Source organism: Mustelus asterias, unplaced genomic scaffold, assembly GCF_964213995.1.
Source record: "Mustelus asterias unplaced genomic scaffold, sMusAst1.hap1.1 HAP1_SCAFFOLD_382, whole genome shotgun sequence".
NCBI lineage: Eukaryota > Metazoa > Chordata > Chondrichthyes > Carcharhiniformes > Triakidae > Mustelus > Mustelus asterias.
In genome coordinates this window covers 294,654-366,742 of record NW_027590338.1, presented here as the reverse complement: position 1 = coordinate 366,742, position 72,089 = coordinate 294,654, and the positions used below count along the sequence as shown (strand labels likewise).

The window sequence follows — 72,089 nt, the reverse complement described above, 5'->3', positions numbered from 1 at the left end:
TGAGACACGGTGTCTGTGTGTAAGAGGAGAGAGTGGGTGTGACTAAGGGTGTATGAGAGACAGAGAATGTGTGTATGTGACAGAGAGAGATAATGTAGTTGCACATGACAGTGAGTTTGTTGCAGATTATTGGTGACAGAATGAGAGAGACAGATAGAGAACGTGTGAGAATATATGTGAGATAGGGTGTGTTTGCGAGAGAGAGAGAGAGACAGACGAGGTAGAGAGAGTTCTTCTGTATGAGTGTGTGCGTGAAAGAGAGAAACTTTGTGAGTGGTGTGTGTGTGAGGATGTCTGAGGCACATGTCATGGAATCATAGAGTCATCGAGGTTTACAGCATGGAAACAGGCCCTTCGGCCCAATTTGTCCATGCCGCCCTTTTGTTTTTAACCCTAAATTAATCCCAATTTCCCGCATTTGTCCCATATCCCTCGATAGCCATCGTACCCATGTAACTATCTGAATGCTTTTTAAAAGACAAAATTGTACCCGCCTCTACTACTATCTCTGGCAGCTTGTTCCAGACACTCACCACCCTCTGTGTGAAAAAATAGCCCCTCCTGACACTTTTGTATCTCTCCCGTCTCATCTTAAACCTATGCCCTCGAGTTTTAGACTCACCTACCGTTGGGAAAAGATATTGACGATCTAGCTGATCTGTGCCCCGCATTATTTTATAGACTTCTAGAAGATCACCCCTCAGCCTCCTACGCTTCAGAGAAAAAAGTCCCAGTCCATCCAGCCTCTCCTTATAGCTCAATCCATCAAGTCCCGGTAGCATCCTGCTAAACCTTTTCTGCACTCTTTCTAGTTTAATAATATCATTTCTTTAATAGGGTGACCAGAATTGCACACAGTATTCCAAGTGTGGCCTTACTAATGTCTTGTACAACTTCAACAGGACATTCCAACTCCTGTATTCAATGTTCTGACCAATGAAACCAAGCATCCCGAATGCCTTCTTCACCACTCTGTCCACCTGTGACTCCACTTTCAAGGAGCTCTGAACATGTACCTCGAGCTCTCTTTGTTCTGTAACTCGCCCCAACGCGCTACCATTAACTGAATAAGTCGTGCCCTGGTTCAATCCACCAAAATGCATCATATGTGTGCGTGAGACCCGAGTTTGTACGTGTGTGTGACAGCGTGTCTGTCTGTGACAGGATAGAGTGTGTGTGAGGGAGAGGGTGTGTGTGTGAGATGGACCGATAATGTGTGTGTGTGTGTGTGTGTGTGTGTAGACCAGGGGAGAGTGCGTGTCATAGAGTCATAGATATTTACAGCATGGAAACAGGCTCTTCGGCCCAGCTTCTCCATGCCGCCCAGTTCTTGCCATTAAGTTAGTCCCAACTGTCCGCATTTAGCGTATATCTCTCTAAAGCCATTTTACCCTTGTACCTAAATGCTTTTTAAAATACAAAATTGTGTGTGTCTCTACGACTGCCCCGGCAACGCGTTCCAGACGCTCACCACCCTCTGAGTGAAACAAAATGCCTCTCTGGACTCTTTTGTATTTCTCCCATAGAACCATAGAACCATAGAAAATTACAGCTCAGAAACAGGCCTTTTGGCCCTTCTTGTCTGTGCCGAACCATTTTATGCCTAGTCCCACTGACCTGCACTTGGACCATATCCCTCCACACCCCTCTCATCCATGAACCCGTCCAAGTTTTTCTTAAATGTTAAAAGTGACCCTGCATTTACCACTTTATCCGGCAGCTCATTCCACACTCCCACCACTCTCTGCGTGAAGAAGCCCCCCCTAATATTCCCTTTAAACTTTTCTCCTTTCACCCTTAACCCATGCCCTCTGGTTTTTTTCTCCCCCAGCCTCAGCGGAAAAAGCCTGCTTGCATTCACTCTATCTATACCCATCAAAACCTTATACACCTCCATCAAATCTCCCCTCAATCTTCTACGCTCCAGGGAATAAAGTCCCAACCTATTCAATCTCTCTCTGTAACTCAGCTTCTCAAGTCCTGGCAACATCCTTGTGAACTTTCTCTGCACTCTTTCAATCTTATTTACATCCTTCCTGTAACTAGGTGACCAAAACTGTACACAGTACTCCAAATTCGGCCTCACCAATGCCCTATATAACCTTACCATAACACTCCAACTTTTATACTCGATACTCCGATTTATAAAGGCCAATGTACCAAAGGCACTCTTTACGACCCTATCCACCTGTGACGTCACTTTTAGGGAATTCTGTACCTGTATTCCCAGATCCCTCTGTTCAACTGCACTCTTCAGAGTCCTACCATTTACCCTGTACGTTTTTCTTTGGTTTGTCCCTCCAAAGTGCAATATCTCACACTTGTCCGCGTTAAACTCCATTTGCCATTTTTCAGGCCAATTTTCTAGTTGGTCCAAATCCCTCTGCAAGCTTTGAAAACCTTCCTCACTGTCCGCTACACCTCCAATCTTTGTATCATCAGCAAACTTGCTGATCCAATTTATCACATTATCATCCAGATCATTGATATAGATGACAAACAACAATGGACCCAACACCGATCCCTGCGGCACACCACTAGCCACAGGCCTCCACTCAGAGAAGCAATCCTCCACAACCACTCTCTGGCTTCTTCCATTGAGCCAGTGTCTTATCCAATTTACTACCTCCCCATGTATACCTAGCGACTGAACCTTCCTAACTACCCTCCCATGAGGGACCTTGTCAAAGGCCTTGCTGAAATCCAGGTAGACAGCATCCACCGCCTTCCCTTCATCCACTTTCCTGGTAACCTCCTCGAAAAACTCTAATAGATTGGTCAAACATGACCTACCACGCACAAAGCCACGTTGACTCTCCCTAATAAGTCCCTGTCTATCCAAATATTTGTAGATCCTATCCCTTATCACACCTTCCAATAACTTGCCCACCACCGACGTCAAACTTACTGGCCGATAATTTCCCGGATTTCTTATTGAACCTTTTTTAAACAACGGAACAACATGAGCCACCCTCCAATTATCCGGCACCTCCCCCGTGAATACTGACATTTTAAATATGTCTGCCAGGGCCCCTGCAAGTTCAGCACTAGGTCCCTTCGAACCTTAAACCTCTGCCCCTAGTTTTAGACTCTCCTACCTTTGGGAAAAGATGTTCACTATCTACCTCATCTATGCCCCTCATTATTTCATAGACCTCTATAAGACCACTCCCAAGCCGCCCACGCTCCAGGAAAAAAGTCCCAGTCCATCCAGCCTCTCTTTGTAACTTAAACCATCAATTCCCGCTCGCATCCTAGTAAATATTTTCTGTATTCTTTCCAGTTTAATAATATCCTTGTATCAGGATGTGAGCGAGAATAAGTGTGCAAATGAGACAGAGTGACTGTGCGAGTGTGTCAGAGGAAGATAATGGTCGGGAGTATGTGCTTGAGTATTTTTCTGTATGGAGGTGTGAGAGATTGCTTGGGAGAGCGAGAGTATGCATGTCTTTCTGTGTGAGTGTTTGTGACGTGTGACCTGCGAGAGCGAGAGAACTTTTGTGTCTGTGATAGGTAGAGTCTTTAAGAGAGATGCATTTACTACACATGTGTGTGCGTGTGTGAGACACAGAGAGACTGTGTGTGAGTGAATGTACGTGTGAAAGAGAGTATGTGTTTGTGAGAGACATTTGAGATCAATTATGCGCATGTGTGATATAGTGTGAGAGAGTGAGTGTGAAAGAGATAGTGAAATATGTGCCTGTCAGAGAAAATGGGTGTGGAAGAGTGTTTGTATGGGAGAGAGTGTGTGTGAGACAAAGTGAGCATATGTGACAAAGTGTATGAGACAGCGACAGTGCATGTGAGCGTGTGTGAGAGACAATGTGTGTGCGAGAGTGTGAGATTGTGCTTTTGTGAGAGAGTGTGCCTGCGTGTAAGAGAGAATGTATGTGTGAGCGTGTGCACGTGTCTGTGTTTGTGTGAAAGGGAGTGCTTTTGAGAGAGACAGTGTGTGAGAGCAGGAATGGGCATGTGTGAGAGTGTCAGAGAATGATTGTGTGAAAGGGGAAGATAAATGTGTGGGTGTGTGTGAGAGAGAGAGACAATGCGTGTGCAAGACGGATTGTGACAGAGCGTGCGTGAATGAGTGTGAGACAGAATGAACATTTTTGGCAGATAGTATGTCAGAGACATAGTGCATGCGAGAGTGGGTGCTGTGAGAGAGGATATATGTGCGAGATGTGAAACTGTGCCTATGAGAGAGAGTGTGTTTGTAGGAGAGTGTGTGCATGTATATTGTGAGATTGAGTCTTTGAGAGAGACCGGTTTTGAGATCAAGAATGTACATGTGTGAAATAATTTGAGAGAGAGAGAGTGTGTGGGAAAGAGAGAAATATGTGCATGTGTGAGAGAGAGTTTGTGTGCAAGAGGGATTGTGAGATTGTGAATGAATTTGGACAGAGTGAGTTTGTGGCAGAGGGTATGTGAAAGATAGTGTGTGTGAGAAAGAGGACGAGAGAGAGAAAAGTGTGGTGTGCGAGAGCGTGGGATTGAGTCTCTGTGTGTAAGTGAGAATGTGCGTGAGTGTTTTTGAGACATTGCTTGGGAGAGCGAGAGTATATCTGCTTTTCTGCGTGTGAAAGCGTGTGCGACGTGTGAGAGATAGAATGCATATGGGTTTGACAGAAATCTTGAGAGAGAGCGTGAGCATGAATATGTATGTGTGTGTTTGTTTGTTTGTGGGTGTGTGAGAGAGAGAGTGAGAGTGAGCGAGAGAGCAAGAGAGAGCGAGAGATAATATATGAGTGCAGATGTATGTATTTATGTGTGTGAGAGTGTGGTACGTGTAATTTTCTATCTGGGTCTCTCAGTCTTAATAATCATCTTCACCCTCACATTCCACACGCACTCTCAGCAATTCTCATAGTGTGTGGGGTGGGGGTGGGTGGGTGTTTAGTAAATGAACTGAATATGGCACGCGGGCTAACGGTTGGAGAAACATTTAAACCATTCACAATTCAGGTCTATAATTGAATAATTTCCACTTGCCACAATGAGCGACTGTTGAGAAAATCTAAAGAAAGTCGTCGCTTCCCAGGAAACTTTCCCACCCCGACATTCACCCCATCCACTTCCTCCATCACCAACAAGCAGTGACAGCAGGGTGTATCACACATATGATGCGTTGCAGCAAATCACCAAGACTCCATAGAATACACTGTCCAAACTACATCTTGCAAGCTCCCCTCCAAAACACACAACATCCTGACGTGAAACAATATCGCCGTTCCTTCACAGTCGCTGGGTTAATATCCTGGAACTTCATCCCGAATGGCACTGTAGGCATATCGACACCACATGGTCTGCAGTTATTCAAGGATACTTCATATCAGCACTTTTTGAAATGACAATTAGGGACAGATAACAAATTTTGCCCTAGCCAGCGACTCTAAAATCCCATTCATGGACTAAAAGTAAGACACAACCGGAATTGACGGTCTAAATCTCCTATTAATTTGGAAAGAGTCTGCTATAATACGGAGTGCAATAGGTTATATCTCCCTTTGTATTTGTTCATCGAAAATTCCCAAGGTTGGTACATCACTGGTTAAAAAAAAAACAAATCTCCTTCCACACTCTTTCTGACGTTTCTGCTTTGTCCGACGGTCACATTCTGGGTCAGGGATCTCATTTCTGAGACGCCTAGTAAAAAAATCAAGTCAAACTGTCACATTCCTCACCGCACAAGTTGATTGCAGAAATAAGCCAAACTTTCGCCCCGAAGATACAGGAGAAGGAATCAGAAGATTTACAAGCAGTCAGAAAAATTATTGGTCCCAACACGGTAACCACGCGCACAGAAACAGAACAGAAACAAACGGTGTAACAATCGAGTTCCCAGCAGATAGATTTGTTCAATCTGTGAAGCACATTGAAACTGATTTATTCTAATTGAACAATGGTCAACCTACAACAACAACAATTCAAAAACCTCTTTTAAATTAAACTGATATTAATTTCAAAACACCCTATAACTTTCAGCAATGTATCCCTGTCTGCCTCAAATATCGAAAACAGGGCAAAAATATAATTTCGATGAAAATGAGTACATTAAATGTACTCAGGATAGACTTTTTTTTTACATAACAGAAATGCTGTGTCACAGAATTAAACAAACCAGCAAACATTTACACTGAAAATTATTCGGTGATTTGATCGAATTCTTTAATTAAATGAAAGCAACAAAATCATCGAGGCAAAACACTGTATCGAGCGGAGCAGAGCTGAGTAAAGAAATGCATTGTTGTCTGAATTCATTTTTGATCCAATTAAATATTGTAGTAGTTCACTTATGTTGAATTAATTATATTTATATTTTAGGTTATTGTTAATTGTCAGTTAGTACTCCTGTTGGCTGATTTGTATTCTATAATAATAATAGCTTTCACTGATTCAAATCCTGCTTTTGTCTGGAACTTTAAATAATTAAGTGTCAATTAAATCTTAAATAATGTTAAACAATAAACTTCAAATTACTGGATGCAAACAGTCAGATACCTAAAATACTTCTACTTACATCTAATTGCATCTTAATATTTTACTTTTACTCTAAATGCTTTCTTTTAACCTACAAAAGTGTTAAACTGAATTTTTCTGTGCGAATATATACTGTAACAGCCTGGCAGTTTATGATCTATAAAATTGCTTCCTAGATTTAATACTTCAGGCCTTCCCTGTAATTTAATTATTGATCATATTGTTTAATTAAAGAAGATCCCAATTAAACAGTGCAAAACACAATGAGCACAATTTATTCAACTCCTCTGCAACACTGAAACATGATGAACAAAAAAAGACGACATTTTGTTCTTCATTTAATATTCAATAAGAATTAAACATAAGGCTCAGATAGAATCAATTATTCTCTTCAGCCATTTGTTATCCGTATAATGATATCCTGTCTGCAGCAGTAATGGGAAACAGGATGCCATTATTAATTGCAGAGCAAATATTAACCTTTTGTAACATAAATTAACCTGTTTAATTTGAAGCATTTACTTGTCAATCTCTTGCCAGTTTCTGGATACCTTACTACAAATCAAACATAATCAAATGAACAATTAATTGACTGACAGCGCATTCCACATCTCAGAAAGCTGTTTACGATTAGAGTAGTGATTAATTATCTCTTTATCCAACTACCTATTACTTTGAGAAATAATGTGGCTACGCCTGCAATGAAATAATGTAATAACCGAATACATAAATTGCCAAACTGCAATGCAAAACTCCTATTTAAGTGAATGCAAACTTAATCTGGGATATAATGATTAATTAAAAATATATTGATATGCTGAGCGCTGCTGTGGAATCAGCATGTTTTCAATGAAATACTTTCAGGCACAATCACAAAGCATTTGCAGAATAAAAACTTTTCCGGCCATGTTAATCATGTTCAAAGCACAGCAGAATTGTGAAAGCCGATTAATGATTAATGATGTTAATATAAAATAATCCTTGGTGAGTTTGCTATATTACTGGGAATAAATGTTCAAATTTTATTTATTTTACTCCTATTTAAAAACTTGCTGATTAAGTAATTTGTGATAGCCGCAATGAATGGCGTTCTCAATGAGGGTTATAAGTCATGATTTATTTTACACAGTAAGCATCAGTTAAAGTGTATGGAATGCTCTCATATCTTTATTTTATTATTTTCCGAAACCTGCCTGTTTTCTCCTACAACCGTGCTTCCAGGATTTTCAAAAGCGCACAATGTTTGCATTCAACCAGAAAGCTTGTAACCACTCAGTGTCACCGAATTTAAACAATGCAGAAAGAATTCAGAAACGCCAAACCATTTCACACATTTTAAACAATCAAAGTCACCCAGACACACAATCTCCTCAGCAGAAAAGCATGAAAACACATCACTGAGTAACTGAACCCCGTTTCAGGGAGAAGCAGCTCAATTCTATATTCAACAGAATCAAATATAACATTGCAAGAAAATCTCAATATCCAATCCGGCACACCAGCTCTTCGCCAAATATATGGATTGTTAAACTAAAAAGGAATCTGGGATAATAGCAATAACATTGTGAGGAGTTCCAATATTTCCAATAAAATAATATTGAAACTTTGCCACATTTTATTTCCAAAAGATTTCAAACGTATTTAAACATTTCGATGGTAAAAGCTCCAGCCATCAGATGCCACCGAGATTAAACATTGCATGTATCCCAAATTGTGAATGCCGTGACAAACTATGTTCTGAACGAGCGGCGTAAACGGTGGTTTAGTTTAACCTGCAATTATCACTTAAGATTAAAAAAAATACAAATACAATAAAGCCGGCCTGATTTCTGCCTGCAGTCATGCGTCAAGCAGTTGCAAACCCGCAGATTCTTTGTATTAAATAACAAAGCGGGTAACAATTCAGTGTCACCGAGTTTAAACAATGCAGAAACACCAAATCGTTTCACAAATGTTGCTTGTTCAAAGTCCCCCAGACACACAATCTCCTGACCAGAGAAACACATCACTGAGGGACTGAACCCCGCTTCATGCAGAAGCAGATCAATTCTCCAAACACTTTCAAAAGAATCAAATGCAACATTGACAGAAAATCTCAATTTAAAATCCAACCAATCCGACCATCACCATACTAATTAAGAATTAAAATGGACAGAAATAAGTCATAACCACACCAGCATTGTGAGTAAGCGGAACATGATCACTAAATTAATACAGAAACTTTAACACATTTAATTAATATTGGGTTAGATTTCAAACACTTGTGCAGCAGATGGTACAAATCGCAGCTACTAGATGTCACCGAGATCAAACATTGCAGAAACGCCGAACTGTTTAACAGAATTTCGGCATTTAAAGTAACCCAGCCACACAATGTCCTCAGCAGATAAACACCAAATGACAACAACCAGAGACTGAATCCTTCAGCGTCACCTTTTGCCAATAAACAGCGGAATTATACAACACATTTTCAGCAGAATCACCTGAAACATTGTAAAAAAAAATCTCAATCTGTGAACGAATGAATTATTAAATTCGATAAAAATATAAAACAAAATCTCAAGTAAAATAGTTACTAAATAAATGCATGGTTCTTACCTGCAGTCACCGTCACCATGGTCCCTTGGCCCCAGTATGCGATGTAGTCACGCTGTCACATTCCCTGGGCTGGATCTGACACTAACCATCCCTGCACAAAATAGACAAAAAGCCACCATTATTTTAAATATCCACAAGCCAGAGGGAAAGTAAATCACTGCATTTTTAATGAAATTTTAATTGTATTTGTGGATACCGTTCGCTCTTCATAAATGACCCTAATGTTTTATAATTCACAGAGCATCAGATGAATATGTTTTTGGAAACACCAAATGATAATTGAATAGTTATCGTAAATTTTCCATGTTAATTCTGGCTATTTGAGCAGTGCTAGACATAAATAATACAGTGCTGTAAATAATGGTGGATTGTAAAACAGAGCACTGCCCCATCCTCGGTCAATTAGTGCTGAGGGGTTTTTGTATTGACAGTAACTGCTGTGCACTGCTGTATCACAGTGACACACACCCGCACAAAAACTGCACTCAGTCTCTGTTCAGTACTGCCGCTCAATATTCACTACAAATAGACCAGAATTTTTGATATAATTTACAATTTATGCAACAGTTTACAAAGTACAATCTGGAAACATCTCCTCGAAGTCTCAGAAATATTAAAACGAGCAATATCATCCAGGTCTGTAACTGCAGAAACTGTTAACAGTAAATATAAGCAGAGTGAAAAGCTCATCCCATTATGTCTGTGAGTTTGCTCGGTTAAATGTTTAATTTCCTTTATGTTAGGTTTGTCAGAAGCGGTTTGTGTTTTGGTTCTGATCACTGTCCTTAATATTACATTTAAAACAGATCCTGACCGTCAGGTTATGATGGAAGTTGCTGAATTCCCTCTCGAGCTGTTCTTGTTCGGGTCCATCCCTGGTTCCTCTCGCTGTGGTCTCTTGCACAGTAATAGATGGCGGTGTCTTCGGTCTTCAGCCTCGTCATCTCCAAAGAGAAGATGTTGTTTGAAGTGTCTTTGGACGCAGTAAATCGATCTTTAATTGCTGGGGCGTAGTTGTTGTTTGATGAACTATCGTACCACAGCAGAAACTGCAGCCCCTGTCCGGGAACTTGTCGGATCCAGTTCATCCAGTGGCTGCCGAGATCGAAGCCGCTGGTTTTACAGGTCAGTGTCAGGGAGCCTCCGGGACGCCCGATCTCTGCCTCTGGCTGAGTCAACACAACCTCCGATTGGACACCTGTAAAACATATGTCAAAAATCCCGAGGATTAATCCCGGTGTAATGATTTTTGACTCTGGAATATTACAGAGATAGACTAAGACTGAGACAGTAACTGTGGGAGACTTGGACAATTAAAAAAAAACTACTCACCGGATAGGAAAGTCAGCAACAAACTGAGACAAATCGCCGACCTCATCCTTCTGGTAAATTGAGGGAAATGGTTGTGTCAGGAGCACAGTGAACAAACCTACTCCCGAACTGTTGGATTCCGGTCCCAGTGAGCGGCATTTTAATACCCGGCAGAAGGGGGCGGCTTTCCAGGCGCCGCCTGTTGATTCCCTGCTGGAGGCGGCGACTGGATCCAGGTCCCACCTTCCACGCCCCCAACAGAATGGAGTCCCAGATTTACAATAGGTTAATATTAAAATGGACATTTTAGCTGTGTCGGGATATTTGTTTGGCTGAGTATGTTCACTGTATTGTTCTCATTATTTCTGATGGTGATATTGCAGTTCATCATTTCTTTATTTAAATAACTAATTCCATTGTAAGTATGGTGCTTTTATTACCACGCCCCTGACAAAAAGACAACTCTAAAAATGATTAAATAACATTTACGGAAAATGAAGAGACCGTCAGTCTATTTTGCAACAATTCCGGGTCTCTGTCACATTACTATAATAAGGCATCATTTATCGGAAGAATTGTTATCGATTTGTGTAACTAAATGCGGGGGATGAACAAAGTGATTCTATTTACAGTGTTGATGGCTGTCACTGTACAATTTGGGTTTGGAGATGAGAAGAAACTCTCACCCTGTACAATGTTTCTTCTTATATTTATCAAACTGCCCCAATCTCAAGACAGCCCTTTGAAAATAACAAGAATTCTGCCCTTCAGATAATTAAATAGTGAGTTGACAGAGAAACATAAAATTAACATCGACTTTTGACAAAGAAGTTAATGAATCGGAACGGACACGGAATCATTAAATTTCTCCTTCAGCATCCAAATCATTGCAGCTCAGTCTATTGGCCACCGGCTGTCGAACATTCACTGTTATTGGGAACACAGGATATCAGCACTTTGCGGCACATTGCACAATATCACAAGAATAATTGTTTTATCTTCCATTGAATCAGGTTATGAACTGATCATTTCTCCACTCATTGGCAGCTATGATTGGAACTCTTCAATAACAGGAATCAGATTATACTGTACAATAGAATAGGGTGTTAATCAGGTACAAGAGACGCTGCTGTTTAAATGCGATACAGAACTTTCAGAATATTCCAGCAATCCCCCTGTTCATGTCAGTTTTATGATGTTCTTTTAATATTATTTCGATGCATTTTTGCCATTGCTCTGATCTCAGTTGACTGGGGAATTGGGACCATCAACATCTCTCTTTCGCATTTCATGAAGTGGTTAACAAACAGAATTTAAATATTGGAGTGACATTTACTTGGAAGTTATACAAACTAAAAAGCATCTGGTCACTTTATTGTTTTGCGATACTATTTACTCACATAATGAACAGGACATTGAATGAAAATATTTGATTAGAATGATTACGATTTAAAATGTGTTTTTCCTCTGGGAATGAAACATTTATTGTTTAAATGGTTGAATCCCATTTTGTCCAGTCAGGTTCACGCTAATCTGTCCCACACAGTGTTTGGCACCAATCCAGCCTGCTGTCAAATGCTCAAAGTTATTGGCAGGAAGCATCTGAGGATGTTGTTCAACACATCAAAGATCTGTTTCCTCAGTACTGACCGATTGGCTGCAAGCCAACTTGAAACTGTTCACATTGTCAATGGGGCCTGTTATTAAACAAATCTACTCAGCAACAGTACAGAAGGGACTTTAATTTTTTTAAGTTGAAAATCTAGGTGAATTTTTCCCATCTCTCATGGAAGGAAAGTTATGCAGCTTCTCTGGCACCCTGTTCGCAACAATTATGATTTTTCCAACACATCAGGATATTGTGATGGATGGATAGAAAGAATTACAGGCAGACTCTGAGAGATGAATCAGAGAGAGGACACATGTTGTAATACATTAACATGTATGTTTGTGTTTTCTTTCCCTTTATCTTCCCATGAGATATTTGAGTTGGTGGAAAGACTAGCACATTTTGCCTGTCGCAAATTCCCTTGAACTGATTGGTTTTCGAGGCCACTTCTGAAGATATTAAAGAGTCAGCTATTTTGCTGTCCGCCTGGAGTCACATCCTTGTGAGACCAGGTAGCGATGGCAGATTTCACTCATTGGGGAATCAGAGAGGTTCCAATGGTCGCCATTCGTATCTATTCCATATTTATTAATTGAATTCAAATTCCACCAGCTGCAATGCTCCGATTTAAATCCCTGTCCCCACATTATTGTCCTGGGTCTCTGGATCACTGGGCCAATTAAATTAATATTATGTCACCATCTGCGCAAACAATAAATGCATGGCTGTGTTGATGCAGAATGAATAACAGTTGAATGAATGATAGTTGCATGAATATCAGTTGGATGCTTGAATATTTTGATTGAGGAATCAGTGAATGGATTGATGGATGCATTGTTAAATGATACTGAAAGATGCTGTTCTACATTCCCATATTTGTAGGTGACTGGTTCAAAAATTGAAACAGCTCCTTTATTCCATTTCTGTCAGTCTAATAACTTCAATACTTCCAGAGGGTCTGGGTGAAATCCAACCGGAGTTTCTAGGGAGTTAGCAAACTGATCCTCACGAAAAGAGGAGGGGATTTTCCTGCGGCTCGGATGGTTCACGTCTCTGCTGATGCTGAATACTCATATCCAAGATCGAAAGAGGGAACATGATTCGGCTGAGGAGGGAGGATTGCAATATTTGAAACATGTGCAGCTAATCAATCAACATGCCCTCACCCAAATTAGTGAAGGAGCAGGCTGTAAAGTAAATAATGTGGCAACAGATATATTGTGAAACTCACTGGGAAACTATTATTTCCCAAAACCGTGTAATGGTGAATCGGGATTTAAAGATTCAGTAAAATCATATTAGGTGCAGGTAGTTTAATTTATATAATCACTTTGGGCATCATCATCACACCAGTTATGTATCAGAAGTTTAAAGGGCAGAGACTGCTGGGTAGCTACTCATGATCCTCGGTCTAAATTCATTCAATTTCCCACTGAATTCTGGGACAGATTTTTATAATTGGTGACAAAAAAGCCAATACAATGTCAATAAACGTTAATATCAATAAATAATTCAAAGCAAAGTTGTATAGAATGAAATACTGAAAACAAACAGAAAATGCTGGAAAATCTCAGCAGGTCTGACAGCATCTGTGGAGACAGAATAGAGCCAACGTTTCGAGTCTGGACGACTCTTCGCTAGAATATTCCTGGTGCGTTGGAGAGATCACCATTGTTTCTAACAAAGTGTCAGACAAGCTGCATAACTTTCCTGTGAGCTGGGAATGGTTCAAATAGATACTGTTTAATTACATGCATCAATTTACATACTGATCCCAAATATCATAATCAACTTATCCATGCTAACTAACCTAATCAACGTCTCCATCACTAACTATATCCTAAAGAAACTTCCTAATTCCTTTCCACCCTCATCATTTCCCAATTTCATCACCCTCTTCAATTTCCTCCAAATAAGAAAAAGGGTCATCCTGACTCGAAACTTTCACTCTATTCTCTCTCCACAAATACTATCAGACCTGTTGAGATTTTCAGAATTGATTGTTTTTGTTTCAGTTTTCAGAATCCGCAATATTTTGCATTTATCAAAATGCTGAATATAACTGGTGAAATAATTGTTTATCTGTATGAATTGATGTTAATTGATGAATTGGAACAACCACGCCTGGATATTCCCCTCCAAGACGCTCATAAACCTGACTTGGACATATATTACCGTTCCGTTACTGTCGCTGGGTCGGAATCCAGGAGAACCCTCCCTGACAATACTGTGGGTGTACCTATACTGCAGGTTGTGCAGTTGTTCAAGAAGGCGACTTACCACCAGCTTACCGAATGCAATTGGTAATGTGGAATAAATTGTAGCTTAGACAGTGTCGCCCACCTTCCATCAAGTAATTTTAAATAGACTAACCTTTGTGAATGAATGAGAATTGCTGAATGCATTTATTAAATTGCGAATGGATGATCATTGGTGAAAATAATTACTATCTTTCTGAACATTTATGACATTCTCCTTATTTGCTGGAAGATTTAAGGTTTGTAGTTTATTTATTAATGTCACAAGTAGGCTTATATTAACACTGCAATGCAGTTACTGTGAAAATCCCCGAGTCGTCACACTGCGGCGTTTGTTCGGGTACACGGAGGGAGAATTTAGCCTGGCCAATGCACATTAACAGCGTGCCTTTTCGGACTGTGCAGGAAACTGGACCACCCAGAGGAAATCCATGCATAAACGGGGAGAATATGCAGATTCTGCACAGACACTGACCCAAGCCGGGAACCAAACCTGTGACCCTGGCACTGTGAGGCAACAGAGCTAACCACTGTGTCACCATGGCACCCACCATTCCACAAGCCATGCATGATTCAAATTCATCACACTTTTGGAAAGTAAGCCGATGGAAGAGACTGCTACAACTACAAACATATCTCAGTCATAGCATCACAGGAAATATCTTTGCTGGGGTCACACTTGAAATACATCATCTGCTTGCAGACCGGGTATACCTGATGTGCAGTTCAGTAATTGTGTTGGAAGATTTACTCCAGCCAACAACTTCTTCATGTTTCATATATGTCCATATCTTTAACGTACTTCGGTCAATCTCGCTAAGGCATTCAACACTGTCAGCAGGGCAAGGACTTCAGGATTGTGGTGATAACTGGCTCTACACCAAAGCTCCTAATATCCATTCATGATACAAAAACGATAACACACAAATGACAAATGGTAGCTTAACGGGCAGCACTTGTGGCAGAACTAACCTTTCAAAATTGTCCTCCCCAATTATCAGAAAAGGTGACATATGTAAAGGAAGCCAATCTGAATTGGATGTGTTTATTGTGCGTCCATCATGTACTGTAAATGGAAGGCTGCAAGTGATCAATTTGAAATTAATTTCTATAAAACATGACATATTTCACAAAACACATGCACACCAAGATGCTCAATTTTTGTTCTGCCATTATCACTCGATTCCAGAAATGATTTAAAATGAGTCCAAATATAGATAAAAATTGTAGATTGAAAGGTGAATGGAGAGTCCGTGCCCTTGACATCGACGCAGCATTTGACCGCTTGTGGCATCAAGTAGCCCGAGCGAAACTACAGTTAATGGGAATCAGGGGGGAAACAGTCCACTGGCTGGAGCACAAAGGAAGGTGGTTGTGGTTGTTAATGGTCAATCATCTCAGTCACAGGGCTTTGCAGGAATTCTTCAGGTTAGTGACCTGGCCCCAAGCTTCAGGCATCTTCAAAGTTCATATGTGGGATGTTTACTGATGATTGAACAAAGTTCAGCATCAGTTCCAACTCCTCAGGTACTGACACAGTCTGCGTCCATATGAAGCAAGACTTAGAAAACAACCATCCTTGGGCTAATGGGTGGCAAGTAACATTAATGCCACACAAGTGGCAGGCCATGACCAATAAGGGAGATTCCAACCATCTCCCCTTGACACTAAGTAGCATTACTAGCGCAGAATCCCTCACTATTAACATCCTGGGCATTTTCCTTCGTGAAAATCTGAACTGGAACAGGCATTTGAATCATGTGGCTACATGAGCAGGTGAGATGCCAGGAGTTCTGCGGCGAAAAGCTCACCTCCTGAATTCCCAAACCCTATCCATCATCTACAAGGCAAAACTGAGGAGTATGAATAAAGAACAAAGAACAGTACAGCACATGTACAGGCCCTTCTGCCCACCAAGCCTGTTCCAACACAGATGATTGAATATTCTCTACTTGCCTGACTTGTGCCACTCAAAAAGCTCCATGCCATTCTGGAAAAAAGTAGCTGTCTCGAAGAACACCCCACCCACTAGCTTCCCAAAGCTTGCCACCACATTCTCAAAGGAAATTATGGTTTGGCAACAAAAGTTGACTTCACCAATGACGTCAAAATCCCAGACAAAATGTTAAACATATCATATCTCTGCTTATATTCAACTCGCCTCTGACCCTGTCTGTGTTACACTAGTCTCTGCCTGGATCACATTCCATGAGGTCCTATCAAAGTTTTTTCCTGCACTCGGCTCAATTTCAGGTGTTCATGTACGAGGCACAGGCCCTCTAAATATTATAATTTCTAAGTTATGGTTGCACATAGCCACGTCTCTGCTAATCTGACAAGAGGCCGTGTCTTAATTCTTACTGCCTCAGAGCATTTACCACTGTACACTAAACTGGAAATCCTGTCTTCATGCATTACACATGGTTTTGTCACAGTTATTATGCTAATAGTTCATTAGATTTTAATAATCTAGGTCCTGTTTAGGTTAATGCTGCACCAGTCCATGTACTTGATTATTTAAGTCTGTCATGTGTCAGTTTTATTGTACTTTGCAATACCTCCTAATTGCTGCGTTAGAACAAAGAACAAAGAATAATACAGCACAGGAACAGGCCTTTCGGCCCTCCAAGCCCGTGCCGCTCCCTGGTCCAAACTAGACAATTCCTTTGTATCCCTCCATTCCCACTCCGTTCATGTGGCTATCTAAATAAGTCTTAAACGTTCCCAGTGTGTCCGCCTCCACCAGCTTGCCCGGCAGCGCATTCCAGGCCCACACCACCCTCTGTGTAAAATACGTCCTTCTGATATCCGTGTTAAACCTACCCCACCTCACCTTGAACCTATGACCCCTCGTGAACGTCACCACCGATTTGGGAAAAAGCTTCCCACCGTTCACCCTCTCTATGCCTTTCATAATTTTATACACCTCTATTAGGTCACCCCTCATCCTCCGTCATTCCAGTGCGAACAACCCCAGTTTACCCAATCTTTCCTCATAACTAAGCTCTTCCATACCAGGCAACATCCTGGTAAACTTCCTCTGCACTCTCTCTAAAGCCTCCACGTCCTTCTGGTAGTGTGGCGACCAGAACTGGACGCAGTATTCCAAATGCGGCCGAACCAACTTTCTATACAACTGCAACATCAGACCCCAAAATTTATACTCTATGCCCCGTCCTATAAAGGCAAGCATGCCATATGCCTTATTCACTACCTTCTCCACCTGTGACGTCACCTTCAAGGATCTGTGGACTTGCACACCCAGATCCCTCTGCGTATCTACACCCTTTATGGTTCTGCCATTTATCGTATAGCTCCCCCCTACGTTAGTTCTACCAAAATGCATCACTTCGCATTTATCTGGATTGAACTCCATCTGCCATTTCTTTGCCCAAATTTCCAGCCTATCTATATCCTTCTGTAGCCTCTGACAATGTTCCTCACTATCTGCAAGTCCAGCCAGTTTCGTGTCGTCCGCAAACTTACTGATCACCCCAGTTACACCTTCTTCCAGATCGTTTATATAAATCACGAACAGCAGAGGTCCCAATACAGAGCCCTGCGGAACACCACTAGTCACAGGCATCCAGCCGGAAAAAGACCCTTCCACTACCACCCTCTGTCTTCTGTGACTAAGCCAGTTCTCCACCCATCTAGCCACCTCCCCCTTTATCCCATGAGAGCCAAACGTTTGCACCAACCTACCATGAGGGACTTTGTCAAACGCTTTACTAAAGTCCATATCGACGACATCCACGGCCCTTCCCTCGTCAACCATTCTAGTCATTTCTTCAAAAAAACTCCACCAGGTTAGTGAGGCATGACTTCCCTCTCACAAAACCATGCTGACTATCGTTAATGAGTTTATTCCTTTCTAAATGCGCATACATCCTATCTCTAAGAATGCTCTCCAACAACTTCCCTACCATGGACGTCAAGCTCACCGGCCTATAATTTCCCGGGTTATCCTTCCTACCCTTCTTAAATAACGGGACCACATTAGCTATCCTCCAATCCTCTGGGACCTCACCTGTGTCCAGTGACGAGACAAAGATTTGCGTCAGAGGCCCAGCGATTTCATTTCTCGTCTCCCTGAGCAGCCTGGGATAGATTCCATCAGGCCCTGGTGGAATCTTTACTTGTTAAAATCTATACTAGTTAAAAAATCTATACTATTTAAAGAATCTATACCAGTTAAAATCCTAACACTTCCTCCCTTGTAATGGAGATTTTCTCTAACGGGTCAACACTCCCCTCCGAGACACTCCCAGTTTTATTTCACTTCATTCTTCCATGGGACGTGGGAGTCTCTGGAAAGACCAACATTTATTTCATGTGCCTAATCTCTTTTCAACTGAATGGTGTGTTAGGGCATCTCAGAAGGCGTTGCCCAGTTACTTATATAGCCGTCCATCTTGAGTTACATCCTAGTAAGAGCAAGTAGGGATGGCAGATTTCCTTCATTGGGGAATCAGGGAGGTTTATCTGGTCGCTGTCAGTAGGAACCAAGATCTATTGATTGAAATCAAATTCCACCAGCTACCATGGTCGGATTTAATCTCGCGTTCCCACATCGCTGAGCTGGGGTTCTGGATTACTGGTCCACTGGCATTAATATTGCGCCACCATCTACACACACCAAAAAACAATTGCTTGTGTTGATGCAGGGATGAACGATAGTTGGATGCCTGAATGTTTTGATTGAGGAATCAGTGAATGGATTGGTGAATGCGACGATAGTTGGTCCTGAAATTTGCTATTCGATATTTGCATACTTGTGTTTTACTACTTCAAAAATCAAAGCTGGTCCTTTATTACAATTGTGTCAGTCTGTAACCTTTAGTCCTTCTAGATTTTCTGGGTGAATTCCATCCCCGAGATATCGGGAACAAATGAACTGAAGCTCAGTGAGAGTAATCTGATATTTTCCCCCTGCTGATGGTGATATTTTCCCCCTGAAAATGGAATGGGGGAACATGATCAGGTTGATGAGGGCGGATTGTAATATTTGGAACATGTGGCCTTTCTAGAGCAACAAAATCACTCAACAGATCATCAACCAAATTAGTGAAGATAATCGGCTAAAAAATAAATCATGTGGCAAGTAAAATATTGTGAAACTCACTGGACACCCAAAAGTTTTAAATTACTTTCCAAAACGATGTAATAATCAATCTAGATTTTAAGCTTCTATAACTTCACATTAAATACAGATACTTTCAGTTATACTGTCATTCTAAAAATGGTCACACACTCCAGACATATCTCAAGAGTTTTTGTGTGATGATGAAGTGATTACTGGTCAATAAAACGCAGAGGCTGCTGTGTAGCTGCTCCTTATCCTCGGTCTGATTTAATTCCATTTCCCGCTGAATTCTGGGACAGATTTGATTATTTGGTGACGAAAGGCCAAAGTGAACGGAATAAATTTGAATCTCAATGAATTATATTTAATAAACTGCAATTAATTTTGTATCAAATAAAATGCTGAAAATAATTTGTGAAATATTTATTTATTTTTGTGATTTGCAGATTATTAGTAATATTCGCACCAGACAATGACCATCTCCAAAAAGAGAGAATCTACCCATTGCTCCTTGTCACTCAATGATATTACGATACTGAATCACCCACTATAAACATCGTCGGTGTTACCATTGGCTAATCGCTGAATTAACTAGGTATATAAATGCTCCGGCTCGAATATCAGGTCAGCTTGCTGTGGGTGACCCACCTCCTGACTCCCCAAACCTGTCCACCACCTACAAACCACAACTCAGGAGTATAATAGAGTTCTCTGCACTTGCTTGAATGACTGCAGCTAAAACAGCATTCAAGAAGTTTTAAAGCATTCAGGAAAACGCAGACGGCCTGACTGGCATAGCATTTGCAAATGCTCTCTCCCTCCACCACCGACAAACAAGAGCAGCATTATGTGCCATCTACAAATTTCACTACAGGAACTCACCAAGAATCCTTTGGCTGTACCTTCCAATCACACATCAGTTACCATCTGGAAGGACAGGGATAACAATTACCTGGGAGTATCACCTATAAATTCCCCTCCAAGCCATTCACAAATCTGATTTGGAAAAAAGCTCCCTTCTTTCATTGTCGCTGGATTGAAATCCTAGAACCTCCTCTGTAACAGCACTGTGTGAGTACCTACACCACAGGTTGCGCAGAAATTCAAGAAGGTAGCTCACCACCAGCTTACGAAGGACAATTAGGGATAGGCAAAAATGCTGACCTACCCAGCAAAGCCCACATCCCTTAAATTAGAATTTAAATTTATTCATGTTTATGAATGGATGATAACTGGTGAACAAAATTATGCAACTTTGTGAATGGATGCCAATTGATGAAAATAAATAACAATTTTATGAACATTTATGACCTTCTCTTTCTCTGCTGGAAGGTAGGATCTGTTCTGCAGGAGATGCGTAATTTAAAAACATCACACTATCTGAAAGCAAAGCCGACAGAGGACATTGCAACAACTACAGATATATATCCATCATAGCATCATGGAAAAGGCCTTGGCCTGTGTCACACTTTAAAGCATTCATCTGCTTGAAGACCGGGGTTACCCTGAAGCACAGTGCTGTGTTTGTATTGGACTATATTGGAACTCTAGAAAACATCTGCTCCATATGCCATATGTACGTATCTTGCCGTACTTTCGTGAATCTGCAACAGCACTGTGTGAGTAGACACACCACAAATTCTGCACCTCACTACCAGCTTACTAAGGGCAATTAGGAATAGGCAACAAATGCTGACCTAGCCAGCAACGCCCACATCCCTTAACTTAAAACTTAAAACTATTAATGTTTATGAATGGATGATAACTGGTGAACAAAATTGTGCAACTTTGTGAATGGATGGCAATTGGTGAAAATAAATATCAACTTTATGAACATTTATGATCTGCTCTTTCTCTGCTGGAAGATAGGATGCGCTCCACAGGACATGCATGATTCAAAAGCAAAACACTATCTAAAAACAAAGCCGTCAGAGGACACTGCAACAACTACAGATATATATCCATTATTGCATCACGGGAAAGGCCATTGTCAGTGTCACACTTGAAATCATTCATCTGCTTGAAGACCCGGATTACCCTGAAACACAGTGTTGTGTTTGTAATGGAAGATTGACTCTGAAAAATATCTGCTTCATATGCCCTATGTACTTATCTTTACCTTCGTCAATCTCATCAAGACATTCAACACCTGTAGCAGAGCAGGGACTACAATATTTGGGAAAAATTCGCTCTCCATCAAAACTCCTCAGTCTCATTCATGACACAGAAAACGACAACATACAACCACAATTGGTGGCTTCATGGGAAGCACTTCCAACAGAATCTACGTCTCAAAAATGTCCTCCTCAGTCATCAACAAAGGTGACATATGAAAAAGAACCCATTCCGAATTTGATGTTTTTACTGTGTTCCTAATTTTTATTTTAAATGAAAGGATATCAGTTATCATTGTGAAATTGATTTATAAACAATATGACGTTTTTCAGACAACGCGACACACACACGCACACACCCATACATTTTTCCTTCAATTTAAAACTCCATCTTGGCTTCCTGGGAGGCTTAAGAAACAATTACCCCCAACTATCTTTCAGATGAAATGATGAACAAATAAACTTTCCCCAACGCCACGTTAGCTGAGCTGGACGTTAAAAGTCCCATGGTCTCGAATAGCGCCCTGGTCAGCATTGATCCTTCGAACCAAAATGAACAAAAATGCATGACCATGGATTGAGCCATTTTGCTCTGATGCTGACCTGGCAACATAGGAACATAGGAACAGAAGTTCTCCTCCAAGCCAGTCACCATCCTGACTTGGAAATATATCGCCTTTCCTTCACAAGCGCTGAGTCACAATCCTTGAATTTCCTCCGTAATGGCATTGTGGGTCTACCCACAGAACATGGACTGTAGCGATTCAAGAAGGCAACTCACCACCACCTTATCATGGGCAACAAGGGATGGGAAAATGCTGACCAGCCAGCGACGCCCATGTCCCAAAAATGAATAAAAAAGCAGAAGAAGGCCATTCAGCTTCTCGAACGCGCCCCACCATTCAGTAAGATCATAGCTGATCTGTGGCCAAATCCATGTACCTGCCCTTGGCCCATATCCCTCGATACCCCTGTTCAATACAAAAGTCAATCTCAGACATAAATCTAACAATTGAACCAGCACCCACTGGCCTTTGAGGAAGAAGGTTCCAAACCTCCTCCACTCTGCGTGTCGAAATGCTTTTGATCAACTCTCCTGAACGGCTTGGTCCGTTTTTTAAAAGAAATTGGCCCTTTATTCCAGGGCCTTCAACTGGTGGGAAATTCTTATCCTTATCCGCCCTGTCCTACCACGGAAATATTTTGTAGATTTCTTTCAGAGCACCCCTCAACATTCTGAATTCGAGAGAAAAAGTTCCAATTTGTCTAATTTCTCCTCGCAACTTAACCCCTGAAGACCACGTATAATTCTTGTGAACCTGCGTTGAACTCCCTCCAGGGCCAACATCTTTCCAAAGGTGCGATGCCCATACCTGCGCACAGTACTCTAGGTGGGCTCTAACCAGCATTTTGCACAATTGCAGCATAACATCTGAATCCCTATCCTCCAGTCCTTTAGATACGCAGGCCAGAATTCCGTTGGCGTGCTTGACTACTTTCTGTATCAGTTCGTGGCATTTTAAGAAGCTATGCACCCGAACACCCAAATCTCTCTGAGCATCCACTAAATTTAACTTGTGCCTTCTAAAAAAAGCTTAATCTATCATTTGGATATTTGACTTTTTGTGCCATTATTTTAGCCGTTATGAATATTGTAAATAATTGAGGCCCCAAGACAGATTCCTGCGGCACACCGCTTAACCTGCATTATTCAGCAACGTACATCTATAGTTCATTGCACCTTAAGTTTGGGCAACTTCCGCAGAAGGGGATGTGGTATTATATTTATGGGTGTGAATTCTTTATGCATTAATATCATAGATCATACCTGACAGCGATATTTTTACAGTAACTGTAAAAGATGGAATTGAAATCTTGATGGTTTATATTACATGAAGCAGGCACTGCCTCAATAAATGTTACACTGGACCCTATGCCAATATATATATATATATATATACGTAATGGACCCTGTCTATGATTATAATATATTATATTATATGGCACCCTGTTTAAACTCAGATTGCACCAGTGCATGTCAATGTATACATCACGCAATCACTCTGATCCGTATTGTTACAGGTAGGGACTAACTTTGCAGTTCTGCCACATGCAGTCCTGAATGGTGGTTGACATTTGAAAAAATAACCGCAGCAGGAGCCTCAAATAAAACCCCAATTCTTAATGATGGGGGGTCCCAGCAAAAGGGAAAAGAAACAAGACTGAAACAATTGCTACCATCTTCAGCCAGAAGGGCCGAGAGGATGTATCGTCTCGGTCTCCTCCTGATGCCGCGAGCATCACAGATGCCAGTCTCCCAGGAGGTCAAATCATTCAACATGATATCATGGAGCATAAGAACAGGAGTGGACCATTCGGCCCCTGGAGCCCATTCCACCATGCAATCTGAACATGATTGATCTGTGGCCTAACCCTGTGCTGAAGGCGTTGGACACTGCAAAGTTTATGGGTCCTGACAATATTTCAGGTATAATAATAATGATTTGTGCTCTGGAGCTTGCTGCGCCCCAGCCAATCTATTCAAGTATATACATCACGATCACATACATAACATTGTGGAAATTTGGCAGACATGCCCTGTTCCAAAAGGCAGGACAAATCCAACCCGACCAATTACCGCCCAATGCATCCTCACGCGATCAACGTAATGGGAAGTATGAAGGATCATCCAAATATTAATAATAATATAATAATAACAATACAGCTACAACTGCTACGAAAAATTATTTGCTCAATGATGCTCTGTTTGGATCCCACTGGGAGTACTCAGTTCTAGAATTGATTTAATCTTAGTCCAAATATCGTGGAAATAGCTGATTTACTGATGTGAGGTGAGAATGCCTGCCCTCGACATCAACGCAGCACTTGACCAATCGTGGCATCAAGAAGCCAGAGCAAAGCCGCAGCCAATGGAGATCTGTGGAAAAACATTCCACTGGCTTCAGTCACACCCAATTCAGAGTAAGTTAGCTGTGGTTGTTAAAAACCAATCATCTCAGTCACAGGGCATTGCTGAAGGAACTCCTCAGGATAGAGTTCTCGGCCTAATCTTCACCCTTCAAGGCAAGCTCAGAAGTGGGACGTTCACTGATGATTGCACAATGTTCAGCACATTTACAACTCCTCAGATACTGAAGCAGTCCGTGCCCATAAGCAGCAAGAATTAGAAAACATTCAGGCTTTGGTTGTGAAGTGGCAAATGACATTCACGCCGCCCAAGTGGTAGGCAATGAATGACCTTTTTAAGTAAGAGAGATTCCAAACATCTCTGCTTGTCATTAAATGGAATGACTACAGCTGAATCCCCCACTATCATCATTCTGGGAATTACCATTGATGACAAAGTGAACTGGGACAACCATGTAAATAATATTGTTACAAGAGCAGGTCAGAGACTGGGAATTCTGCGTTGAGTAACTCACCTCCTGACTTCCCAAACCCTGTCCATAACATACAGGGCAACAGTCAGTATTGTGAATTAATATTCTCCACTTTCCTGACGTAAAACCCTGAAGCAACACACAAAAAGTTCAACACCACCAAGTAAAAAGCAGCCGGCTCAATGAACGCCCACCCACCACTTTAAACATTCACTCTCTGCATCACAGATGGACAACTCTGGCAGTGTGAAAGATATACAACTGGTATAGCAGCAACATACTCTTTCAATTGCACCTTCGAAACACATTAACTCTGATACTTAAAAGGACAAGGGCATCAGATGCACGAGAACATAATTACCCTGCAAGTCCCCATAAAACCCACACTTGACTGGGAACTATGTCACTATATTTCAATGTCCATGGATGAAAATCTTGTAACTCCCTTCTTAACTGCACTGTGAGTATATTTACTTCATATGGAATGCAATGGTTCAAGAATAGAGCTCACCGCAACATTCTCAAACGTAAAAAAAGAAGTGGCAACAAATGCTACTTTACCAGTGACACCAAGATTTATTTAAATAATTTTGAACATGTCATATCTCTGCTTATATTCTACTAGCCCCAACCTCCGTTTATTGCAGTAGGCCATGTCTCAATCACATTACAGCGTGTTCTGTCTCTGTTATTTCTCTAGTCGGCTCATTAACAGTTGTTCATAAAAGTGCCAAGGCCCTGTTTACACGAAACTTTCTGAGTTATGACTATTGCTGAACTCAGTCTCAGTTAATATGGGTGGCACTGTGGCACAATGGTTAGCACTGCTGCCTCACAGCGCCAGGGACGTGGGTTCAATTCCCAGCTTGGCTGAGTGACTGTGTGGAGTCTGCACCTTCTCCCTGCGTGGACTTCCTCCCACAGTCCGAAAGACATGCTGGTTAGCTGCACTTTGGCCATGTTAAATTCTTCCTCAGTGTACCTGAGCAGGCACTGGAGGGTGGCGACCAGGAGATTTTCACAGTAACTTTATTGCAGTGTTAATGTGACACCAATAAATTAGAACCATAGAACCCCTACAGTACAGAAGGAGGCCATTCGGCCCATCGAGTCTGTACCGACAACAATCCCATCCAGGCCCTATCCACATATCCCCACATATTTACCTGCTAATCCACCCACTAATCCATCTAATCTACGCATCCTGTGACACTAAGGGGCAATTTAGCTTGGCCAATCAACCTAACCCGCACATCTTTGGACTGTGGGAGGAAACCAGAGCACCTGGAGGAAACCCACGCAGACACGGGGAGAATGTGCAAACTCCGCACAAAAAGTGACCTGAGCGGGGAATCGAACCCAGGTCCCAGGAGCTGTGAAGCAGCAGTGCTAACCACTGTACTACCGTGCCGCCCGAAAAGCTTTAAAGTTTTATATCTGGCAAGAGGTTGTGTCTCAATTCTGACTGCATTTTCGGTGGAAACTAAGCTGGAACAACACCCTTCTTGCGTTACGTGAGTTTCAGTCATAGTCATTGCTCTAATGGTTCATTAGATCAAATAAACTCGATCCTGTTTAGTTAATGCTGCACCAATCCATGTATTTATTTATTTAACACTCTGACCTGTCTCTGTTATTATTGCATCATGTGATCCCTCTAATTTGTGTACTGTCCATATTTCAGTGTGTACCAGTCTAGTTCTCATATTAGTAATTACTACCAATGCACTTGACTCTGTCTCAATTTATATCAGTCTACATTTCGTATCTAATTGCTAATAACACATTAAATTCTGTCTCAGTTGATATCAGTCCAGGTCCTGCATCAGTAATTACTACAAATGCATTTGGCGCTGTCTCAGTTAATATCAGTCCATCCTGTATCAGTAATTGCTTCTAATGCACTATGCTCTGTCTCAGTTAATATCGGTCCAGGTCATTACCAATAATTGACACGAAGACATTAGGCTGTGTCTCAGTTTATATTGCACAAGTTACTGCATCCAGTTAAAATTGCACTCGACACTGTCTCAGTTTTTCTTGTACTATTCGACGTCATTCATATTTTTTAATGTTTCTTTCATGTGATATGGGTGTCTCAGGTAAGGCAAGTATTTCGCCTTTAAGTTCCCACAGGCACTCAGCACGACCTCGTTTCTGTTTTACTGGATCAGGCCTCTGCTTATATTAAAATGGATCCTGTCTCTGTTAATACTCCGCTTGACCAGAACTTAGTTAATATTGCACTGCACCCATTCCCTGTTTATATGATATTTGTTCCTGAATCTGTCTATATTTCACGAGACCAGGCCACTGTTATTAATGCACTGGATTATGCCCCTGTTTGAATTATGGCCGCATTACTCTACGGTTCTGTGAGATGGAGAGGTAATATCATACATAACAATGCTGGGCTAAAAACATCTGTATTTAGCAGGATCCTGAAACGGAAAGTATTGGATCGACAGACTATGCTGCGCAGGGTTTGATATCCATTTTCAATGCAGTTAACAGAATTATATTTCAGGTATCACTTCGTCTTTTCCAATGCCCAAGACTAGTCTCCATTCTACAGAGATGTATCTGTAGGAGGATGCAGAGAATTGTGTTCCCCCAGCCAATTTTCACATGATTGGGCATTGTCGAGTGCAGTAATAACAGTCCGTGCCAAATATAAAATGACCATGGACAGAGTCAATTGCAGAACTGATACTGCATCTGGTTTAGTACAGAGGCCGGTCATCACCAATAAAAGCAGAGTTACTGTCGAACTAACATAAGCAGAGACATGGTGACGTGCAGCATAAACGCAGAGCACGTCCAGTGTAATATGAACAGAGACAGAATTTTCTTTAATAAAAACCGACACCGAGATTAGTTAATTTAACCTAAGCAGAGACAGGGTCACAGACGAGTGCAATATAGGAAGAGGGCCTAGCATCCCAGCAAACATTCCAAGGGCAGGTGTATCATGGGGTTAGGTACCGAATGAAAAACTCCCTCCACATTGCAACATTAAACACTCCCAAGGCAGGTGTAGCTCGGAGTAAATACAAAGTGGAACTCCATCTACGCGGTCCCAATCAATCATTCCCAGAAACTGTAGACTGTTTAGAATCAGCAAAACTTTCTCTACACTGTCCATTCAAACAATTGGTTAGCAGGGACAGGACGGGTTAGATACAGGGAATAGTCAAGATACATTTGGGAGTAAAGCTCCCTCTATATATTCCAATTAATTGAATTAGATCCGTTTTGTTAGAAGCCTATGAACAGGGCTGAGAGAATACATAGTTGGAGTGTGACATGATGTTGTTGAGTAAAGACAATGATCCATCGTGGACAAGACACGACACAGAATCAGACAGGAGAATGACACAGAGAGATAAAGCACAGGAAATCGCCACATATATATTTGCCGTGTCACTGTATTTCGAGATTAGAGGGAATCTTTTCTAATTTTGAACATAGATATGATGTTGGCTCTTTTTGCGCATATAACTGATGAAGAAAAAATTGCCCAAAAACAATCACGACTGGAATCGATTAATTTATTTGCACGTTTGCCTCTATTTCTGTGTTGTGTTGGTGGAGAAATACTTGTTGATTTTTGTCAATCAATAAATCTAATCTGGGATTTCTATCTATGTGTTTATTTGTATAAACACCTTACTGCTTGCAATGAAGTGTTCATGGCAGAAAAAAACAGATAAACAGTCACTTATTGATTAGTTTGAACTCAAAATAGCAGTTTATTTTAAGTATATTGACAGTTGGTTCAAAATGAATAGAAGCTTCGTGAATACCCATTGGACCAAATGCTATTTCATTCAAGTAAAAAAAACCTTCTAATCAATAATTTATTCTGAAAGTTCTGATGACACAATAAATAAAATATATTTGAACAGGCTGGTATTCCACTGAATGTCAATGTGATTGAGGTTTAATCTACTCAAATTTGACAAGTTAAAACATCAGGCAGAAGAGTGACTGTAATCACACATTAATCTCAGAGCTTTCAACATGTCAAATTTTGCATTTTATAATGTTAACATTTGGAAAGAACTTGCGTTTTGTTCGTAGAAACCCTACAGTGCAGAAGGAGGCCATTCGGCCCATCGAGCGTGCATCGACAACAATCCCACCCAGGCCCAATCCCCGCAACCCCACATAATTAACCTACACATGCTGGGGCACTAAGGGGCAATTTAGCTTGGCGAATCAACCTAACTCGCACACCATTGGACCGTGGGAGGAAACCGGAGCACCAGAACCCACGCAGACATATGGAGAATTTGAACTCCTGTCCCCGGAGCATTACTTCAAGCTTCTGGAAAACTAGCTTGATAATGATGTTGCTATACTGCTCCTTAGGCTGAAATATCATCATATCTAATAATGGAATAACTAAACATTCAGCACTTGGTCACAGGTTGGATCGTCAGCTCAAGCATCTGTTGTGGGAATTGAAGACATTACCATTTGACTCGAAACTGATATTGATTCCACTGAGAAAAACTGTTAACTGATCACAGTTTGAGTTTTGCCATTATGACATTTAGCAGAGTGCGTCTAAATTCTGAGATCTGTGTCCAACATTACACTGATGCATTTAATTGTCAGAAGCAAGTCTTCACCTAGCCTTGAATCTTATTCTGACACGATGGCAATGCTTAATGGGAATCCGTGTAAAAGTTCCATCAATTCCTAAAATGACATCGGGAAACATGCGAGGCAGAAGGTGGTGTGGAGCTTGACGTTCATCATGCATGAGCTGCACTATCAGAACAGCTGAACGCTGCGTTTGTTTCCCTTCGAACTGAACAATTTATGGGAGATTTAGGACAGAAGTTCAAAACTATGAACGGGAATGTTTTACTGATTAAGAAGAAATTGTTATCCACTGGCAAGCGGGCCAGTATACATAAGACACTGCTTTATTAGTTATCAATTAACTGAACCATACCTCTGATTACATTGCATCAGTCCATACTTCTATTTATGCTGTATCAGCCCCAATATTTAATTATACGACAGTAGGCCCTGTCTCTATACTGCATCCAGTCGTTTCTCTTGTTATGTTACACGAGCCATCTCTCTATTTATGCTACATTAAGTCCTCTCAATTAGTATTGGAGTAGACCACGGATCTGATTATATTACATCGGATCCCATCTCTTTTTATATTACACAGGATTTGTCTCTTTGCATCACACCACAGCCTGTCTCTGTTAATCCAACATGCGACTATGAATATGTTGCCTGTCGAGATATTATCAATCACGATACATATGGGCGTGCATGTCCGATACCAGTCATTCTTGTTTGGAAGAGTAGGTTTATTTTGTGCTAATATCGCTAAGTAGCCATGAGAAACAAGATACTGCGGATGCATGGGATCTAAAAAAAGAAATGCCAGAAACACTCAGCAGATCAATCATCATAAGTGGAGTGGTATTAGTGTACTTGTCCAATTCTTTCTCTCTCTCTCCTTCCTCAACACCGCAGTCCCTCCTCTCGGATTCATAACATTATCATGTATCGTTACTATTGAATTAGGCTATGATTCCGTGGAAGCTATGGTTGACCATTTTTAAAATTTCTTTCCAGAGTAGGACCATGCATATGCGTATATTTCACTAAACATTGAGTTCAGATTTATCACGCTGTACTTCCTTCAGTTATCACTGCATTTAACCATGTAATACTTTTTCTTGCACAGGAGTTGTCTCAGTTCTGACTGTACTAGACCATGTCTCCTTTTATTTTACTTTCAGCACTGTATCTGTATATATAACGCAATCTGAAGCTTAATTTATTAATGCAGTGGACCTTGCTTCTATAAGGGCTACAATTAACCCTGTCTCAGTTATTACTCTACTTGACAATGTTCACTGCAATAACACATTGGTGCAGTCTTGCACAGTAATGCACTAGGCCATGCCTCTTTATATTCTGCATTTGACTCATTTGAATCATTGTTGCAAGTTGTATCAGTTTACATTACATTATATGCCGCTTCATTTATTAATACCTGAAGACATGCCATGGTAAATGCTACAAATCAGCATTTCTGAGCTGTTGTTGCTTAGTCAAGAGTCCACTTACGTTACATTTGGTTCCATCTCAAATATTATTGTGCTCGGCTCCATGTCATGCACTACTGAACGCATCCGTGCGTCACTTTGCATTCCATTGGGTTCTCATAATAATAAAGTAGACACTATTTCAGTAATTGCTTTTCTATAAAATGTGTCTGATAGATGGAATGAAAGAAAGAAAGATGGAAAGAAAGAAAGAGAAGAATAGATGGATATTAACTTAAAAATGCAATATAATTGTGTGGATGAAAGGGGTTCGTCTTGTTAATAACGATTAGGTGTTGCGTATAATATCTAATTGCTCTCGTACTGTGTGCAATATTTTGTTGAAAACTTGGGTCGAGTCTTATAACATCCTCTTGTTCAAAGGAGATTCAGGAACAGAATAAACATATGCCATGTTGCAATACAAATGGACACTAAGGGACAATTCAGCATGGCCACTCCAACTAACCTTTACATCTTTGAACTGTAGGAGGAAAGCGGTAAACCTGGAGGAAACCCACGTACACATGGGGTGAATGTGCAAACTGCACACAAACAGTTACCCAAGGCCGAAATGGAACCTGTGTCCGAAACTCTGTGAGGTACCAGTGCTAACCGTTGTGTAAATAATTGCAATTGCGTTTAAGCATGTTATGGTAATTTATTAAGTATTTACTTGCACATTCTATGCCTCAGTCAATATCTAAAGTTAATGAACTGCCCTGGACGCTTTTTAATGTGATGCACAGCTGGCCATTCCGCTGCTAAGGCAATGCATCTTTCAAATGACTCACTGAACTTCTCTCCTATCCTTCTCTGTCTCAGATTGTACCTAAATCAGATAATTCCTCTTCACTCTGTCAGTCTCCATTAATTCACTTACACAGGTACCTAGGAGCCGCACCTGGCTACTAGTTGAAAAAAAATGTTCATTTCTTTTGCTTAAGGCACCTTGTGACTGAAAGGATAAAGCATAACAAACTCATCAGAGGAAAATTCAGTGCCGGAAACAGACCAGTTCACTCACTTAATCTCTCTCCTCGATTTCCCTCACACAACACCTAAAACACTTAAAGTTTCTATTTTAGAACACCTCTGGGGGAAACAATGTTGCTTTAATTTTCCCTCTTTTCACTCAGTGATAATCTTCGGTCCATCTTCACTTCAATTAATCTATTTAAACCCCAAATATGATCATTTTCTTGATTCACTAAAATGGGAATGGAGGTAAATGCAATGTTCAGACCGGCAGCAATCTGTGTGGTTGTTCTTGATGCTTTCTGAGTGAGTTCACCCTCACAGACAGGAAGACTGTTCACGGTGATAACATCAAACTGGCCCTGGTTGTTTCATTCTCAGGTAACACAACTTCCTGTTTCTTGCTGCCGGTTCCAAACCGCACATCTCACTTCTGAGCAGAAAATAAATCCAGGGACCACAATCTAGTGAGAACATCTGTCAGTGCGGCCTATATCTGTCCATAGAATCAGGCAGAGTCAGACAGATCACATTGTGGGGAAATGTACAAATGAGTCTGTTGTGATCTGTTCAGAGTTTCCATTCGGGGACATAACTGGATGGTCAATGGATCAGTCACTGAGCTCTCCCGGGTTCCGTGAAGGAAGGAAATGATAGTTGTTATCTTTCATTGTTTGATCATTTTCTCTCCATCTGCTATTTATTTTTTGTTCCTCAGCTTTTATCTGTCAGCACCCCGTTTTCCTTTCTCCTAATTCTCCCGGCGTCTCTCTCTCTATCTCCTTGCCAGTCTTTTGAACACTTTCATTAATGTTCATAATCATGAAGTTGTGAGTGGGTTAATTAAAGAGAGAATCTTTCAACTGGGAGGACGGTCAGCAACCAATGGGCACAAATTTATTTTATTGAGCAGGGAGACAGAAATATAATTGTTTACTTTTACACAAGAGTTGTTATGAACTGGAATGAACAGCTTGAAAGGGTGATCGAATCAGATTTCACAGTAACTTTGGAAAATAAATTAGATATATCCTTCATGGGGTTAAAATTTGAAGGATTTTCGAGAATGGGACCATTTTAATGGTTCATTTTAATCATTGTCCAAGTATGCTTTTTGTGTCTCTCCCTGTCCTTCATTGAGACTGAATAAAATGCAATGTTTTTACAGCTGTCATCTTGTGCTAATCTTATCTTTTGACAGCACTTGTGTGTGTGTGTGTGTGTGTGTGAATAATTGCCTGGAACCATTCCGAAATGCAATTCTATCTACAAGCCATCACTTTGAACAAATTAGCATTGGATCGAACTTGTTTATGAAAAACACATTTGCCATTACCATTTATTGCACTGTTCTTTTTCCTCCGATGAGGTTTTCATATTTCGTATTTTCAGTCATCACATGTCCTAATTCTGTCCATAAATGTGGAACAGTTTGTAAGAATGAGAAGGAACAGATTATTTTCTGTTCCTCTGACAGATTCACCATTGTTACCTCAGATAACAGAAATTCATGGAGTCCGCCATGATTATCCCCTCTTGGGAATACCAGCTCTTAGTCAGATGGAGTCAGTCACTCCCGAGGTTGTCATTGTGTTTCCAATCCATGCTTACCACACAAATCCCTGCATCACTCGTCATCAAAAAGAAACCTGCGCTTAGGCCCTAGAAATGATTGCTTCCTTATATCAGGTCCCAACCTGACTCCGGGCCCAGCTGTCTCTGTTAGTGATACACTAACCGGCCATTCAAATTATAATGTTCTAATTCTCTATCGTTATTTTTTTGAAACCGTTACCCAATCAGTTGTGAATTAGAACCTGAATCTGGTTTTGTTTTATTTGATGCCTACCGGTTATTATTGGACAATTTACTTTTTCCAAAATGATCACACGCACAAAAAATGTTTATTTAAATCTTATATCATGTCCTGTCTCTCTTATTCTATATACCGCATACATTGGTTCACATGACTCTCCCAGCCAGTTTATGTTATCATTGCACTAGCATATCTGTCTATATTAGATTAGATTATGTGTCTGTTGTTAGTGTATAATTTTTAATCATTGATGGGATGTGGGCATCACTGGTATCTGTTGCCCTTCTCTAATTGCCCTTGACAAAGTGGTGATGATCTTCCACCTTGAACCGCTGCGGTCCATGTTCACCAGATCGTATTTCTGTTTATATCACACAAGGTCTGGTCACTCTCATGATACACCTGAACATAATTCACCTTATTACCTAGATTGTACAACCTACAGACAGTCGAAAATATTTAGGATGGTTACCATCGAACTGGTGAAGTTATCGGTTGAACAGAAATATTGAAACTTCTCTGGACAGCAGCAGATGTTTTAGTCCTTTGCATCGATAGGAATAAGAAGTCTGAGAATTACAGGTGTAATCATTTCCTGTCGGCTATATGTCCAGGGTCATTTTCACCATCATTTTCACAAATCAGCGCACAATTGAGTCTTATATCAGGAATTTCAGTGAGATGCTAAGAAGACCAATTTCCAGTAATCTCGTCATTCGAGATGTGATTTATCCATTTTCCAACAGATCTCTAAAGGCAGAAAAGTCAATGCTGGGAACAAAATAGTCAGACTGAAGTCATTTTGTATACGAGAACACACAACAGAATGGTTGTCAATAAATAGTTACATATTAAATGTTCTTCAGTTGAAATACAAGAACTGTTTGGTGTTCTCATACACTATGGAAGGCAGAGATGGAGTGAAGGTTATCACTGGGAAATCTGAAGGGAAATTGCTAAAAGGAATCATTTCTCCAAAGGCGGTTATTAAAAAATACAATATTTAAAATAAATAAGCACTCAAATGTCTAAGCAAGGACCTAAGATGATATTCCTTAGACATAGATCAACAGAATACCTACAGTTCAGAAAAAGGCCATCTGGCCCACCGATTCTGCATCTTACCCAGGCCCTTCCCTCTGCCCTATCCCCGTTCGCCCCGCACATTTACCATGGCTAATCCGCATACCCTACGAAAAATAACGGGCAATTTTGCATGGCCAATCCATCGAATACAATCTGTTGTAATATAAACGAGGGACAGGTTTTGTGCAGTAATACAGAGACAGGGCTCGAGTGCACCAATTATTCATACAGCACCTGCACTAATATGAATACAGCAGGCGCCCAGTTCAGTCATTACTGAAAGCGGGTACAGCGTATTACTAACCAGCGTGGTGTTTTCTCATGTAAACAGAGACATGCAATCCGCAGTTTTAACAAAGACAAGGTCTATTCTAATATAAGCAGAGACAATGTGCACTGTAATTTAAACTGAGACAGATTCTAGCGTAATGCAAACTCACATCGGCACTATCAGAATATAAGGACACGATCTCGTGTGGCCGAGTGGAATAAAAAGTGAGGCAATGCAGAGTAAAGCAATAATTGAGAAAGGATAACATGTAAAATGAACAGCGGTATTGTTTGGCACAGTAATATAGGAGAGAGCATCTAGTGCAATAAAACTGTCACCGGGCCTAGTGCAATTTTGACGAATTCTGGGCATTGTATAACATAGGGCACACGGAGTTGGGGGTAGTGTGTTAAAGTGGATTGGGGACTGGCTATCCGACAGGAAGCAAAGAGTCGGAATAAATGGGTGTTTTTCCGGTTGGAGGAAGGTAACTAGTGGCGTGCCGCAGGGATCGGTACTCGGGCCGCAGCTGTTTACCATTTATATAGATGATCTGGAGGAGGGGACGGAGTGTAGGGTAACGAAGTTTGCAGACGACACAAAGATAAGTGGAAAAGTGAATCGTGTGGAGGACGGAGAAGATCTGCAGAGAGATTTGGACAGGCTGAGTGAGTGGGCGAGGATATGGCAAATGGAGTATAACGTTGAGAAATGCGAGGTTATACACTTTGGAGGAAATAATAACAAATGGGATTACTATCTCAATGGAAACAAATTAAAACATGCTACCGTGCAAAGGGACCTGGGGGTCCTTGTGCATGAGACGCAAAAGCCCAGTCTGCAGGTACAACAGGTGATCAAGAAGGCAAATGGGATGTTGGCCTATATTGCGAGGGGGATAGAATATAAAAGCAGGGATGTCTTGATGCACCTGTACAGGGCATTGGTGAGGCCGCAGCTGGAATACTGTGTGCAGTATTGGTCCCCTTATAGGAGGAAGGATATATTGGCATTGGAGGGAGTGCAGAGAAGGTTCACCAGGTTGATACCGGAGATGAGGGGTTTGGATTATGAGGAGAGGCTGAGGAGATTGGGTTTGTACTCGTTGGAGTTTAGAAGGATGAGGGGGGATCTTATGGAGACTTATAAGATAATGCGGGGGCTGGATAGGGTGGAGGCGGAGAGATTCTTTCCACTTAGTAAGGAAGTTAAAACTAGAGGACACAGCCTGAAAATAAAGGGGGGTCGGTTTAAGACAGAGTTGAGGAGGAACTTCTTCTCCCAGAGGGTGGTGAATCTCTGGAATTCTCTGCCCACTGAGGTGGTGGAGGCTACCTCGCTGAATATGTTTAAAGCGCGGATGGATGGATTCCTGATCGGTAAGGGAATTAAGGGTTATGGGGATCAGGCGGGTAAGTGGTACTGATCCACGTCAGATCAGCCATGATCTTATTGAATGGCGGGGCAGGCTCGAGGGGCTAGATGGCCTACTCCTGCTCCTATTTCTTATGTTCTTATAAACTGAGACAAAGCCGATGCAGTAATATCAAACCAAGGCTTGATAAGCTTTGAGAGGGGCAATTGCAGCAATAAACGAATCATGAAATAGAACAATGATGAGAGACAGGATATTATTCGGTATAAACAGGGCGGTGTACTGGTGCAGCGGTGATTGAGGTGTTGTCGATGTTTCTTTATAGGTGGCAGATTCCAGCAATGTATTAACTGATACAGAGCCTCGTGTAATGCAAACAGTAACATGTTCTGGAGCAGTATCAGGAGAGAGAGGGACTAGTGAAGTAACAACAGAGATATGGAGTATCATGACATGAGCCGAGAATTAATTCTATGCTGCCATAACTGCCAGAATGTGCGCTGTAGTATCAAATGAGGCTTGGCGAATATAGAAACAACTGGGATTTTGCTGAGTACAGAATCAACTGAGAATCATTGTCATATAATCAGAAATATGATTTTGTGTCATATCAATGCGAAGTGATGCATTTTAGTAGAACTCACGTAGGGGGGAGCTATGCGATAAATGGCAGAACCATAAAGGGTGTAGATACGCAGAGGGACCTAGCTGTGCAAGTCCACAGATCCTTGAAGGTGACGGCACAGGTGGAGAAGGTAGTGAAGAAGGCATATGGCATGCTTGCCTTTATAAGACGGGGCATAGAGTATAAAAGTTGGGGTCTGATGATGCGGTTGTACAGAACGTTGGTTCGGCCGCATTTGGAATACTGCACCCAGTTCTGGTCGCCACACTACCAGAAGGACGTGGAGGCTTTGGAGAGAGTGCAGAGGAGGTTTACCAGGATGCTGCCTGGTATGGAGGGGCTTAGTTATGAGGAGAGATTTGGTAAACTGGGGTTGTTCTACAAACAAAGAACAAAGAACAGTACAGCACAGGAAACAGGCCCTTCGGCCCTCCAAGCCTGTGCCGCTCCTTGGTCCAACTAGACCAATCGTTTGTATCCCTCCATTCCCAGCCTGCTCATGTGACTATCCAGGTAAGTCTTAAACGATGTCAGCGTGCCTGCCTCCACCACCCTACTTGGCAGCGCATTCCAGGCCCCCACCACCCTCTGTGTAAAAAACGTCCCTCTGATGTCTGAGTTATACTTCGCCCCTCTCAGCTTGAGCCCGTGACCCCTCGTGATCGTCACCTCCGACCTGGGAAAAAGCTTCCCACTGTTCACCCTATCTATACCCTTCATAATCTTGTATACCTCTATTAGATCTCCCTTCATTCTCCGTCTTTCCAAGGAGAACAACCCCAGTCTACCCAATCTCTCCTCATAGCTAAGACCCTCCATACCAGGCAACATCCTGGTAAACCTTCTCTGCACTCTCTCCAATGCCTCTACATCCTTCTGGTAGTGCGGCGACCAGAACTGGACGCAGTACTCCAAATGCGGCCTAACCAGCGTTCTATACAGCTGCATCATCAGACTCCAGCTTTTATACTCTATACCCCGTCCTATAAAGGCAAGCATACCATATGCCTTCTTCACCACCTTCTCCACCTGTGTTGCCACCTTCAAGGATTCGTGGACTTGCACACCTAGGTCCCTCTGTGTTTCTATACTCCTGATGACTCTGCCGTTTATTGCATAACTCCTCCCTACATTATTTCTTCCAAAATGCATCACTTCGCATTTATCCGGATTAAATTCCATCTGCCACCTCTCACTGGAAAGACGGAGGATGAGGGGTGACCTAATAGAGGTGTATAAAATTATGAAAGGCATAGATAGGGTGAATGGTAGGAAGCTTTTTCCCAGGTCTGTGGTGACGTTCACGAGGGGTCATAGGTTCAAGGTGGGGGGAGGGGGTGTTTAACACGGACATCAGAAGGACGTATTTTACACAGAGGGTGGTGGGGGCCTGGAATGCGCTGCCGGGCAAGGTGGCGGAGGCGGACACACTGGGAACGTTTTAGACTTATCTAGATAGCCACATGAACGGAGTGGGAATGGAGGGATACAAAAGAATGGTCTAGTTTGGACCAGGGAGCGGCGTGGGCTTGGAGGGCCGAAGGGCCTGTTCCTGTGCTGTATTGTTCTTTGTTCTTTGTTTATAAACTGGGTTTAATTTAGGATGGAAAAAAACTGAGTTTATTGCAGCAATAACTGAGGCGATCTCTGCTTCCCGTTGTGCCAAAACTCACGGTTTCACTGCGATCTGCTGGACCACCTTTGCCGTTTCTTATTCTTTCATGTGTTGTATACCCAGCTGGCAAGGTCAGCATATGCTGGCAATCGCTAATACTCTGCATTTATTGGTTTGCTAGACCGTCACAGAAGATAGGTAAGCGCCAAATACGTGTGGGCCTGGAGTCACCTGTCGTCCAACCTGGGAAATCATGGATGGTTTCCTTTTCTGCAGGACATTAGAGAATCTGATATATTTCTTTTCATGGCCACAATTACGGAAACTAGCTTTAAATTCAAAATTGTAATTGCATTTTCAAACCCCACTTTCTGCTGTAATTGGATTTGAATATATACCTTGAGAAAATTGCCTCCCCTCAGAATTACTCTCCCAGTGACGTTACCGCAATGTCACTGTACCCGCCCCCCCCCCCTTCCATATTGATGGAGTACTTACAGCAGAGAAGAAGGCCATTTTGAAGCGTCATGTATGTATTGGTCCTCTAAACGAGCAATTCATCCAATGGCACTCTCTACCCCACAGTCTCGAATTTTGTTCATTTTCAGACAATAATCCAATCTTGAATGATCTTGAAACCATTAATTGGCGCTGCCTGCACCACATTCTCAAGCAGCACATTCCAGATCTGAATCACTCACTGTCCGAAAATGTTTTTCTTTATGTCTCCATGCTTCTTTCGCCAATTAACTTCAACCCGCGCCCTCTGATACAAGATCCTTCTAACATTGAACAGATCCTCTCTGTCTACTCTGTCAAAACCCCTCAGGATTTTGAAGGCCTCAATAGAATCACACCAGCAACTTCCTGTCAAGGAAATCAGTCCAAACGTCACCAATATATTTTCGTAACTGAAGTTTCTGATCTCTGGAACTTATCTCGTATTTTTCCCCTGCATCTAGCTTTACATTTCTCTTTACGTTTGTTGCCCAGAATTGGACGCATTTTTTCAGTTGACTATTTTCCAGTGCTTTCTACAAACTTAGCACAACTTCCTTGCTTTGGTATTCTTTTCCCCAAAGGACAAAGACTGTTAACTATTTTATTTTCCGGTGTCTCAACCTGTCTTCCACCAAGAATGATTTATACACATATTCACGCAGGTCCCTCGGCGTTTTACCGCCAATTTCGTAGCGTTTTCATCATTTCCCCTTGTCTCTTCACATTCTGCTTAACAAAACTAATCATGAAATTTACGTGCAATAAATTAAATCTCCCAATTGCACGACAATTCCACCAATTAGTTTTTTTTTCGTTCTGAAGTTCTGCTCGGTCTTCTGATGGTTGGCAATGTTTCCATGTTTTGCATTATACACAGATTTTGAAAGTCTGACCTCCATACCAAGCTCTCGGCCATTACTATGCCAGGAAGATCAACGGTCATATAACCTACTCCTGGCACCTTCACTACAAGCTTTGTTCCAGTCCGAAAAACAGCTACGAGTTGTTTCCTGGCACTCAGCCAATTTCCCATCCCTGTTGTTCCTGTTCATTTTATTCTCTGAGCTCCATATTTATTCACAAAGCTGTGGTGCAGCACCGTATCACATGACCTTTGGACGCCCATTAAGAGAAATACTCTCAAAAACCATCTCTGTTACTCAGCATAAAACTCAAGCACGTTAATTCAGCACGATTTGACCTGAACAAATGCATTCTGGCTGAATTTGTCAAAAACAATTAAGTGGGATGAGTTCTGCACTGATGAAGGGAATGAAGACATGGATGCTAAATCTGCTGACGACACACATATAGATCGTAAAATTGGGCTTTGGCGAGGGCATTGGGCATATCTCTAATATTGTGTTCTTATCTTGAGAAAGATGTTAATACGGTGGAAAAGGTTCGGAGGAGTTTTACTAAACTATTACCAGCTGTGAGCGGGTTATCTTATGATAAAAGTATGGTGATCGTAGGTCTGTGTCCGCGAGAGTTTCGAAGAGTAACCGGCAACTTGACTGAAACATTCAAAACCCTACGGGTATTAACAATGTGGATGTGGAGCGAATGTTTCCTCTTGTCCAGTGTTGTAAGTATACTGGATATATCTCGGGGTGTATATATCTGGGCTCTTGGTTCTGCGTCTGTTTCCAATGCTGTTGCATTGGCCACTGGAGGGCGCTCTCTGGTCACTTATAAAACTTTAACCTGGTGTTGTTAAACTTCTTACTGCACTTATAAAACATCATGGTACCGTTCTGCAGAAAGTGACTATTTGCCGATATGAAAATGGGCGAAGAAAATAAATCTCATCCAATCACATTACATCCTCCTGGTTCTTTTGATTCAGCATTTCTGATTTTACAGGAGGCTTTTGAGGCCGAGGTCAGAGCAAAAATAATATGACGGTAACATCGAGATTCGGATAATGTTCAGCAGCAAACTGAAATCATGCAGACTTCCCTCACCTTACATGAGAAAGCTTAATGAATGCTTACGCCCGCTTTCGGCCCAGGGACCTTTCGCGTGTTCGGCGAACGTGATAACCACTGCACTGCAGAAACAAGTAATAGCATAGCGACGCCAATTGGCCTGACAACAATGTTCAACTCCACTGTGTTGCTGCAGGTTCTCATCGTTCGACTGAGTACCCATGTCACTTAAAAAAGAACACATCCATTACTCTCAACCCGATACCTCAACTTACCTTGTACTTCAAAAGTAAAAAGCGTTCGTCCGGAAAATGTCTGAGGTAGCAATGATTTCTGCTCAATCATTCATGCTTCATTTTTATCTTCCTTCGAATAACCTCAGGCAGGTATATCCAATATTTGCCATTATTCAACATTTAATATCAATACATCTCTAAACCTATTATATTATGTTGTGGACAGAACGAGTTGCGAATATGTGTACAAACAATACAAAGATTTATTTCCTGCCATTATGTCCTAAAATACAGCATTTTTGAATTTCCTAAAAACATTTGAGTTAATGTAACATCGAGATTCGCATAAGGTTGCGCAATTGACTTAAATCATGCAGACTTTGCACACCCTCAAGGGTCCACGATGTGGAGATGCCGGTGTTGGATTGGGTTAGGCATAGAAAGACGTCTCACAGCACCAGGTTAAAATCCAACTAGCTTATTTGGTAGCACAAGCTTTCAGAAAGATCCAACAGTGTTCCTGCCCAGTTTCGAACCGGGGACGTTTTGCACGTGAGGTGAACGTGATGACCACTACACCACAGAAACAGATGGCTGGCGACATGTTACAGCTAATCTGCCTGTCTGCAATGTTCAACTGCGCTATGTTGCTGTAGGTTCCAATGTTTAGACTGAGAGCCCACGTCACTTAATTCAAGAGGAAAACCGTTAATTTCGAACTGATTTCTCAACTTATCTTGATCTTCAAAATGTAAAAGCGGTCGTCTGTCAAATATCTAAGGGAGCAATGATTTCTGCCCATTCATTAATGCATCATTCTCATCTTCCTTCGAATAATCTCAATCTATTGTACTCAGTATTTGTTTCGTTATTCAATATTTGATATCAATAAGGTATTAGAAGGTAGAGATATGTTCCTAGAAGGTATGGATGCGTTCGGCAGAACTTGTGGGGCCGAAGGGCCTGTTTGTGCTGTAGTTTTTCTATGTTTCTTTCTAATAACACATAGTGAGGACATATTTAACACATATGTCCTCATTATGAATTGAATATCTCTGAAAATGAATATCACTGAATTGCAAACATAACTGACCAACAAAAGGAATCGAGTCACCGGGTAATACAGATCCCATGGTGCTTATTTGACATCGACCATCGTCAGCATTTAAACAAAGTCAACTATTTTTAAATGGAAGCGATTGAAGCGTTATCTGTTAGTTATACTTGAGCTTTTTTTATTATGGGTGTGAAACAATCAGGCGCATAAATTCCGTCCATCTACCGGAAAGTCCAGTTGATCCACACTGAGCCTCGATTTTCTCATCTGTTCGGGTTGTTTTTCCTATTGTTATAAAGAACGATTTTTAAAAAACATTCTCGTAGGAAATGTGCGCAATTTCCTCTAGTTCAATTACAGTGTCACTTGTGTCTGTCTTTTTGAACACACACTGCAATTAGACAAGTTTCAGGGGGTGATTAACTATATTAATCTGCATTTATAATCCCATTTAATTATGTTGTACACTAAACGAGATACCAATATGTGCACGTCGTCAAAATAGTATCTTTCTTTTTCAAGTCGGTGCGTCAAAAAATTCAGCATTTCTTATTTGACAGAAATCATTTGAGGTCGAGTTCAGTGCAGGGATGATTTGGCTGTAATGTCTTGGTTCGGATAATGTTTAGTAACGAACTGAAATCATACAGATTTCCCCCATCTTTCATGAGAAAGTTTAATGAACGTTTCTGCCCGATTCCGCACCGGGAAACTTTCACGTGTTAGACGAAAGCGATAACCACAATACAACAGAATCAAGTAACCGCATAATACCGCCAATTGGCCTGACTACAATGTTCAACTCCACTGCGTCGCTGCAGGTTCTCATGGTTAGATTGAGAGTCCATGTCACTTAATACAAGAACACATCCGTTACTTTCAATTTGATATCTCAACTTATCTTGTACTTCATAATTAAAGACCGTTCGTCCGGCAAATGTCTAAGGGTGCAATGATTTCTGCTCAATCATTAATGCATCATTCTCATCTTCGGTAGAATAATTTCAAACAGTTGTATCCAGTATTTGTTGTTGTTCAACAGTTAATATGAATACAGATGTTCACTCTCAACTGAATATTTTTGAAATATACAACATTGAACTGCAAACATGACTGTGCAACAAAATAAATCGAGTCACTGGGTAATGCACATCCCATGGTGCTTATATGATTTTGACCACAGTCATCTTTAAAACAAAATCAAATATTTTTCAAGGGAAGAGATTTATGAATGATCTGTTTGTTATACTTGGTCTCTCTTTATTCTGTGTGTGAAACATTCTGGCGCGGAAATCTCGTTCATCAAGAGGAAGTCCAGCAGGTCCGCATTGATTTTCGATTTCCTGATCTGTCTGAGTGGCTTTTCCTGTTTCTTTATCGTGTCGAACAATTCTGAAAAAATGCTTCTGGGAAATGTGCGCCATTTCCTCTAGTTCAGTTGCAGTTTCACTTGTGCCTGTCTTTATGAGCACGCAATTAGGTACATTTCAGATGGTGAAGAAATATATTTGTCTGCATCTATAAGCACATTAAATTCTGTTGTGGAATGAACTAGTTGCGAATATGTGTACAAACATTACAAACTTTTATTTAGTGTCATTGTGTCCTAAAATTCAGCGTTTCTGATTTTCCGAAAGCATTTGAGTTGATGTAACATCGAGATTCGTGTAATGTTGAGCAATTAACTTAAATCACACAGACTTCTCGCACCCTTAATGAGAAAGTTCCAACAGCATTCCTGCCTGATTTTAAAACGGGAACTTTTCGTGTGTGAGGCTAACGTGATCATACTACACTGCAGACATAGCTGACAGCACACGGCAGCCAATCGGCCTGTCTGCAGTGTTCAACTGCGCTGTGTTACAATGGTGAGACTGAGAGCCCGTGTCACTGAATTCAAGAAGAAAACCGTTACTTTCAACCTGATTGCTCAACTTAACTTGAACTTCAAAATTGGAAAGCGTTCGTCTGGCAAATATCTAAGGAAGCAATGATTTCTGCTAAATCATTAATGCATCATTCCCACGCTGTTTCCCCGCCCCCCGCTGTTTTCCCTCCCCCGCTCTTCCCCCCCCCCCCCCCACTGTTTCCACCCCCCCCCCCCGCGCTGTCCCCACCCCCCCTCGCTGTTTCCGCCCCCCCCCCCCGCTGTCCCCCCCCTCGCTGTTTCCGCCCCCCCCCCGGCTATTTCCCCCTCCCCCCCGCTGTCCCCTCCCCCCCGCCCTCCCGCTGTTACGAAGTTTAATCTTGATGGCATCTGATGGCTGCAGATGGTACAACCTGCAGCACAAGTATTTGAAATATAACCCAAGATTATCAAAGTGTGCTGGAGTTTCAATGTTCATTTGTTGATCGTCCTCTTCTTACTCACAATGCTGACGCTATTATTTCATGTTTCCGATTAGTTAAGCTATTCATACACTCGCTGAACAGGAGAATTTGATGGATTCGGAATCAGACTTTGTTGCAATGTTTCCTCTTTGATTCTGTTTAATTTGTCTGTAGTATTGCGAAATTTCTTCATGAAAATTGTTTCATTTCCTCAGTGATATGATTTGGTGTTTTTTTCTGCTGAGCAGATTGTGCTTCTGGTGACTTTTAAGTAGGATTTGTGAGACGGTTTGGCGCTTCTGCATTGCTTCTGCATTGTTTAAACTCGGTGCCATTGAACAGGTACACGTATTGTGCTTGAATTCAGTCTACCCGCTTAAAACTACTTGGGCATGATTGTCGGCAGAAGCCAGACAGTCTGCCAGTGCAGCTAAATATATATAAATATATGATAATTGCAGAATAAACTAATTCACGGTTTACGACGCTAGTTCAGACCATAGTTCGCTCTTGCAGCCACAGTTTGGCGTTTCTGAAATGCTGAACCGCGATGGCCGCAGGTTTTACCATCTGCTGTTTTTTTTAAATATATTTGAAATACCTTTGAAATATAACCTAGTATGAATGAAATCCAGCGAAGGTTCAATATTAATTTCTTGGACACATTCCACCTACTCCCAATGTTATTGCCATTATTCGAGGCTCATATTTGCTTCAATAGTTCATACTCGGCTTGTGGGTTTTCTGGATTCGATATTAGAAATGTCCTGCAATGCTATATTTGAATCCGTTCGATGTAGAGTTGACCTGCTTCTCCATGAAACTGGATTCAGTCCTTCAGTGATGTGTTTTGGTGTTTTTTTTCTGCCGAGGAGATGGTGTGTCTGGGTGACTTTGAAGAAGTAGCATTTCTGAAAAAGTTGGTCATTTCTACATTGTTTTGACTCAGTGACACTGACAGCGTACACGTTTTCTGGTTGAATGGAAATAGTCTATGCATTTGAGACACTTTGAAGCACGATTGAAGGTCGAAAACAGGCAGGTTTCGGAAATTAAGAAATAATAAAAATTTACGGGACGTTAAAAAAAGACATTCAAGTGATAATTAGAGATTAAACGAAATTATGATTTAATTCAGAACATAATTGGTTGCTGCAATCACAAACTAATTATTTATCAAGTTGCAAATTGGATAGTTAAAATTGATATAATTTTAATAATTATAACAGCAAATATCACTCGAAATTAGTCAAATATTATTTTATATTAATTTTATTAATCATCAATCGTTTTTCACAATTATGGACTGTTGTGCACTTAACGTAACCGCAAAGTATCTGGAATGGAAATGCTTTCTGATTAATTGTGTTAGGTGGATTGGCCATGCTAAATTGCCCCTTAGTGTCAGGGGAACCAGCTGGGGTTGATGTCGGTGCAGTTTCGATGGGCCGAATGGCCTCCTTCTGCACTGTAGGATTCTATGATTCTTTGAAACTATTTTAATAATAGCATGTTGGTTCTACAGTCGTGTTCAGTTTCGAAAGATATTTTGAATTAATTGACTTAAATATACGTTTTGCATTGCTGTTTGACAATTTGTGGATCCGGTTATTATATTATTTCTGCACAGCCACAACCATAGAATTCCTGCAATGCCATTTGTAGTTGGATAACAAGATAGTCATCATTTCTCTTATTTTAATCAGTTTTCTGAGAGGTGGAAGTCGCAGACTGTGAAGGAATTGTTCATATGAATTCATTTGAATTGTAGGAAGTTGCCAGCAGCACACGGTTTGTGGTTGACATGTAAATAATTGAAATTCAAATATTTTAATTAAAAATACCATTGTATTGCACTGAATAATAAAACCCTTCCCCCATAACTGCTGCACACGGGGCAGAATTATACGTGGAATAATAAAATAGAAGGCGTGATTATACCTGAGCCCCATGCTTAATTCTTATTAAATAAAATCTCGATTTATTTAGTTCATCATGTCACAGTGTTGCAGAGGAATTGAATATATTGTCCTCGTCCTAATTTGCACTGTTAAATTCGGATATTCTTTATTTAAGCGCAATGTTCGATAACTAAGTTACAGGGATGGTCTTAATTATTAAATCGAGGAAGCAATGTTTTTGGTCTTAGGCCGCAGTGCCGTTACCAAATATAAATTCGAGAGTCTCGCTTTAGCACATGATGTTACAAGGCATTGACGGGTGGCACGGTGGCACAGTTGTTAGCACAGCTGCCTCACACTACCCAGGCTCGATCTTGGCGTCGGTTCAATGTTTGTGTGGAAGTTGCACATCTCCCCGTGTCTGTGTGTGTTTCCTCAAGGTGCTTCCGTTTCCTCCCACGGTGCAAAGATGTGCGGTTTAGGTTGATTGGCCATGCTAAATTGACCCTTCGTGTCAGAGGGAAAAGCAGGGTAAATGTGGTGTTACAGGAATAGGACCTGGGTAGGATTGTTGTCGATGCAGGCTCGATGGGTCGACTGGCTTCCTTCTGCATTGGAGGGACCTTATGGTTCTATGACAGTTAATGCGATGTCAGTTCAGTTGAACATATTTAATATATTGTATTCCGAGAATGGATGGAAGTTAAGTTTCATCAATGTTACGTTGAGATTAAAATAGGGAAGTTGAAGTAAAAGTAAAATTCAAATATTGAAATGTGAGTAAATTGAAGGAAAAGTACCATGCATTTCTGGATATTCCCATCCAAAGTTCATTTTTAACATTCTTTAAAGTTTAATTAAGCCCCAATTAATTAACAAAGTTCCATGAAGAAATAAGTTTTAAGTTATTCAAAACTATTTGATTATAGTGTACAAATCAGTCAACAGGAGAACTAACAGATAATTAGCAATCACTTGCAATATAATATTTGTGGTAACTAGTTCAACATAAATTACCTTCTGCAACAGAGCTGTACACTGGCGTGCAAAATGTTAAAGATTTTATACAATGGATTTTCAAAAGGCATTTGACAAGGTGCCGCACCGAAGACTGCTGCATAAGATTAAGGTGCACGGTATTACGGGTAATGTAGTGGCATGGATAGAGGATTGGTTAACGAACAAAAGGCAAAGAGTGGGCGGAAATGGGTGTTTTTCTGGTTGGCGATCAGTGACTACTGCTGTGCCTCAGGGATCAGTATTGGGAACGCAATTGTTTATGATTTACTTAGATGATTTGGAGTTGGGGACCAAGTGTAGTGTGTCAAAATTCGGAGATGACACTAAGATGAGTGACAGATCAATGTGTGCAGAGGACGCTGAGAGTCTGCGAAGGGATACCGATAATCTAAGTGAGCGGGCGAGGGTCGGCAGATGGAGTACAATGCTGGTAAATGTGAGGCCATCCATTTTGGTAGGAATAATAGCAAAATGGACTATGATTTAAATGGTAAAAAATTGCAGCATGCGGCTATGCAAAGGGTGTCCTTGTGCATGAATCACAAAAAATTGGTTTGCAGGTGCAGCAGGTAATTAAGACAGCAAATTGAATTTTGTCCTTCATTGCTCGAGGGGTGGAGTTTAAAAACAGCGAGGTAATGTTGCAGCTGTATCGGGTGCTGGTGAGCCCACACCTGGAGTACTGTGTACAGTTTTGGTCTCCTTACTTGAGAAAGGGTGTACTGGCACTGGAGGGGGTGCAGAGGAGATTCACTAGGTTGATTTCAGAGTTGGGAGGGTTGGCGTATGAGGAGAGATTGAGGAGACTGGGGCTATACTCATTGGAATTCAGAAGAATGAGGGGAGATCTTATAGAAACATATAAGCTTATGAAGGGATTAGATAAGATAGAAGCAGAGAAGTTGTTTCCACTGGCGTGTGACACTAAAACTAGGGGGCATGGCCTCAAAATAAGGAGGAGCAGATTAAGGACTGAGTTGAGGAGGAACTTCTTCACAGAAAGAGTTGTGAATCTGTGGAATTCCCTGCCCAGTGAAGCAGTTGAGAATATCTCATTGAATGTTTTTTAAGGCAAGGATAGATATATTTTTGAACAGTAAGGGAATTAAGGGTGATGGTGAGCGGGCGGTTAAGTGGAGCTGAGTCCACGAAAAGGTCAGCCATGATCTTATTTAATGGCGGAGCGGGCTCGAGGGGCCAGACGGCCTTCTCCTGCTCGTAGTTCTTATATTCTTACGTTCTTACTTGTATCTAAAATGAATTCAGAAAACAATGCATTTCCTTACTGTGCTCAGCTCGATACGGTGTTATGCTCGGATTATTTTGTTGCCTGTATTTCACTAGGAAATTAGATCAATCAGGTCATTGGTTTTCAATGTCAATGATTCCTAATTTGTTTCTTTTTACCATGTGGCTGAATCTCTATTGCAGACAGTAAACTACACAGAATATGTTGTAATTCACCTGATCATATTCAGAGAAATTACACTTTTCCCCAGTTTTCGAGCTTTGAGACCGAAAGTAAGAGATGGTTCGAAGTCGAAGAGAGTTTTGAAACGCATTTCAGTCTAATTTAAAAGACGCGATTGATATTCTGTTGTAAGTTAAACATTGATCAATCAGAATCAAACAGTTTGAATGAAATTAACAGATTGAACTGATCTATTTGCTGGGAACTCGGTTGTTGCAGCCATGCCTTCTGTTTCTGTGCGTGTGGTCACTGTGCTGGGGCCGGGAATCTTCCTGACTGGTTGTAACTCTTTTGGGTCGCTCTCATGTATTTCAGGGAGTGAAATTTAACTGACGTTTTTGACGTATCTGTGAGGAACGTGAAAGTTTTGCTCATTTTCAGTTGGGCTCCTCAGCCAGATTATGACCATCAGAAAGAACAATACACAACCGCCAAACTTGGTTACTTTTTAACCAGTCATTTCTCGGTTTTGAATGTTCGATGAAGCAATGCAATGAGAGGTTTACTCCAATCTAATCCTTGCTGTAGCATTCAATTGCCTCGTTAATTGTGTAGGGTACAGGGCGAAATTCGTTTGCATTATATTTTTTAATCTCGTCATGGAATTTACAGTCATTGGCTATGCCAATGTTTGTTTTCTGTGCTTAATTATTCCATGATGTACTGTTGATGTGAAAAGTCCTTGTATAGCTGCAAACCATGTGGTGTAGATATACTCACTGGCGCTATTAGGGAGGGAGTTCCCGGCTGTTGGCCCAGAGACAATGAAAAAAAGCCAATGTATGACCAAATACATTGGATGGTGAGTGGCTTGGAGGGGAGCTTGAAAGTGGTTGTGTTCCAAGGCATCTGCTGCCTTTTTCCTTCCAGGTGATGGAGGTTTCGGGATTGGAAGGTGCTGCCGAAGGAGTACTGCTGAATTGCTGCAGTGCATCTTGTATGTGGTACGCACTGCTGTGCGTCGGTGGTGGAGGAAGTAGATGTTTAAAGTGGTGGATGGGATGCCAATATTGCGGTTTGCTTTGTCCTGAAAATTGCCGAATTTCTTGAGTTTTACTTATTGAGACTTGTAGACTTGTAGATGAAAAGACTTCGAGCGATCTGAGTTCAATTATTTGTCACAGAATTCCCAGCCTCTGAATTGCTTATAGCTACTGCATGTATACCTAAACTGGACTGAATCCTCTCCTGGGAATATGTAATGGGACAATGCAGAGGGAGATTTATTTTATATCGGAGCAGTACTGTTACTGACCTGGACTTTTTCAGTGCAGTGGAGAGATGGGTTACTGTTGAATTCCACCCCTGCATGTGGAGACAGAAGCTTTTCCGGTGAGGAATGTGAGTTTCATTGTACATCGTAACTTGTCCTTTGTCACACCTGAGAGACTTTGCCCCGCAAAGTCAACTGAATCAGCAACGAATATATGAAAACGTATCGAGATATCAACGTATGAAAAAAAACTTCCATTAATCGGATCAAATGATGCAAGTTAATTTATTACAAGAATCTTTCTGAACAGCGCAGATATTAATTTGAATAAATTAATTATGTTGAAGCATTTTGTGCATCAGAAAACCATTGAATGTGAGTGACCTGAACTTGAGCACAATTCAGAACGAGGAGGCTTAAATTTATTTTGATAAATTAAATGAACAAATAAGTATTTAATTCTGTTAAAACGCTCCCTTACTCACAAACACAATCACAAACACTCTCGCACACACTCACAATGTTGCTCACACACTGTCTCTGGCGCACAAATTATTTTTCTCACACACTTCACCTTTCACATATATACTCTCCCTCACACGCATACTTTCATACATGCTGTCACATGTTCTCTCTCTCTCACACACACAAACCCTCTGACATACACCATTCATACTTTTTTATACCGAAGGTGTTTTTGAAGCAAAGTCACTATTCTTTGTTTTGGGAAGTGAGGGGGAGTGACGTGGCGTGAGGAAGGGGCATCAGTCAGTTTGAACACAGACAATTTCCAAACTTCCAATGATCTAAGTGAAGTGACAACTTCTTCATCACAAATGGCTGTTGGTTGAGAAATAAATAGTAGCGGAAATAATGGGGAAAATCTCTTCTCTTCAACTATAATCCAAAGCAATGTCAGTTGACATCAGAATGCAATTTTTGTAATGTTGTAGAGAAGGAGAAAAATGTGTGAATTTCAAAACAGGCGCTGGTTCGTAAATGATGGAATTTATAGAATATCAAATGTGGATGCAAGTTTTAACTGGAAAATATAAGGATAAATTTTATAACTGTATCCACATTATGAGTTGTGTGATATCTTGATCACAAATAACAGAGTCTAACTTGTTCAATCGGCCATTCTTTCCCAGCGGCACCGTCTCCGTCCACTCTCTACATATTGGTGTCCTCCTGTCGGCAACACAACGCCGACGGCTCCGTCACCTACGGCTGTTCGGCGATGGACTACTCCCCAGACGTCACCACACTGATCTGGAAGAAAGATGGGCAGCCGATCACCACTGGATTTAAGACTTACCCGTCAGTGAGAAACACGAAGGGAACCTCCACCCTGAGCAGTTAACCAAAGAACAAAGAACAAAGAACAATACAGTACAGGAACAGGCCCTTCGGCCTTCCAAGCCCGCGCCGCTCCCTGGTCCAAACTAGACCATTCTTTGGTATCCCTCCATTCCCACTCCGTTCATGTGGCTATCTCGATACGTCTTAAACGTTCCCAGTGTGCCCGCCTCCACCACCGTGCCTGGCAGAGCATTCGAGGCCCCCACCACCCTCTGTGTAAAATATGTCCTTCTGATATCCGTGTTAAACCTCCCCCCCACCCCCCTCACTTTGAACCTATGACCCCTCGTGAACGTCACCACCGACCTGGGAAAGAGCTTCCCACCGTTCACCCTATCTATGCCTTTCATAATTTTATACACCTCTATTAGGTCTTCCCTCATCCTCCGTCTTTCCAGTGAGAACAACCCCAGTTTACCCAATCTCTCCTCATAACTAAGCCCCTCCATACCAGGCAACATCCTGGTAAACCTCCTCTGTACTCTCTCCAAAGCCTCCACGTCCTTCTGGTAGTGTGGCGACCAGAACTGGGCGCAGTATTCCAAATGCGGCCGAACCAACGTTCTATACATATGCAACATCAGACCCCAACTTTTATACTCTATGCCCCGTCCTAGAAAGGCAAGCATGCCATATGCCTTCTTCACCACCTTCTCCACCTGTGACGTCACCTTCAAGGATCTGTGGACTTGCACACCCAGGTCCTTCTGCATGTCTAAACCCTTTATGGTTCTGTCATTTATCGTATAGCTCCCCCTACGTTAGCTCTACCAAAATGCATCACTTCGCATTCATCTGCCATTTCTTTGCCCAAATTTCCACCCTATCTATATCCATCTGTAGCCTCTGTCAATGTTCCTCACTATCTGCAAGTCCAGCCAATTTCGTGTCGTCTGCAAACTTACTGATCACCCCAGTTACACCTTCTTCCAGATCGTTTATATAAATCACAAACCATCACCGAGTCAGAGGGAGAATGCAGCAGAATCAACTGTGAGGTTCGACACTTCGGCTTAGTGAAGAGCATTGGAATGCAATGTAAGTATTGTGGAACCTGTGAGAAACAGAACAGCTAAACCTAAATTATAAGTTGTTTGATAGGGTCTTGGTTATAACAAATTTGTGGGACTCTGCAAAGTTATGTTCCTGCAAATTCGAGGTTATTGTCTACTGACATCAAAGTGCATTTGAACAGCAGAATCATCGACAATTTACAGTGTAGATAGAGGCCGTTCAGCCCATAGTGTTTTCACCAGCCAAAAAGTAAACTCTCCGTGCATTCCAATCCCATTTTCCAGCACCAGGTCATTGGCCTTGCCGGTTATAACACTTTACATATTGATACAAGAACCTTTTAATAATTTGCATATTTCAGCCTCATTCACCAACCTAGAAAGTGAATTCCAGATGTCCACTATCATCTGGGTGAAAATGTGTTTCCTCATGTCCCCTCAAATCCTTCTACCAATCGTTGGAAATCTAACCCCCTACCCCACCCCCAGTAATTGAGCCCTCCACTCGAGGAATGAATTATTTCCTGTTCACTCTGTGTAGGTCCCTCATAATTTTGTACACCTCAATTAGGTCATCCATCAGTATCCACTGTTAGAATGAAGATTACCCTCGCCTCTCCGAACTTTCATCAGATCTGCAATTTTCAAGCCCAAGTAACATTCTTGTAAATCTATCCTGAATTTCTCCATAATAATTATGACCTTCCTGCGATATGATCCCCAGAACTGCGCACAAGCCAAAACTGTGGCTTAAACAGCATTTTAAACAGTTCTATCAAAATACCCGTGATTTTGTCATCAATAACTTGCCCAGTGAATGAAAGCATTCAATATGATTCGTTTGACCATGTTGTCCTCCTGTGCTACATTGAAACATAGAAATAAAGAATTTTTGAGCAGGTGTAAGGTCCTTTGAGCCAGCTCTGCCATTCAATGCGATCATCACTGAACATCCAACTCAATAGCCTGATCCTCCCCGTTCCTCTCATGTCCTTTGACCAGTGGACATGCACGCAAAGTCTCACACTTGCTCAATCCCTCTCTATCTTTCTGTTTATTGAACACTCCTCTGCTTTGCTATCCCTCTCAAAAAATATCAACTCGGATTTTTCCAGATTAAATTCCATTTGTCACCTTTTTTTTGCACTCAAACAAACCATTGATATCATTCTGTTGTCCATAACTAGCCTGTTAAGGATACAAGAACTCGAACTGTTGCTATTAATTTACTAATGAAAAGAACGCTGAACATGCATTTCTTGAAGGGAAAATCCCGCCAATCGTTATCCTCACTGTGAGTCCCAGTGAAGAAATCACAAGCAGGAAATTTGCAACCATCCTCAGTTCAATCATCGATTTCTAGCCAAAGTCAATGACGGTGAAGTGGCTGAAGAATGGACAGCCCATGGATTCAGGAATTGTCATCTCTCCCGCCTGGGAAGTGAACGGGAACTTCTCAGCGAGCAGTCGGCTGACAGTCTCCGCTGGGGAATGGTTCAGCAACGCGGTCTATACCTGCCAGGTCACTCATCAAGGGCTCACCCACATTCAAATAATCATCGGATCTCTGGGTATGAGACACAAACAATATATCATTTTGCACTCCGATGTTAATCAAAATCAGGCATTAATTAAAATTATTACCAAGCATAGAAAAATTTGGCTTAACTGCCATATAGTTTGTGTTTCATGTTGAAGTAAAAACCATATTTAGAGTTGGTCACCATTCAGGGTTTTAAAATAACAACAAGTGATATTTCCCTCTAGTTTGATATCAAAAAGTGGGACAGGTGGACTTGGTATCAGCTTTATCCTCAGACAGTTGATAATATTTAGAGAGAGAGAGAGAGACAGTGGGCGTCTGACACTCTTGTACAGGTAATAACTTCAGGGTAAAATGTTGGAAAATGTCTTCATATTATATATAAATCATCGGTCAGTACTGCCTTCTTGAGATCAGAAATGGTATATTTGCAATGCAGATTCATTAGAATGATACCGGTGCCGAACTACTTTAACAATGAGAATAGTTTTCACAGACCAAGCAGGTTTTCCATTGTGTATCAAAGGTTGCGGTCGCCTTCAGTGGTGGTGGCAGTATCGTTGGTTAATATCTTAAAGTTGATTTATTTCTGTTTAGAAAGTGAAGGCTGAATACTGCTGTCCTGATGCTGAAGATGGAACTTGTGTTGATTTTCATTATTCATTCACAGATCCTCCCCAGTGCCTTGAATCCACAGTGACGATACTGCCACCACCACTGAAGGCGACCGCAACCTTAGCCTGGGTCATTTCTAATGCTCCTTCTGGAGTCAACGTGTCCTGGATCCAAGAGAAGAAGCATTTGAAATCAGAGATTGCCGACCAGTCTGGAGAAGATTCTGAGGTCAGCAACTTAAACATCTCGACACAAGCCTGGCTGAGTGGGGCTGTGTTTGACTGCGTGGTGAGCCATCAGGATCTGCCGACTCCTTTCAGAAATACCATCCACAAGAAAACAGGTGGGTGGAGAGGTTGAAGTGATTAGTGAGTCATTGTTTCTATTTCGAGTGTAAATGCAAAGGTCAATATTTACTATTCAGTGTATTTCTGATTTATCCTGATTGGCATTTCCACTAACCAAGCACTTTGTGCCTGGAGACTTTAAGGGGAGAATGAGAAATAGAAAAATGAAAAATGAATTGACGGCCATGGTGATGGTTTTAGATGGAATAAGGTGGGAGGAACCGAGTGTGAATCTTGAACACAAACACAGGCCAGCAGGACTGAATGGCCTGTATCGATATTGTTAACTTTATCAATATTTCGAGACCAACCCGCTAAGTGCTCAGGAAAAATATTTTTGTTCACCTCTGTTCTGAGCTGGGAAACTGGACAGGTCACAAAATGAAAAATGGAAACCTTTAAAATCCAACACAAAGCACATTTCTCTCATATCTGACCAGCGGTTTCATTGTATCCGGCATTTTCCAGTTTATTGTGTTACGATACTGTATCTTTATGAAATAGATTGCGCAGGATCTCTTGTAGCAGTTTGTTTTTCTATGATCGGAACTGCTCTGTCTGTACGCAGCAGCCTAATTGATCTTAATTGCTGCAATGTCTGTTTTGGTCTGAACAAGTGCAGATTCTGTTCTTTTGTGTTTTCCCTTGGGATATTGCAAACTGGGGCTTGATTAGCTTGATGGATAGGTAAGATCTTATGATTGAGTGAAGCTAGATTTCACAGAGAACTCAAGGCAGTTTGCTTTTGGGATCTTTAGGTCGAGGTTGCTTCCTCTGCAACTCTTGCTCTGTCTGAAGTGGAGACTGAAATCCGCCAAGAAATAAGCCTTTTTCTCCGGGATTCTTCTGTTTGGGAGTTGCTGCACGAGAATTAACAGACAGGTGTCTGTCTGGATCACTCTTCAGAAGTGTCAAAAGGCTGGAAATCTAGTGCCCATTTAAGCATCTGTTAACTAGCTGTTAAGAATTACATGATGCCGTATTTAAGTACTTTAATTGGTAAACTTATGCCAGTTCTTTTGGTTATTTTTGAACTGTGTTGTTAAATAATGTTTGTTTTGACAAAAGCTTCCTAGTGGGACACTTGAATCATACCTGGATTGAAACACCTTATACTCACCCTAATGCCAAATCAGATGTCAAAGTTAGGGTCGAGGCTAACTTCATAAAATACCTTGGAATTTCATATCAGGTCCTTAACAATTGACATTTATTATACATTGTCTGCAGATCCAAATCCGCGGGAACCATCCATCTTTATCCCCCTGCCCTCGGCAGAAGAAGCCTTCACTCAGAGATTCATTTACCTCAGCTGCTTAGTGAGAGGTTTCTCCCCCCCAGACATCTTCGTCAAGTGGACCGTCAATGGCAAGCTGGTGAATCCTGGGAACTACAAGAACACCGAGGTGGTGGCGGAGAACGGCAATAGCTCCTACTTCATGTCCAGCCTGTTATCCATTGCAGCAGAAGAGTGGGCCAGCGACATTTCTTACTCCTGTGTGGTGGGACAGGAAGCCTTCCCCTTGAAGACCATCATCAGAACGGCTAAGAAATCCAGCGGTAAACCCAGTTTTGTGAAGATTGCGCTGATGAACACCGTTCATTAATGTCAGTAAAAATCTGTCGGTTGTGTTTCGAGACGCAATAAAAATAATAAAGTTTTTTTCCCCCTTCTACCTGTGAGATAAACATAAAACTTGCTCATTAATCTTGCTTCCAGTGTTAGCCACGAGAATAAAAACTGCTCCCCTGACGGAAGTTACTTGCCAGTCTCTTGCCTTAGGCTCAGAAAACCTGCGCTCCAAATTGCGTTGGAGCACCAAATAACGACAAATTGATGATAATTAATTCCATGATCCCGCTGAGTAACTTCAGCAACGTTCATCCAGTTACTGGTGATGTGCAGTCACTTTAAAATATAGACGATTCGTTTCTCGTGTTGTCAACTCCATCAAAGCTTTGATCACTTCTACGTTGCCGCATGGCGCCCAGTGGGAACTGAAGTCAAAGCAACATAAGAAAAAGAAATGAAGCTATCCTCCCCCGCCGTCGCTGGGACACTGGTCTACTTAACCCACAGATACGCACTTCCCAAACAGACAGGGGATAAAAGGAAATCATGAACTCACTGTCTTCCCACGTCTCCACTCACCCACCAGAGATTGTAAAGAAAATGGCCATTGTTAATCCATTATTCTCAATCTGTCATGACGAGAGACAGGAGAAAGGGCAATTGTTAACCCATTATACTGACTCTGGCACCAGAGAGAGAGGAGGAAGTGCTTTTGCTAGCCCATTATACTCACTCTGGCACCAGAGACAGGGGTAAGGGCAATTGTAAACCAATTATACTCCGATCCGCCAAGCAGAGAAATTAGAAAGGAACCTATTATGTACACTCAGCTGCTATTGGTTCAAATCTGTTAAAAGTATGATGCATTAAATTCTAGCTACCCAAAACTTCACCAGTGAATGAAGCCCACCCGATTTTTCCTGTTCTAAATTTGAATTGTTCTTTCGTTCAGTTTGTTGTCACATTGCAGCTCACATTACACTACATGTCTTCAGAATGAGGCCACTATTCTGTTAATATACTCTGGCAGGGCCAGTTCCGGTTCATTGTACTCGGTGAAACTTGGAGCAGTAATGATCATTTTCAATTGCTGACACACAGAAAACAGATAAACACAGGCATGTATATCACCACAAACACGCTCACAGACCGAGAAGCAAATACAAACGTAAACATCAATAAATCATTACCTCTCGCAAATTAAAAAAAAACCATTCGTTTAAGACGATCATACACATTGACACACATACACTCGCAATAAAAAACTCAAACAGGCATTCACAAACACAGGCCAACAGATTCTCAGACCCAAGCATAGCCAAAATAGTGAGCATACTCTGACTGTGAAAAACACCCATTAGCAGACCCATTGGCAGAAAGCGAGAGATACAAATGATTCAACACATATGTGCGCACATACACATGAGTGAAATCTATATCAAATGTACACACAAGGACAAAAACATTACAATATTCATAAACACACCGGCACACAAACTGAGTCATAAACATATGAACATATGAGCCCACAGTAACACACTCAATAACACCTAAATATGGACTCCAGCACATAAACACTCACTGCCTAACATTAACAGTCAAATACACACACAAGCAGAAATATTAAAACATACATTGATGCATAGGAATGGACAAACATAAAATATGCCCATTGACGCGGACTAATAAATACACATAATGCACATCATTTTCATATGAAAACATTAACAATCAAATATTCATATGGTAGTACAGAAGTTGCGTATCGCTGAAAAGGAGACATGTTGAAGCTGTACATATTGCACTCACCAGGCTCTTCACAAGAATAATAAATATAAAAGAAACACCAATTTATAATTCTTCGGAAGAAAGTGGTGAGTGTTGTGCAACTAACTGTGTTAAAAGCTGCTTTTCAGACAGAAATAACTGTACAGACATTGTGTCTGTTCCATCTGAACAAAGTAGACGACAGAACACTCTGATTCATTCCTCAGAGCAATGTCTTCACCAATCAGGGTTAAAGTGCCTTGTCTGAATTTAAACAAAGCTTGGCAGTTAACTGTCAACCAACGATTCACAGGTACATTCGCCCTGGAACCCCTCTACCAATCACAGTTTACTTGCCAACCAATCTGCACTCTTTTGTCATGAAGTATAAATTATTGCTGCATTTACATTTGATCTTCGTACAATTGTCCTCTGACTGCAAGATGGGAAGCTTCGAAAAGTCTCTTTTTCACATATTTATATGGACATGCGCGCACGTAACACCTTCCCACACACAGGGACACACAATCAAAGAATAAAGCAGGTCAGCATTATCCTCCTACACACATATACAAAGACTAAAACACAAACCAAAACGGAAGGCTATAGGGACAATTAATATTGAAGTCGGTTTCCTAAGAGACACATTTTGTAAAACGTGATTTCAATACATATTGGCCTGTCAAAGGCTGAAAACGTTCTCCTTTAGAAACTGACGTGAATAAATTATTTGCCAAACCTACACAAACAAAAAATGTAATTCTTCCGATCTATTACCTGTTATCATTTACAATACCACAATAAATGGCTATCTGTACTTTTCTCTAAAATCTTCTTGGTAGATCAGGAGTAAATAGAAAATACTATCAGTGACACAGTTGTTAGCTCTGCTGCCTCACAGATGCAGGGACACCGGTTTAATTCGGGCCTTAGGTGGCTGTCTGTGTGGAGTTTACACATTCTTCCTGTGTGTCTGCATAGGTTTCCTCTGAGTACTCTGGTTTCTGCCCACAATCCAAAGATGAGCAGGTTAGCTGGATTGATGTTGCTAACTTGCACGTCGTGTCCCAAGATATTTAGGTTACATGGATTAGCCATGGGGAATATGAGGAGTTACGGGGATATGGCGGCAGAGAGCTTGGGTAATGCACCTTTGCCAAGAGTTGGTGCAGACTTGATGGCCGAATGGCCTCTTCTGGACAGTAGGGATTATATGACTAGACAAGAGGCCAAATGTGAGTTACTTTAATATTTAATACGATCATGCCTGATATTGCGTCCTACTCCAATTTCCCACCCATTCCCCATGTCCTTTGCTTACCTGAAAAACCAAAAGTATGTCTACTTCAGCCCTAAACATATTCCACAGTGGGCAACAGTCCTCTAGGGCAAATAACGTCCGAGATTCATAATCCTAAGTAAGGGAGTGACTCCTTATCTCAGCCCTAAACTACAACCCACATATCCAAAGGCTATGCCCCATTATTGTGGATTCCAGAACCAGAGGAAACAATCTCTCAGTGTCTGTCATGTCAAACCCATTGGGATGATTTCGTTTCAATGCGATCTCCTCTAATTCATTTGAAGTAGAGAGAATACGCTCACAACGGCAGACACCGGCGATGCACAAATGGAACCAGAGGCAAAGGTCGAGCTGGTAGAGATGATCCAGTATCCTCTGGGGAAGAGGCTCCAAAGATTCATAATCATAATAAAGGAATGCCTCGTCATCTCAGACCTAAGTTAACTCATAATTATCCAAGGGATATGCCCTTTGGAACCAGCGGAAACGACATTTCAGTGTCTAGCTTGTCAAATCCTTTCGGATTATTTTGTTTCCATGTGATCTCCTCTCATTGTTCTAAGCTGGGGAGAATGTAGACCCAAGTCACTCAGTCCATATTAGTTAACTTCACCTGTTTAGTCTTCAGAGTATTGTTTAGTGACAGTTGGCAGAAAATTACACCAGACTAAATGGACGCCTAAGATTGAGGAATAACATGTATTTGCGAAAACGGGCTGTATGAGGAAAATAAAAGAAGAACGGTTGTGGACATTGTAACACCTTATCTTGCTGAGAGAGGTTAACTTAATAATATATGTATTGAAAATTGCATTATGCGATTAAGTTAATAACAGATAGGATTGAAAATTATATCAGAAAACAACATAATACCTTGAAGAAATAAAAGACGAGCAACCAAAATAATAACCTAGGTTAACAGAAGAACTAAAAGTGTCCCCTATATCATCCCGTAGATTCCACAGAGTCCATCAGGATTGCAGTCAAGGAGGATGATAACAGCAACATCTGGACAACCGCTTCTACATTCATAGTCCTGTTCTTCCTAAGCATGTCCTACAGCGCTGCAGTCACTCTGTTGAAGGTGAGATGATTCAATCTACTCACATTTGAATCAGATAGGAGAAGATTGAAAAATGTCCAGAAGTCTCAATTAATAAGAGCTTTCAGTTAAATGTCTCAAAGACATAAAACGGCTGTTTAGTCATTTTATTTCTCTTTGGAGGTGGAGTAATTGATTGAGTTTCGGAAATCGTGTGGTATTTACCCATCCGTTTATTCACAAAATGGTGCTGTGGAATTAAAGTACGTTATCATCGTGATCCTCAAAGTTATAGTGCCTCCAGTGAACAGATCCGAATCCAAAATCGAGGTTGCAATATAAGCTGGATTTCTGTTACTTTTTTTTAATTGAATGAGATAATCATGTCGATAGTATGATTGTATCTTTGAGTGTCGCCATTGTTTGAATTGATTTGTAAACTAATGATGATGTTAAAATGCCGGCATTGGACTGGAGTGTGCACAGTAATAAGTCTCACAAAACCAGGTTAAAGTGCAACGGGTTTATTTGATATCACAAGCTTTCGGAGCGCTGCTCCTTCATCAAGTGAGTCACCTGATGAAGGAGCAGCTCTCCAAAAGCTCATGATACCAAATAAACATTTTGGGCTTTAACCTGGTGTTGTGAGACTTCGTATTGTTAATTAGTCGTTATTTCTCATTAGCATTGTTCACTGCATTTTATGTCGAGGCCCCGTTTTTTTCTCTCCAGTTTGAGATAGTTTTAGACAATTGGCTGTTTAAACGATCAATATTCTGTTCTCATTGTGACGCTCAGTTTGTATATTCACCTGGGGTCAACTTTAAATTATATGTTTCCATAAAGTGTTCTCTATGAAATTGTAAATAAATCTTGAATTACAAAGTACGTAATGTCGAGGTTGTTAACTGCCTAGCTGCACGACATATCCTAATTGCGCTATTTTCAAAACCGAACGCCCCTTCTCTCATGCCGCCGCTTTTAACCCACACAGCTTTTTATTCAATCCTGTTTGGATTTTTATCGAACCTACTACACTTCAGTGAAGGAGCCGCTGTGTCACCCAGTGTTCCATCTACACCTGCCTTTTGTTATAAAGTGGCGGAAGCTGATTGACGGCACAGTCAGCATTTCTGACTTTTTCACATAATAGCCTGTCACATTCACATATCGGTTTCCATGACAGAGCAGGGGCATGCTGACCTGACTGAATGCACTGTATTGAAGCATGCGGTTAATTCTGCATTGTCCCATCAAATATCCCCAAGGCAGACATGGCACTACATTCGAACCGAACGCTGACACACCAGGAATCACAAGCCACGGGAATGATTCTCAGAGCCCGGAGCAGAACTCATGCGAATAATTTAATATCCAATTCTCCCATAAAGATACACACTTAAGTTCTCCACTCTTCTCTGGGGGCACAACAAGGCTGAGGTGGGACCTGATTTGATTTGGTTTGATTTGATTTATTGTTGTCACATGTATTAACGTACAGTGAAAAGTATTGTTTCTTGCGCGCTATACAGACAAAACATACCGTTCATAGAGAATGAAATGAGAGAGTGCAGAATGTAGTCTTACAGTCATAGCTAGGGTGTAGAGAAAGATCAATTTAATGCAAGTCAATTCCATTCAAAAGTCTGACAGCCGCAAGGAAGAAGCTGTTCTTGAGTCGGTGGGTACGTGACGTCAGACTTTTGTATCTTTTTCCCGAAGGACGATTGAGGTGTATGAGGTTACGAGGAGCATGGACAGGGTGGATAGGAAGCAGCTGCTACCCTGATTTGAAGGGTCAATAAAGAGGGGGCATAATGTTACGGTGAGGTGCCGAAAGTTTACTGGGGTTTTGAGGAAAATGTTTTCACCCAGAGGCTGGTGGGAGACCGAAATGCACTGCCTTGGTGGGTAGTAGATGAGGCATTCATCACAACCTATTAAAATGTATGAACACCAGCAATACCATAACATTCAAAGCTCTGGGCCAAATGCTGGAAAGTGGGATTCGTGTACATGGGTGGCACAGTGGTTAGCACTGCTGTCTCACAGCACCACGGACCTGGATTCGATTCCCGGCTTCAGTCATCGTCCGTGTGGAGTTTGCACGTTTTCCCCATGTCTGCGTGGGTTTCCTCCCGGTGCTCCGGTTTCCACCCACAATTTGAAAGACGTGCTGGTTAGGGTGCATTGACCCGAACAAGCGCCGGAATGTGGCGATTAAGGGGCTTTCTCAGTAACTTCATTTGAATGTTAATGTAAGCCTTACTTTTGACTAATAAATAAACTTTATTCTGCAACAATATCAATGTAATTGAAGGCAAACGTTGTTTTTGTGGTTTGCATGGTGACGTGGGTGAGTGGGTCTAATGCACTCGATGACGACTCTAGTCTTGATGGACGTATGTTTTTGACTCCCACTCCTGCCAAAGTTTATTTTGTTTAGATTTTAAATCTTTTCAGTCAAGCCATTGGAGTGGATAAGTAGCAGCATAATTTTAAGTGGATTGTACGATGTTTTAATTTGCCGTGGAGAACAAGGAGAGACAACACGAATTTGAACTGATGTGGAAAAGGGAGCGTGTGTAGAACCAGTTAAAGTGATCTTCCAGTGAACTGACATGGACAAGATGGGCGGAATAGCGAGCTGCTCTCCTGCAGCCAAGATGATATTATATGAAAAGCACGTGCATGACCATGTATTTGAGTATTTGAGGACTGGTGGTTTCGGCGATGAATTAGAAATCCTTCGGGGGTGAGGGTGTTCTGCCCACACATATTCCAATCCTGCCGATATTACTGAGGATCGGCCAAGGCTCGGGAGTTCAGATGCCCTATATCTTCTCCTTTGCTTATGTACCATTGCAGTAAAAACAACAGCCAAGGCAAGTGTTAACTGTTCAATCAGCGGGGAAGAGTCATCTACGATGCTGTAAATCATAGTTTGAAGAACAGCTGAACGATTGAAGAACAATTGAGCGAAGTTAGTGGCTTTCTTGTGTACTGGATGCATGTCTCTCCTCAGGCCTCGGTCACTTCCGGTGTACATGTTTTTGTGTGTTCCTCCAACTATGTCAATGCAGCTCAGTTCTCCATTTTTACCAATCTAAATATTTTTTTCACATTAGGTAAACAGCATCATATGAATGTGCTTTTCAGATAAAACAATAAATGCACATCGTTAAAGAGGAATTGATTTCGGTTTCATTTTGAGAGGAGATTCTTCAGTGTCTAAGTGAAAATGGAAAGTTTCAATGCTCCTTACTTTGTAGCAACATTTGAGCAATGTTGGTCAACAATGGGCAACATTTAAATGTTGGCACTGAATCATTGTGGTGAATGCTTGACTCAATTCGTTTGTAAAGTCCTTGGATCTGCACCTTAACTGCTGTAATTTGCAGGGCAATAAGCCGTGTGCAGGAAAATAGGATTAGAACCGGTGTCCTTGGATCAGCATGGAAAGAATCGGCCAAATGCCACTTCTGTTCTGTATCATTTCTATGGTTCTATCTTTCCATGGATACATCGAGAGGATGAATGTGTAAATAGCCCAAACAGAAATTCCTGTGGTATTGGGATTTTATAAAATGCGTTCAGGGGATGTGGGGATCGCTGGCCTATTCACAACTGCCCTCCATTTCGGAGGGTATTTCAGAATCAGCTGCATTGTTGTGGGTCTGAAGTCACATGTAGGCTAGACGAGGTAAGGACATTACCTTCCCTAAAGGACATCAATGAACCAGACCGGGTTTTACGACAATCGTTTCATAGTCATCATTAGACCTTTAATTCCATATTTTTGAATTCAGTTGTCACCATCTGCCATCGTAGGATTCGAGCACGTGTCTCCAGACCATTACAGTGGGTTTCTGGATAATTAATCCAGTGACAATACCTCCAGGCCACCACCTCCACATTTTGATTGCGGCCATACCTCAACAACTACAGGAAAACAAAAGCTCAATCGCAAATGTTACAGGAACAGAAAGCCTATTATTACCGTGATAGCTTCGAATGTCCGAAGTTATTTTCTTCGATGGGCTGGTAGAAGGGAGGGAAGCAGCAGAGGCAACTGATCAGGTTGTCTCAATCTTAGTGACAAGAACGCTCCATGAGCTCCTCACTCTTGTTGTTGGAGGTGAGGATGGAGAAGACAAGGGAGATATTGAAAGAGCGAGTACACTATGTTTAACATTACTTTGAAATTTTATCAAAAATGTCAGCACCCATGATTGGGCGGTGGTTGATTAACATCGTCAGAAACATACCTCCGAAAGCTGTCAGGAGCCAATTAAATACTTTCATGTTGCAATGTACGAAATGCAGCGGCAAATATGCACTTAGCATTATTTTTTTTAAAAATAGGAAAATGGAACAGATAAGTGTATCAATATAAGACCATAAGACCATAAGACATAGGAGCGGAAGTAAGGCCATTCGGCCCATCGAGTCCACTCCACCATTCAATCATGGTTGATTTCAACTCCATTTACCCGCTCTCTCCCCATAGCCCTTAATTCCTCGAGAAATCAAGAATTTATCAATTTCTGTCTTGAAGACGCTCAACGTCTCGGCCTCCACAGCCCTCTGTGGCAATGAATTCCACAGACCCACCACTCTCTGGCTGAAGAAATTTCTCCTCATCTCTGTTCTAAAGTGACTCCCTTTTATTCTAAGGCTGTGCCCCCGCGTCCTAGTCTCCCCTGTTAATGGAAACAACTTCCCTACGTCCATCCTATCTAAGCCGTTCATTATCTTGTAAGTTTCTATCAGATCTCCCCTCAACCTCCTAAACTCCAATGAATATAATCCCACGATCCTCAGACGTTCATCGTATGTCAGGCCTACCATTCCTGGGATCATCCGTGTGAATCTCCGCTGGACCCGCTCCAGTGCCAGTATGTCCTTCCTGAGGTGTGGGGCCCAAAATTGCTCACAGTACTCCAAATGGGGCCTAACCAGTGCTTTATAAAGCCTCAGAAGTACATCCCTGCTTTTGTATTCCAAGCCTCTTGAGATAAATGACAACATTACATTTGCTTTCTTAATTACGGACTCAACCTGCAAGTTTACCTTTAGAGAATCCTGGACTAGGACTCCCAAGTCCCTTTGCACTTTAGCATTATGAATTTTGTCACCGTTTAGAAAATAGTCCATGCCTCTATTCTTTTTTCCAAAGTGTACGACCTCGCACTTGCCCACGTTGAATTTCATCAGCCACTTCTTGGACCACTCTCCTAAACTGTCTAAATCTTTCTGCAGCCTCCCCACCTCCTCAATACTACCTGCCCCTCCACCTATCTTTGTATCATCGGCAAACTTGGCCAGAATGCTCCCAGTCCCATCATCTAGATCGTTAATATATAAAGAGAACAGCTGTGGCCCCAACACTGAACCCTGCGGGACACCACTTGTCACCGGTTGCCATTCTGAGAAAGAACCTTTTATCCCAACTCTCTGCCTTCTGTCTGACAGCCAATCGTCAATCCATGTTAGTACCTTGCCTCGAATACCATGGGCCCTTATTTTACTCAGCAGTCTCCCGTGAGGCACCTTGTCAAAGGCCTTTTGGAAGTCAAGATAGATAACATCCATTGGCTCTCCTTGGTCTAACCTATTTGTTATCTCTTCAAAGAACTCTAACAGGTTTGTCAGGCACGACCTCCCCTTACTAAATCCATGCTGACTTGTCTTAATCCGACCCTGCACTTCCAAGAATTTAGAAATCTCATCCTTAACGATGGATTCTAGAATTTTGCCAACAACTGAGGTTAGGCTAATTGGCCTATAATTTTCCATCTTTTTTCTTGTTCCCTTCTTGAACAGTGGGGTTACAACAGCGATTTTCCAATCCTCTGGGACTTTCCCTGACTCCAGTGACTTTTGAAAGATCATAACTAACGCCTCCACTATTTCTTCAGCTATCTCCTTTAGAACTCTAGGATGTAGCCCATCTGGGCCCGGAGATTTATCAATTTTCAGACCTTTTAGTTTCTCTAGCACTTTCTCCTTTGTGATGGCAACCATATTCAACTCTGCCCCCTGACTTTCCTGAATTGTTGGGATATTACTCATGTCTTCTACTGTGAAGACTGACGCAAAGTACTTATTAAGTTCCTCAGCTATTTCCTTGTCTCCCATCACTAGATTACCAGCGTCATTTTGGAGCGGCCCAATGTCTACTTTTGCCTCCCGTTTGTTTTTAATGTATTTAAAGAAACTTTTACTATCATTCCTAATGTTACTGGCTAGCCTACCTTCATATTTGATCCTCTCCTTCCTTATTTCTCTCTTTGTTATCCTCTGTTTGTTTTTATAGCCTTCCCAATCTTCTGACTTCCCACTACTCTTTGCCACATTATAGGCTCTCTCTTTTGCCTTGATGCATTCCCTGACTTCCTTTGTCAGCCATGGCTGCCTAATCCCCCCTCTGATAACCTTTCTTTTGTTTGGGATGAACCTCTGCACTGTGTCCTCAATTACTCCCAGAAACTCCTGCCATTGCTGTTCTACTGTCTTTCCCATTAGGCTCTGCTTCCAGTCGATTTTTGTCAGTTCCTCCCTCATGCGCCTGTAATTACCTTTATTTAACTGTAGAACCTTCACATCTGATTCTGCCTTCCTTCTTTCAAATTGCAGACTGAATTCTACCATATTATGATCACTGCTTCCTAAGTGTTCCCTTACTTTAAGATCTTTTATCACGTCTGGCTCATTACATAACACTAAGTCCAGAATAGCCTGTTCCCTCGTGGGCTCCATCACAAGCTGTTGTGAAATAAAGAATAATTGTATCCCCTGGAAGCTGGAGAGGCCACTTTCTGTTCTTTTTGCTAATTGCGACCGGGTAACCTTGTGTATTCCATCTGGGACGGCAGACACAGTGTTTTTTTGTAAGTATTTTAAGGGCAGGAAGGTAGCCAGAGAAAGAATGGGAGCATTTGGGGCCAAAGTGGCAATCTGTGTGTGAAACTGAAGCTGTAGGTAAGATATTAAATGGATATTTTGCATGTGTTCACCATGGAGAAGCGGGATATAGGTATATAAAGCAAGGAAAAGACTGATGAAATTGAACAGATTGATATTGAGAGGAAGGAGGTCTTAGCCGTTGTAACGGGTTTAAAAGTGGATAAATCTCCAGGCCCAATCCTCGGCAGCTGTGTGAGGCAAGGGCGGAGATTACAGGGACCTGGCACTAATTTTTATAACTTCCCTGGCTAAAGCCGAGATGCCAGAGGGGAAGAGGACAATTAATGCGGCACCATTATTCAATAAAGTGTGCAGGGGATAAAAACAGATCATTTCCGGCCTGTGAGTCTAATGTCAGGGGAAGAGAAACTATTGGACACATTTCTGAGGGACAGAATTAATCACCACTTGGTGAGGCAGGATTAACCGAGTGAAGTCATCATGGCTTTGTCAGGGGAGATCGTGCCGGAGAAATATGACTGAAACTTTCGAAGAGGTGACTAGAATTGTAGATGAGAGAAGTGCAGTTAATGTGGACTAAATGGACTTCAGGCTTTTGACAAGATCGCAAATGGGAGCGTGATCAAGCAGGTAAGAACGCATGATATTCAGAGCAATTTGGCAAATTGGATCCAAAATTGGCTGAGTGGCAGGAGGCAGAGGATGATGGTCGAAGGTTGTTCCTGTGACTGGAAGCCTGTGTCCAGTGGTGTACTGCAGGGATCGATGCTGGGCCCCTTGCTGTTTGTCGTGTACATTAGTGATCTAGAGTTGAATGTGAAGGGGAGCCAGCGGTGGATGATCAGTAAGATTGCAGGTGAAACAAAAATAGTGTTGTGGTAAACGGTAAGGAGGAAAGCCATAGATTACCAGATGATACGGATGGGCTGGTCAGATGGGCAGAAAAGAGGCAACTGGAATTGAACTCTCAAAAGCGTAACGTCATACATTTCGGGAGGGCTTACAAGTCATGGGAATGCACAATGAACGGTAGGACGTTTGGATGTACAAAAAAACCATAGAGTCCTTGTGGTCCATATCCAAAGATTCGTGAAGCCAGCAGGACAGATAGATGAAGTGGTTAAGAGTTCACATGGTGTACTTGCCTTTATTAGCAGAGGCATAGATGAAAAGAGCACAGAGTTTATGCTGGAGCTGAATAAAACTCTCATTATGCCACGGCTAGAGTACCATGTGCATTTCGGTTCGCTGCACATACAGATGTGGTTGTAGTAGAAAGGATATTAAGGGGATTCAACAGGATGCTGCCTGGGCTGAAGTTTTCAGCGATGAAAAGAGGCTGGATAGGCTGGGATTATTTTCCTTAAAGTGGAGAAGACTGAGAGGAACCTCACTGATTTGTACCAAACTATGAGGGAAATAGATAATCCAGATGAGAATAACTATTCCCCTTAGTAGAGGTGTCAATAACCAGCGGCATCGACCTCAGGAAAGGAGCATGATATTGAAAGGGGACCTGCAGAAAAACTTTTTAGCCAGAGGGTGGCGGGAATCGGGAACTCACTGCCTGAAAGTATGGCAGGGGAAAGAACCCTCACATTTCAGAAGCATTTAGATGAACATTTGAAACGTCATAGCATGCAAGGAAGCGAACCAACTGTTGCAAAATGGGATTTGATTCTATAGGTGTTTTATAGCCGAAGGGCCTCTTTCCATGCTGGAAATCTCCATCACTACATATCTCCTCCAGGAAGTTAGCAACTGTGATAACTCAGCATTCATTCAGAGCAACAACGGGGGCTGTGGGCACTGTATTATGAGCGTTAAATCTCTCAAGTCCTGTATCTGAAGCCCAATAGTGTCTGATTCCAGAGAGACGGAGTACACATTGATCTAAGTAGATGAAAGCCAAGCACGTGCTGATGTGTATTTTAGCCAGTGAGCGTGGTGAAGGGGCATAGCAGAACCTTCTTCAGGTCCTCTCGGAACTTGGTCTGGGCGACTGTGTAAATGAAGACGTTGTTGCAGGAACTGACTAGCTGGAGCATGTTTGCTGCTTCCTGAAGGATGTACCGTGGGTCTTTGAAATCCAGGCTGGTGCGGTAGCCCTCACCTGTAATCCGCACATAGAGGAAATGTACGACATAGGTGACCCAGAGGAGGAGGAAGCTGAGGGAGATGGCGAAGAGCAGGATGATGGACCTCTTGCGGTTGGCCATCTCTGGGTCCCCGTGACTCTCCGTGCCCCGGAGTCTCCTGCGGGCTCTGCTGGCCGCTAAGATGTGTTTAACGGTCAGCGCGTTAAGAAACAGGATGAGCAGGAACGGGAGAAACGGAGTTAAGATGTGGTCCAGCCAGTCATAGGCCTGCCAGGCGGGCACCGTGTAATAGCTGGACTTAACAGCACAGAACCAGGGCACCCCGTCCAGGGTGTACAAGGGCTGGTAAGTGAAGTAGAAAGGGACATTCCTGACACAGCTCAAGGCACAGACTATTCCTATAACCAGCAATGCTGCTTTCTCGGTGCAGTATCTGGCCTTCAGGCCCTGGCAGCAGATGGCCACAAAACGGTCGATGGTGAAAGCCACTGTCAACCAGACGGACATATCCCGGGCAAAATAGACCAGCAGAGCGCTGAGTGTGCATGCGGGGGTGGTAGACAGGACGCTGTTCTGAAAGTAGATGCGGCCAATCCGGTTGAGGATTATGGCGGTGATGATGACAAGGAAATCAGTCAATGCTATCGCGATCAGGTAGTAGGTGATGCACCGTGACAGTCCGCACCGTCCTCGGGATAAGATTACGATCGTCACCAAGTTGGCTGTGAGATAGAAAGAGACAGAGAGATGTGTTACCGAGAGCGCTCGAAACACCAGCTGCTGCGCCATCCAATCAGTTACTGAAAACATTCTCATCCTTCACTTTGCCAACTCCAGACTCCAGTGATTGCAAAGTCTTTGGCAATGGTCCGACATTCAAAACTGGATTCAAGTTATTTTAAATCAGGAGACATTGCAATCAGTCCAAATTGTAACTCTGCCCTCTGGTCACTGAGTTGATCCCCTCAGATAACTATCAAATTTCAGATTCTCAGAAAATTTGCTGTCGTTGTTCTTATTCGTACCAATCCCATCCACCCATCAGCCCTATCGGCTGCCATTCAGGCTGCGTCTCTGTTTTTTATAATCTCGTCCTTCGAATTATAAATCCCTCCATAATCTCGCCTTTCCAGATTTTGATAACATGCTACAACTATCTGAGATCACACCATACCTCCGAGTGTGGACTTCCATGACCCTGATTTGATCTTTTCAGTTTGCCTTTACGTGCCGAGACCCTAACCTCTGGAACTTCTTCTTTCAAAGACTAAACTTTCCCTTTGTGCTTCAGGACGATCCTTAGAAAATAAATTCGTTGAACAATTCTAAGTCATTTTGTCGGTCAGTATAAAGTTGATTTGTTAAAGTCTTGTGAAGTATCCCCATTCTAGTTATCCGAGTGTCTGAAGAAACAAACGCTACATCGCCTTCTCAAATGAAAGCTAGATATGGACAAGTCATATTCGCCTTGCCATATCTGCATGCATACAGCTAGTGATTAAAAATATAATTATCCGAAATTTACCAGACTTACTAACACAAGACAAAATGCATAATGCATAACCCCCACACCTTTTTCAAAAGTTTCAATAATTCAACCTTAAAACCTCAGTAACGATGTGGGCAGCCCAGTGCCGCCTCACTACAAATCAACGATTACTAACTGCTGGAGGTCACAGCATAGGTTCATGTAAGCAGTGAATGAATGTTCTATGTCAATGCATCTAATTGAATTATTAGATTGCGATAGCTCATTTTCTGAGACTGTACATACCAGTGGATGAAATATAGGTCACTTTATAGACTTTATCGTGCAAAACACTGAAAACACTAGATCGCATTTTACTACATTCGAATAAAACCGAATTTTCAACAATAAAAGGCTAATGTTTATGCAACGCCATACATTTCAAGTCATGAGACTTATTTGGGATCTTTCACCTACCAGGAACACCAATGGCAGCGAGAATGGGATAAAAAATGGCGAAGAAGAGACCTTTTGCTGGTCCATGCATCCTCTCCCAGAAAGTGAAATGAAGCTTAAACCTGAGCTCTGCGGTGGTTTCATAGCGTCTCACATTTATTCTGAGTGAGCGTCTCCAGAGGAATAATTAAGTTAGAGCCTGCA

The 72,089-nt window shown here is 41.7% G+C and overlaps 1 protein-coding gene, 1 pseudogene and 1 gene segment (V, D, J or C); 1 reads left to right on the top strand and 2 right to left on the bottom strand.

Annotated features, from left to right (window-relative positions):
* LOC144486540 (Ig heavy chain C region-like) overlaps window positions 1-10,475 on the bottom strand; it is a 15,029-nt gene extending 4,554 nt beyond the window's left edge. Inside the window, 3 exon segments of the C gene segment in view lie at window positions 9,076-9,113; window positions 9,952-10,273; window positions 10,408-10,475. Coding sequence covers window positions 9,076-9,113; window positions 9,952-10,273; window positions 10,408-10,453 — 406 coding nt within the window.
* A 13,836-nt stretch (window positions 10,476-24,311) lies between these two features.
* Window positions 24,312-60,983, top strand: LOC144486536 (Ig heavy chain C region-like; annotated as a pseudogene).
* Window positions 60,984-69,793: 8,810 nt separating this feature from the next.
* On the bottom strand, window positions 69,794-70,777 carry LOC144486535 (putative G-protein coupled receptor 139). Its single transcript, XM_078204585.1, has one exon. It carries the CDS (start codon window positions 70,775-70,777, stop codon window positions 69,794-69,796), a length of 984 nt encoding a protein of 327 aa, XP_078060711.1.
* Between the last annotated feature and the right edge of the window lie 1,312 nt (window positions 70,778-72,089).

Excerpts from the sequence above, each read along its gene's own strand:
- LOC144486535 (XM_078204585.1), bottom strand. The coding sequence starts at position 70,777 with ATGAGAATGTTTTCAGTAACTGATTGGATGGCGCAGCAGCTGGTGTTT.